The following is a 72,089-nucleotide window of genomic DNA, read 5'->3' on the forward strand; positions in this document are numbered from 1 at the left end:
TTCAAAGGAATAGGAAGCGAAGACCCGGATCAATTTTGGTTTGTGGTAAAGGTAGTATGGGAAGCGCAAGGGGTTACGGATGACAACATAAAGAAGGCAACACTGGTAAGCACGTTGCAGGATCGCGCACTGATGTGGTACATCAAGCACTCTAATGACAATCCAAACGTAGGGATCGCAAAAACCCAAGCCACACTGAACAGGGAGTTTAGTCGGTCAAAATGGGAGATGCAATCAATTATTGGGTTTAAGGAGATCACGATGCTTCTGGGCGAGACCCCATGGGAGCTAGCTCAGAGGTTGAAAGGAATGATTCGCAAAGCCAACATGACCTTGAAGGATGCATAGCACTGTGCATGGTTTGTAGTGTCACTAACGCTGCACCTGAGGACGACGCTCTCGCAGCAGAAGTTATCCACCTAAGCCCAAGCATTGCAGATTGCAATGAGACTGCATGAGACCCCTATACAAGATCTTGGCCTAGGAGTTCAACAAATCCACGCGCAGCTAAAAATTTTATGTCTGGAAATGCAGAGTTTAAAACAAGACAGGACAACTTGCCCAGAGGTGCACGAGGAGGTATGGTGCATCAAATGCAAGGGACAGGGACATGACAAGGATCACTGTCTAGTCTTCGTGAACTACTTGGCAGCAGGAGGGCCGATTCCATTGAGATCGAAGGCACAAGCAGGGCCAAGTGCGGCGCCTACATTATGGTGTGTGATCTGTCAAATAGGAGGAAAACATGCTACAGACAATTGTCATCTATTATAGAAGTATACATAGACGTCCCAACAATTGTTCTATAATTTCTACAGGTCGGTAGGCCATGATGAAAGCACCTACAAAAGTTATGAGCTAATGATGGATTGAACGCCTGCTTACAGGGTGCAAATTGAAACACGAGCCCTCGATCAAAATGCAGGAATGGAGCGCGCTGGATTTCAGGGGCGCGACCGAGGTCGAGGTGGAATGGGCCCAAGAAGAGGTCACAGACAGCTTATTGGTTACAATTGCGAAGGGCCAAGACATTATACCCGCAATTGTACAAATCCGACAAGAGTGTCATGTTTATATTGTACTCAGTTCGACCATGAGACGGATGATTGCCCTACATCGATAGCGAAGTTGCACGATAAGTGAATAATCTAGCCTCCCCAACTCAAAATCTCCAAATGATGAGGTCTGAGCCACGCAAAGAGGACCCAGATGTGAATATCATGCTTCGGAGCAATATCACGACCTGGGATGACAAAGGTAAGAAACCTGAAGAAAGTGCGTGGGTTCACAAGGCTCCTACAAAGGAACCTGAATTTGATTTGAAGCGCACGAAGGAGACATTCATGGAAGCTAAGAAGAGCTTCACAGAGGCCTCCACTTCAGGTAGTAAGGATCAACTAGAACCGGAGATGGATCCTTCAATGCTCACTACCTTTCTAGAGACATGTATGAAGCTGTTGTGCGACAGCAGAGCTATGAAAGGACTATAGGAACTTATCACTAGGTGCACTGGGTCAAGAGAGCCATGCGTAGTGTGAAAGCTCGGAAAACATACAGCGCGAATAGGAAGGGAAATGAGATTGACTGTGCAAATAGGGGAGTATGAAATGGATCAAGTAATTCTGGATCTAGGATCAGACGCGAATGTACTACCAAAGCAGACATGGGAATGCATGGGCAGGCCCGCATTGCAGTGGTCTCCTATTTAATCGCGAATGGCGAACCAACAGAAGATCTTACCCATGGGAAATTTGCAAGGAGCAACGGTGGATATTGAAGGTGCGAGCGCGTTGGAAAATTTTGAAGTGATAGAGATTGTTGATGATAGCAACCCCTATCCCGCACTAGTGGGCATGGACTGGGCCACGGATATGAACGGAGTCATAAACCTGAAGAAACACAAAATGATTTTTGAGAAAAAGTCATTATGCGTAGTAGTACCGCTAGATCCTACCGAAGGAGTGCGATATACAGAACCGGTGCGCGACGAGTATAGTGATGACAATCTCAATTATATTTATAAGATAACCACGCAAGAGCAGGATTGGGTGAATCCAACAGTAGATGGTAGGATTTCGTGGGAGCGCCACAACTCCTGCACTTCGGATTCGGACGAGAAGGTAGAACGATGGCAAAATCGATTACACAAGGTAACCACGCTAAATTGCAACATGATGATAAGGTCATTACACTATGTAGCAACAAAAGCAAGGGATCTACCCATGTATGACGGATTGACATCAGTGGAGGTTCCTGCAAAAAAAGTTGTATAACGTGAGGATGAAAGATGGAGACTCGGTGACAGAGCATCTAAATGCGTTTAATACTGTGGTAATTCAGTTATCGTCTGTTGATATAAAAATTTCAGTTGAAGATAAGTGCATTAACTTGTTGTGTTCTCTACCAGATTTGTGGGATAGTCTGGTTATTGTAATAGGTAGCAATGCAACTGCCTTGTAGTTTGATGAAATAGTCTCATCCTTGCTGGCAAAGGAGATGAGACGAAAAAAGTTGTATAACGTGAGGATGAAAGATGGAGACTCGGTGATAGAGCATCTAAATGTGTTTAATACTATGTTAATTCAATTATCGTCTGTTGATATCAAAATTTCAGTTGAAGATAAGTGCATTAACTTGTTGTGTTCTCTACTAGATTTGTGGGATAGTCTGGTTATTGTAATAGGTAGCAATGCAACTGCCTTGTAGTTTGATGAAATAGTCTCATCCTTTCTGGCAAAGGAGATGAGACGGAAAAATATGGAGAGCCAGAATGGTGATGCCTTGTCTATACAAGGACGGTCCCAAAACAGAAACAAAAATAAGTCATCGAGTGGGAGATCTAAATCTAGAGGGAGATCTAAATCTCCAGGAAAACCTGTAAAAGTGGTGTGTTGGAAATGCGGAAAGGAAGGGCGCTACAAAAGGGACTGTAAATCTAAAGCTCCTGATAAAGGAAAGGGATCTGATGATGCTCCTTCTGCAGAGGTGAAAATCACCTCAGATGAAGGTGGGGATGTGTACTTGGCTTCTTCAAGTACACATGTAGATCATGAGGCATGGTTGATTGACTCAGGTGCATCCTTTCACTTCACTCCCCATAGAGAGTGGTTTTGCGAGTATGAGAAATACGATGGCGGTGATGTCTTCTTAGGGGATGATAGGAAGGCTAGAATCATTAGTCGCAAAAAGGTAAAGTTGAAGTTGCAAGGTGGAAGGGTTAGAACACTTCCAGGTGTTCTGCATATTCCTGCATTGGCCAGAAATCTGATTTATGTAAGCAAGTTGGATGATGTAGGTGTAAAAACAGTGTTCAAGAAGGATACCTACAAGATGGTTCGGGGTGCACTGGTATTGATGCGGGGAGTTCGGATTGGAACTCTGTACAAGCTGCAAGGCAGCACTGTTGTTGATGGGTGCAACAACTCTGTAGAACTCTGTATAAGTAATAGCTCTCTGGATTTTGATTTCTGTAAAAATTGTGTATATGGGAAGCAGAATTGGGTGAGTTTCCCCTCTGGTGGTAAGAGGGTGAAACAGATATTAGAGCTTGTGCACAGTGATGTGTTTGGACCTGTGAAGGTTCCATCACTGGGTAATTCTATGTACTATGTATCATTTATAGATGACTTCTCAGGAATACATGGATATATTTCCTTAAGAAGAAATTTGAAGTCTTTGACAGGTTTAAAGAATTTAAGGCTCTGGTAGAAAACCAGACAGAGAAGAAGATAAAGGTGTTGAGGACATATAACAGTGGAGAGTTTTGCAGTAAGGAATTTGAAGAATTCTGTAAGAAGTGTGGTATAGCATGGCAGAATACCACTCCATATACACCTCAGAAAAATGGAGTTGCAGAAAGAATGAACAAGATGTTGATGGAAAGGGCAAGAAGCATGCTCAGTGGTGTCGGGTTAGGACTGGGATTCTGGGCAGAGACGGTGGAGACAGCATGTTACCTGGTCAATAAATCACCTTCATCAGCGTTGGAGGATAAGACTCCACAAGAGGTATGGACTAGTAAGAAACCCTCTCTTTCACATTTGAGGGTATTTGGATGTGATGCATATGTACATGTTCCAAAGGAGAAACGAACCAAGTTGGATAGTAAATCTGAAAAGTGCATCTTTGTTGGGTATAAGGATGGTTTAAGGGCTTATAAGCTTTGGAACCCAGTAACAAGGAAGGTTGAGTACAACTGAGATGTGGTGTTCAAAGAGGTGAAAGATGTTATTAAACATGAAGTCCAAACAAAGGAACCTGAGAAGATAGAGTTTGAGCTAAAGGAGGAAGAATTAGACTCTACAACAGAGGAGGAATCAGAATATGAAGAGCCACAAACTCAGGGTGTAAGAAGATTAGTTCGAGAAAGAAGGCAGCCAGAAAGGTATAGTCTATCTGCTTTTTGTTCAAATTTTTCTTTATCTATTACTGATGATGATCTCAGAACTGTGAAGGAAGTAGTAGATTCAAAGGATGGAAAACTCTGGAAAGAGGCCATGGTTGATGAAATGGCATCTTTGCATAAAAATGAGGCTTGGGAGCTGGTGGAGTTGCCGGCTGGAAGGAAACCCATTAGCAGCAAATGGGTGTTCAAGAAGAAGACAAATGTAGAAGGAAAGGTGGATAAATACAAAGCTCGGTTGGTAGCAAAAGGTTATTCCCAGGTGCGGGAATTGATTTTGGTGATATTTTTTCTCCTGTGCCAAGGTAACTTCTATTATATTACTTTTATTTGTTGTTGTTGCTTTTGATTTTGAGGTAGAACAGATGAATGTGAAGACATCATTTCTTCACGGGGATCTGGAAGAGGAAATCTACATGAAGCAACCTAAAGGCTTTGTGGTGAAGGGTAAGAAAGAACTGGTATGCAAGTTAAAGAAATCTTTGTATGGGTTAAAACAGTCACTAAGGATGTGGTATCAGAAATTTGATACATTTATACGAGGACTTGGCTTCACTAGAAGCAAAGCAGATCACTGTGTGTATTTCAAATTAAATAGTGACCATGTTATTTATTTGGTTTTGTATGTGGATGATATGTTGCTGGTTGGAAATGACAAAGAAATTATCCAGGATTTGAAGACCCAATTGTCCTCCAAATTCTACATGAAAGATCTTGGTGCTACAAACTATATTTTGGGCATGGAAATTAAAAGAGATCGGGCAAAGAGGAAGCTCTGGTTAAACCAGAGGAAGTATGTCGAGACAATATTGCAAAGATTTATATGCAAGATAGTAAACCCGTGAAGGTTCCTATTCCTGTAGGTGTAAATTTATTTGTTGAACAGTGTCCCACGACACAAGAAGAGGAAGAGGATATGTCTCGTGTTCCATATGCAAGTGCAGTCGGTAGCCTAATGTATGTGATGGTCTGTACTAGACCAGACATTGCACATGCAGTGGGAGTATTGAGCAGGTTTATGTCAAAACCAGGGAAGGAGCACTGGACAACAGTGAACTGGGTTTTCAGGTATTTGCATGGCACTAGTGATTATGGTTTGTGCTACCAAGGAAGACTAGGATTGGACAGCGTGTTGGATATTCATGGCTTTTTTGATGCAGACTGGGCTGGAGATCTGGATCAGAGAAGATCTACAAGTGGGTATGTGTTTAACCTATTTGGAGGTGCAGTCAATTGGATGAGTAAGAAACAATCTGTAGTGGCACTATCAACTACAGAGGCAGAATACATGGCAGCCACTCATGAAAGCAAGGAAGTAGTTTGGTTGCAGAGATTGTGTTCAAGTATGGGGTTAGTACAGGGAGCTATAAGGATAGATTGTGATAGCCAAAGTGCAATTTTCTTGGCAAAGAACCCTGCATATCATTCAAAGACAAAGCACATTGATGTTCAGTATCACTTTGTGAGGGATATGATAGAAGACAAGCACATGTTGCTAGTAAAGGAGGACACTTTGAAGAATAATGCAGATGCATTGACAAAATCTGTGAGCTCTGAGAAGTTCTCTTGGTGTAGAGAAACAATGGCTGTTGCAGGGCTAGATAAATGACTAAGCTCTCTTGTGGCCCCCTGTGGAAAGAAAACAACAAGTGGGAGAATGTTGGGTTGTGTTATATTCTTTCCACGACTAGCCCACGTAGTTAACCCGGGGCTTGGGGGGGCGAAGCCCCCCTTCGTTGCACCAATTGTGTAGCGGGGGGGTCGTAGGGGGTTTGAGGGGTGCAGATAACCCCACTTTATGGGGTCCAGGAACCTATGTTAGGTTGGGCGACCCACCTATGGTTTTGCGCATGAATTTCGCACATGTTTTTGGACATGATGGTTTTTGGTCCATGGTTTTGGACGTGATGGTTTTCGGTCCATGGTATTGGATGCTTCGGCATGTATAAATATGTATTATAACATTGAAAGGAACATAATGAAAAAATCAAGCTGGTAGTCCTGGTTTTGGGATCCAGGGGAAAATATCTGTGTATAGGTTGCTCTTATCCATATTGTTGGTAGCGGGAGAACTTCCGGAGGATAGTTAGTTCCTGAACATTGACCGAGACTTACCAGAGGCCACGAAGTACGCTTCGCTTTGGGCCACCAAGGACACGAAATGGATTTGCGATACTAAAATATTTTGGGTGCTCATGGAGGTGAGCATCTGAATGTGGATCAACAAAAGGCCGCGCCTATCGTCTACGTTGCACAATAGCTGCAGAGTTTTGCAAACTTTAAGGTGGATATGCACAACATATACATCAGGACGCGAAAGGATCTGGCGTAGCAATGGACAAAGCTACCATTTGTAGCCATTGACGACGCGATCTTTACAGTATTGGAGACATGGCCTCCCGAGTGGCGCACCCAAAATTTTCCAGAGCTAGAGAAAGAAGCAGCACAGAAATAGAAGCATGATGCCAAGTTGCGTGTCACCCAACTAGTTGAGAGAAGGCGAAAGGAAAAAGCAGAAGCTGAGGTAAGGGCAGTACGCGAAGCGGCACAGAAAGCCGCGGAGCAAAAGAAGGCTGCAGAATCAGTAGCAGCACAGACAACAGAGGCAGCAATGACACAAGCAGAGAAGGGCCAAGCAACGTCCTCAGGACAGGAGGCAGAGGACACTGAAATAGCAGAGGGGAGCACGGACTTAGGGACCGCATCCACACAGCTCAAACGACCGTGCATCTCAGAAAGATCGGGTCCAAGGAAAAAGGTTAAGGCTTCAAAGCTGGCCATTGACCTGATCACCTTGACCGAAGTTGATCTCCATGATATCGGCGAAACAGTTCGTGATGTCACCAGTGAAGCGCTCCAAGAATTTATGACGGAGCACTAGAGTATGTTGGGGGCCCTTAGGGTGTAGCTGCAGGAGTTACAGGTGCAACCCCTTAGGAAGGTACCCTGTCTACCCACGTCGCAGCAGGCACTTCAGTAGCAGAACAGATGTTGCACGCGAGGATGACCAACACAATAGTGTTTCCAGAGGGAGCATTAGTATCATCAGATGTGATGGACCGAATGACGGTTAGCATGATGAAAATCCTTGGCCTTAATCTAGCTGTCCTTCCCTGGGAAACACTCTATTAGCTCCAGGATGGTATCATAGCAGAGCTATGTGCTAGGGAGAACTGCATGATCCAAGTTCTTAGTGAATAGAAGATAAACATGGAGCAGCTCAGCTTGCAGCGCGACGAGTTGGTGTCGCGGAACCAAACGTTGGTGCAGACGGTAGATGACGCTTGTCGACGCATCCCAGAGCTGGATATTGCAGCAGAGATACCGATAGAAATGCGGATCCACAGTTTGGTAAGTGGAGTCTATGACGTGTGAGAAGAGACAACAGAGGTTCAGCGGGAGCTCAACCTTCAGATTTCCAAGCTGTGGTTAAAGGCGCAGCCTTCCACTCCCCTGGAAATCTGAGAACAGTGCACCAGCACTATTGCAGGAGGGACGAAAGATATTGCAGGTGCAGTGCGCGACTGCACAAATATGTTGGAACAGGCACTAGAGGTCCTCACGACTTTACAAGAGGATCCCAACATCCAACGACTGGAAACAGAGGCACGTGAACTCCAACAGCAATACGATAGCATCAGATGGACTTCGCAAACAATAGTCCTTACTCAGTGGCTTGCAAGGATGCAACAAGCCAAGGCACTAAAAGGAGCAGGTGGACGCGGCGCACCACAAGGAAGTAGTCCTCAAAGCGTGCGTCCAGCCATGGATTGACGAAGCCTTCACAATCACGGCAGATATTGAAGGGAAGCTCGCGCAAATTCAGGGGATGCATTCACAGATGCAGCACAACACGTCGGAAATAGGGGTTTCAGAAGAGAGAATGCAGCAAGTTCAACAAGCAGCGGCTCAGTGCGCTGCAAACATCGGGACAGTTCGAACCAGTTGGAGCGACTCCATGCCAAGATCGTCACGTCGATAGAGTGACTCGAGGGCGAGTCACGATGTTTGTGTTGGGGGCCTGTTGGGCATGGAATCCCCCCATAGCATGTTTTGGGGCTCAAAGCCCAAGTTTTGAGTAATATTGTTGTAAAGACTCTACGAATTGCGGATGCGGAGCGCAAATTGTATGTTAGAGTCATAAGGTTGTCCGCCCTAAGTTTTGAATCTAGTGTCGGCCTACCCATGGTCCGCAGACCATGGGATTGTATAAATAAAGCAAGGCTCTAAGTTGTAAAGGGAGTCATTTTTGAATGAATGAAAGAAATCTGATGGTTATCGAAGTATAGAGCAGGAGTCTAAGTGTCTTGGGTAGTAGTAGTAGGAAAAGGATCTACAGCTAAGTGCGCAGAGGCCTAGTAGAGTCTGCAGCTGAGTGCGTGAACCCTTGCAGCTGAGTGCGTAGGGTAGAATCGAGTCCGTAACAGAAGGGAGAAAATTAATAAAGAGAAGTTTGCGTTACCAATTATGTGTATCTGTTCTGAGTTGTTACATGTTTGATATTACTTGCACTTATACTGTTCATTCAATTATATTGTTTGGCTGTTGCACGGACTTGTATGGTGAATATTGTTAAGTATAACTGAAAGTGTACAAATAAGTTAAACAAATCAACTAATATCGGACTGCGAGTAGGGACTTGGGTAATAACATTGCTCGACCCCTGAATAGGGCTGCGCGAAGGAAACATCTCAGGCTGCGAGGCACGGGTAAGTGCACGTAGCGACATGCGCGCTGGGTCGAATCGCTGACCACTTGAAATCATCAGACATCTCTATGGTGCAGAAACCTGGTTCTAGCACCCTCCCATACTACTTCGGGTGAGACCTCAGTCCGCGCTCCGCGGACTATTGCCGAAAGGGCTAGTAGTACTAGCGCGGACTGTTGCCGAAAGGGCTAGTAGTACTGGGATTTGTTTGGCTAAATCACTTCTAAACCTGGGTCAGGCCCCAATAAGCCAACAACAATTAAAGAAAAATCTTTCCAACATTTGTTAACTACTTCCTCTAACTTCTTACTTGAGCATTGTGTCTCATCTAACATGATTACCATAAGTTTTTCTCCACAAATTCTCTCTTGTAAGAGCCTTTTTTTCCCTTGCAATTGAAGCTCTGGGAAGAATGGTGAATGCAAGGGAAGACCTTCATCATAAGAGTCACCTTACCTAAATTGGCCAACACCTCATATGATTCTTGAATGAAGATTTTGTTTCTTTTTATACCTTTCTTCTTCTCTTCCTTATGGTTCTTTGAGGATTCCTTGAAGTTGTGAGTTTGGATTTTGTACCTTGATAGTTTTGAGCTTTGAGAGGTTGTTCCTTTGTGATTATAGAGCTTCAAGTAGGTTTGATGCAACATATACACCGTTTGTTTTAGGATTTTCTACATGTATTATTTTCCTGTTAGTTTATCCACCATACTTATTAGGGTTGGCAGCGTCCTCTACATCCTTTTCTTCCATGTTATTATGTCGATCCACTAAGATGCTTCTTTTGCTTTAGGTTGTCCTTTTGCAATTCTTATTGACTGGTTTTTGGTGCCTTTTTTTATAGAGCTTTGATCTAAGTTGAGCTCTTCTAAGATGGTTTCTTCTTTGGGTTGTTTGACATTTTCGTGTCTTCTTTTAAGGAAACATTTTTTTTATTTTTTATTATAATATATATAGGTGCTCTTTAATATGGGGGGGCTCTTATTAACACATATATATTATGTGAGTTAGTACTCTCTTGAAGCCATCTACATCCTTTTGTTGTTGTTGGTCTTCGGGGATTTCCCTCTAATTCAAATGAAAATCTTGGAATATGTGGCCATATGCATGGCACCTACAACATTTGAAAGGAGCATGTTCATAGTATAATAAGTGTTGGTCTAGTTAATTATGGTAGTAGATGTTTATAGAGGCGAACAAAGGTTCTGAAATGTTCATATAGATACATATGTGAGCATAAAACGTGTATTTGTATCATATACTTGCTTTTGAGACCTTGACAAAGGTCCCTATTGTGTTCTCAATCACTTCCAAGGCTTCCTTATTCTATAACTCCCTGGATAATGAGATGAGTCACACCCACACAGGGGCTGCCAAGAAGTCCTCCTTTTTTGAGTTGTACCTTTCTTTCCAAAAACGCATGTACAGTCCTGGATTGTTGAATAAATAAGGACCATTTTCAAAAACCCTAGTTCTATCTTCCAAGTTTCTAAAAATGATTATGAAAATCCCTTTAGCCTCCAACTCAAGGTCTATCTAACATTTTGGCTACCATTTATTTTGGATCTAGTAGATTAAATCCCTTTTAATTGGCCACATACCTATGAACGTAGAGATCAAGGCATAATCCTTCATGTACTAGATGCAATTCTCCAATATTTTTTATCTTACTTCGAGTTTAGGGTCTTTTGCTGCCTTGTAGACATCTACCCTAATCTCAACTTTGTTAGCAGTCTCCCATCGAGGCATTGTCCTTCCCATCTAAATTTGGTTTAGCAACATGTCCCTTCACATCTGGTGGTGAACAATGAGGTGTTGATGCAACATACCCTTGTGGCTTGATGTCTCTTGATACCATGCTCTTGTAGGAGGGGATTACGCCCCCTCCCCTACAATGAATATGCCATGGTGGCCCACATAGAAGGCAACTTGCATAAAACCTAAGAGGAACAACACAATAGGTGTTACACCCCATTTGACAAACTAGAATTTAAGGAAACCTTATTTATATGCTAAATTAATAAAATTTCCTCTATTCATGCTATATACTAGGTTATAGAGTGTCTCTCAACATTAATAATAAAAATAAACTAACCTTAAATAATGTTTATATAGTAAAAAAAATCTCTTTTACTTTGTCTTTTTTTATATACTATATTTATTGCACTGAGAGGCCTCTCCAACCTAATATAAATGTAATGTCCGCCTAATATAGATGTAATGTCTTGTCTTGTTTATAAACATTTTAACTTGGTCAAATTATATAAAAATTAAAATTAAATTAAAAAATAAAATAAAATAAATAATAATTTTAATTATTAATAAAACATTTTGATTTATTCAAATTACATAAACATAGAAAATTACATTAAATTAAAAGTAATAAATTAATAATTATAATTATAATCAATAACTAAACCAGCCTGAGACAACCCCGCTTCTGGTTACATGGTTATAGGTGTTTTACTTGTTTTATGTGTTTTCTTGTGTTTTTGGCCTTCTAAGTTGCTGGTTGGGTCTTTAGTTGTATTTCTATTTCTTTGTCATATGTTGATCGTTGTAGTCAACAAACTTGGTCTGGGTGAGACTACTTGCATTTTGCTATTGATGTACCTTTTTTTAATAAATGAATAGAACTTCAATTTACAAAAAAAAAAAAGTGAATGGGGGAAGAATCGTGCTCGGTTAGGGATCAAAGTGAACAAGACTTACACACTCCACCGTCGATTTCGATGCTTTTTCTCAATTTTGCTTCCTCGTTCATCCCTTGCTTTGCAAGTTACCCACTCGAATCCGACGACTCCAATCCATTCCATTCCATTCAGGGGAGCGCGTTTCTTATGAAATTAAGCCGTCGGTTTCGTCAATTTAGCTCTACTCCGTGTTGAAGAAGCTCATAGGCATACCATACTCTGAATTGCTTGAATTATCACTCCATTGGTTTATTGTTTATATTTGGTGTGTAGAAAGAAAGCTTGGTTTGAAGTTGTTGCAGAGCTTACAGCATGACCAAAGTGGATATATTGTGTCCCAGTGCTCAAGCCATGGGTGTGTTCAAGAAACAGGGAGCAGAGCTCCCATCGAGCTACTTGTGCAAGATTTGCAGCAAGAGATTCGTCTCGGGAAGAGCTCTTGGCGGTCACATGGGAGCCCACGCCCCGGTCTCCATCGCTGCAGACACACTCAACGAAACTGAATTTCAGAAGAGCAACGATTCCAGGCGTTGGGATCACAAATTAATTCAGGAGAAGGAGAAGGAAGAAGAGGCATTGGATGCTAATGGAGGTAATTTAATGTATGATCTGCGAAGGAATCCCAAACGCAGTTGGCGGTTTCAAGATCGGGACTACTCGTTTCTGTTGGGTCACGGGTTCGATTCCAAACCCATCAATTCTTCTATAGATTGTGAGCTGTGTGGGAAGGAATTCAGTTCCTGGAAAGGACTGTATGGTCACATGAAGTGCTACTCTGAGGCCCATGAAGATTGTAGTGATTCCCATCTTGAAGAATCACAGCAACACGAGACTCGGGACGAGGGCGAAGAAGAAAGTGAGAGTGATGTTGCGATTGAGACAGAGATTGATCATCCAAGTGGGAATTCAAGCAGATTTGATATGTGGACGAAGGGAAAGAGATCCGAGAGACCCAGGTATGCAATCCAACTTATTAATACCCATAAGCAATTTGCTTTGGACACCAATAATGAAGAAGTGGACATTGCAATGTGCCTTGTAATGCTTGCAAGAGGAGTAAACACTGCTACAGACCCACAAGCCCAAGTGGCTGAGAAGCCTGTGCCAAGTGACCTCAAGCTTCCCAACACTGGTTTCCAGCTTCCGAAATGCATCAGGAAGAAGCCTAAATCTAACAAAATTGATGGAAACACTGTGCTTTATGATGACGATGATGAGGTTAAGAAGGCGAGGTACAGATGCACCACTTGCAATAAGGGTTTTCAATCCTATCAGGCTCTGGGTGGCCACAGGACTGGCCACAAGAATGTCAAGAGCTCTTTTTCACAGATAGAGGACTCGAGCGAGAATCTACAGGAAGATATTACTGATGAGGAGCTGATTCATGGATCGGACTTTGAACTACCTGGAAATTTCTACAAGCCTCATCCCAAGGAGAGGTCTACTAAGGATTCTCGTGTCAGAGCGAGGGATGAAACAAGGACAATGGAGGTTGCTGCCTTTTCAAGAAAGAAGACTCCAAGGATCCATGAATGCTCAATCTGTCACAGAGTATTTTCTTCGGGCCAGGCTTTGGGAGGTCACAAGAGACGCCATTGGAGTGGTGCTGGAGCTTCTGATACTGTTAGTACTATTTCAAGCAACAAGGACACCCCTATGCAGCAGCAGCAGATGCCTGCAAGAGTGGAGCTGTTGGACCTAAACTTGCCTGCCCCTGCTGATGATGATTCTGATGCTGGCAACCTCAATAATTTGGGTGGTAATGCGCCAGATTCTAATGGAATTTCCAATGCCCACAGCCCTCCTTATTTGCAGCCCTGTTTGATGGGTATCTTCCCGAAACAGGGATTGTTCTTGTACAATAGTCATATCAATTTAAGTAAAGATGATGATGCAGATAGTAAGACACGAAAGGAAATTGGATTTGGCAGAGGATGTGATTCAGACTTCCCAATGAGTACACAACCTTGGTTGCAATTGTAAGGCAGACAATTGTCTGTAATCGATTTATTGTTTTACATAATTTACTGTAACTGATTCATTGTTATACATAATTTACAGTTCCGCTAGTGTATACACTGAACTTTCAACCAAAGCCACTGTATATTCAAGTTACACTCTGCTTTTCACCATTTATCAATCTGTAAAAGACATGATAATAATTAAGTAAAATATGCTTGGTATCTGAAATGTATTTGACCATGATGATACCCAACATTTTGAACATGATTTTATCCATTTACAATATGAAAAGAGTAAACTGTCATTAATAACAAAACCCTTCTAATTTTTATAAGTATCGCTTAATCTCTATAGGCAAACCAAGTGATATTCTATTAGTCTTCGTCGTTTTTATATGTCTGTCAAACCGAAGGTGGAGCTCAATTAATTAATTTGTTTTTGGAAGCCAAGAGATGGGAGAAAGTTAAACTCTCTTTATATTATTCAGTGATATTTGGTGTAGACCACCACACACTAAGAATCCAGCGACCATGTAGGCAAATATGGCATGTTGCTTTGAATTGTGATGATATTTTTCCACCATTTGAACATGTTTGTAATGAAGCACATGTTTCAGCCAAATAATCGCTATATGTGATGTATTAATTAGCATTTATTTCTGAAGATATTAACCCCTTTTTAGCATAAAATAAATGAATAATAAATTTATTTTTTATTTAAAAATATATAATAATTTTTTAATTTTAAGGTATGAAAGAAATAATAAATAAATTTTATTTTTTATTTCAAATTATATAATAAAAATATTTTATTGTATTGTAAGTTTAAAATCTATGAAGTAGAAGTTAACAATTAATTTAGATTGATTTTTATTTTCTATTTAATAAAAATTAAAAAATAATTAAAATGTAAATTTTTTTATTATAAGTTGATAAAGATAATGAAAAAGGATGGAAATATAATTGGATGAGAATTTGTTTTTATGAAATTATAATTTTTTATTTTTTATGTGATGCAGAGTTTTAGTTGACTTGTCCACTTTGTAAATTGTTATATAATTAGTTAGGGGATAATTATTATGAGTGGTGGTATGGTTTGTTGGAACAAATGTGGCATAATTGATATTTGACCTATGAGTAATGCTATATTTGATGGGTCTTATTAAACTTTATATTTAAGGGTTAAGTTAATCTTTATCACTAAATGCATTGTATCTATATTAAATATGGGCTAAGTTAATCTTCATCACTAAATGCACGGTATTTATATCAAATCATTACTAAATGCATTGTATTTATATTTCTATGGTATTTTAAAAGGTGGATTTTTTATTTGGTTTGTATTTTAGTTTTTTTCTAGGTTTTGTTGAAAATTGGGTTTTTAGGATTTGAATTGAAATTGTGCATTTTGGCTTTATGAATGTCAGTTATTTGTGTGTTGGGTGTGGATTATCTTCTTGATTTAGAGGTCTTTGTTTCAACCAAATGTATACCCTAAGAAGATTGTACAACCCTTCACATAGGGGGGGACTTGTCCCCTCCCGCGGGGTCTAGGGGCCAGCAGGCCCCCTACGGGGGTTTGGGGATAGCTCCCCCAAAGCTAAAAATAGATGTAAAATTGCCTTGTAAAATATTGTACTTTCGTAGCCAATCTAGGTCGTTCATTAGGCAGATGATCTTACGATAGAATTTATGTTTAATTTAGGGTTTTTTTCCCTAGAAGGAAACCCCTTGATTTATATGAGGGAAATGTATTGCAGTTGGGTACATGTGTATTCTGAGCGAGAAAGAGAGAGGAGATTGTGTGAGAACGAAGAGGAAATTACAATGGATCTGTTGTAGGTTGTATCTCTTCATTTTGTTGGATAATATAAAAGAAAGAATTGGTTTTTTCTCTGTGGAGGTAGCCCAAATTGGGTGAACCACGTATATTTGTGTCTCTCTTGTTTTATGTGTTTGTGTTTATGCAATATTTCATGTGTTCCATTGCGCTGTAATATATAATTTTCTAAGGATTTAGGGTTTTTCTTGGTTCTTGAGACGTCTTTATAGTGAGGAATTCTTCTTCCTTTAGTATAAATGGACATCAGCATTGTGAGTCAATTTTCCATATGTAGTGGTAATTCATCTTAGTAATACAGTGTCCTTTAGAGACTTCTATATGAAGTAGTAATTCATCTTAGTAATAGAATGTCCTTACAGTTAGAAACTTCCATATAAAATAGTAATTCATCTTAGTAATAGAGTGTCTTTATAATTAGAGATTTCCCTCGTCTAAAAATAAAAAATTAGAAGCAAAAGTAGTTATACAAAAATAAATTGAGAGACTTACAATTGCCCATAACATGGGATCACATTTGATCTTAAGACTAAGTAAAAGTTCACATTCCATAGCTTCTCTTTTGAAAGATTTAATAGAAATTTTCTAGATAAAAAAGTCAATGAAAAAGATATGGTTAAACCTACTTAAAATGGAATATGAAAAAATAAATTATAATAAAAAATAAATATCAAGTAAAAAAATTGATTGTAGACATGATTCTTACTCAAAATTTGAATTAAAGTTTTCACCTAAATTTTTTTAATCTTTTATTTATTCTTTTACTGTGTTATATAATTACAACTTACTTTTAGTATAATTTTATATATTATAGAATTAAAACTTTCTTTTAATATAATTTTATTTATTTTAATTAAAAATTATTGACTATTTACCCTATCCTCCTCGCATATATTATGTTTAAATGTATTGATTATTTACCCTATCCTCTTCGCATATATTATGTTTAATATAATTAAATTGCTCTATATTATTGAAATACATTTCAAAATCAAAATTCATATTTTTCAGATAACAAAAACACATTGTTCGCACTCACAAATTGGCACGTGGCAAAATTGACGCACAATCAGAACATCGTCCAACTTCTTAATAACATTTAATCTAACACATTGTGTAATGATTACTCATTGTAAAAAAATCAAGATGGTTGTATCCATCAATATTATAAAAGTATTTTCAACATTTATTCAACGAATCGATGCGTAATCAGGAGATCGTTCAAGAGCTTAATAGTATTTACTGGTTGTAAACAAATCGAGAAGGTGCACATGGCTCTATAGCTAGTATCCATCCTAGAAGATTGGAAGGCTGTGTGGAAGACGGATATGTGCGGGAGAACTTTTGTTTGCTCATTTACACACCTCTAAATACGTTACCCCTCCGCACATATCAACTTCCCGCAGCACGGATTAACAAATAATTAAAAAATTAATTAAGGCTTAATCATATGATTAACATACATCTTTTTAGATCTTAATGACAAGTATTATCACAATCATAACTGTTCATGCCAAATAAAAGGTGAAATCATCATATATTCAGAGCTTAAGCGAATGAAAGCCTAATGAATTTTGCTAATGGTTCTTGTTTCTTCACGCTGCAAAGTTTTCGTATTTATTTGTTTGTGCTACAAAGTTATTACATTGTTACATTGCTTATAGTAAGAAAAAATTGTAACAGTTTCGTCTCTTCTAAAGATTGTTCAGGTCAGAATGAATGAGAGAACACAAGCCAATGAGATTTGGACCCTCGTTCAAAATCCAAAAGTGGAATGGAGGATGAAGCTTAAGTATTCTTATTTCAGCATTACAAAAAGAAGCATCACACAGTATACATTACGAAGCAAACCCATAATATTTATGAGACCAAAGGCCAAAGTTCAGTACACATAAACAAATGAAGCAAAAAGTTCAATTGAAATCCCTGAGAAACTCATAGCTTATATATTGTAAAACACCCCCTACTATTGCCAGCCCCTACTGAGGGTAGAAGGAGGTAGTTTCTCTGATGACCCAACCTCTAATGTCCTGTTATGGAAATGGGGTCTAAATTTTTCAATCATTTTCAACTTCCTTAAAACCTAAAATGGATAACATCTTTGCATTCGTCTCATCCATATCTTTCCAACAATATAAAATTTGTTTTAATCTGACTCCCAAATCAAAAGATATGGCCATTTAATGCTTGGCCTATACGGTCTTGCCACGTCATCTAACCTACCACCTGGCACCCATGTGGTCCCCACGTGGCTATCCGAATCATATGCCACATCACCCCCATGTGCAAGTTGCCAACCCACTCATACTTGTTGCCACAACCTTTCCATAATCATAAGCGCATATATATCATAACTCGTACACTGTGAAAGACCCCTTTGCGACCTCGCCTTGGGGATAAAATCCCGGCGAATTCATTTGCAGTTCCCCATTGAAACTTCCAAGGAAGAATGGTCAGGGTTACATGGACTGACATGTCACGCTTCCATGTCAAATTCTACTAGAGGGCGCTTTCGACCATGGCATGCGGTTTTACCTCCTTTGTGGACCCCTTCTGCCACGTGTTACGTTGCTTTCCATCATAACTGTGAAAATGGGCTCCACCATGACCACATAATCCTGGGAATAAAATTCCAGCGGGATTGCACCGCACACAACAAGAAATCACTAGGGACAAGACACCCGGGTGACGTCAATGACTCTTTCCAATGGGGTGACATCACCCTTGCACATGACTCCACTCTGGGCGTGCCATGTGTCACCCATCTATAGGCCACATGGCCCCACAAAACCCACAAAACCAACAAAACGTGTCCTAATTTCAAGTCACCACATGGCCTTAAGGCCACGCCACCTGCCACATGGGTCATGGGTCCCACCAATCCTCCATTGCAGGGTAAGGTTTAATTTTCATGTTATAAAAACTATATGAGTCCTCCACCAGGTTATGCTGAATACTGGGCAACTGGCCCCACTATGCCACATCGTCCTGGTGTTTAAATCTCAATGATTTTTAAACTAGCTCTTGCTAGAATTCTTTGGGTTAATTCCTATGGGATGACAAATTTCCCACTACTTGACAGCTTTTCCTCCCGTCCATTGTCGAGACCTCCTAGCGCTTGGATATAGTGCTTGTTCACATGGGAATAACGCTCAGGCCTCCTTTTTCCCCCAGGTCCTAAACTTCCAGTCCACAACGTATGAGAATATGTGAAAGTTTGGGGCTTTTCCTAGCCTTCAGTGCTCAATCTCGTAGGTTCTATCACATATGGCCTATTATGATGTGAGGGTTGGGCCCTTAATTCCTTAAGGCTTAGCCCTGCACGACCATGCACATATATGTATTGTGAAGCTCCATAGAGTTATCCCTCTTGAGATTTAATGTATGTGATATCTGTCCCGAGCTTTTGATAGGGCTCTTCCCATCGCATTCAATATATAAAGAGTAATATCTCTCTTGAGATTATAAGGGCTTTGACCTATCTATATATATATATATATATCCTTCCTGAGTTTAGTAGCTACTAGAACCAGGCCTGATAGCCAACCTTTTAACTACATAAAAGGGAACTTGATAAAGATCTTTCCATTCATTCATACTTAAGCCCAGTGGACCAAATTCAAGGTCATAACAATTTCAGTGAGCTACAAGGCTCTTAGGCATATGATAAGAAGAAAAACAAGCTCATGATTGCATGCAAAAATTCATTTAACCACTAAGGAATCATATAGGAAATCAACATTCCTAATGCATGCAAGAAATCACATTCCACAATATCTTGTTCCTTTGTTGCTCGAGGGATTCTTTGAGCAAAAATTTGAAAGGATCTCCTGCTCCCTCTTCTTTCTTCTCTTCCACCTTGGGAGGTCGTCGGGGTCGGTGAGGCCAATCTTGTAAGGGCTCAACTGATTCAAGTCCCGACCTCGTTGGAGGCATGCATAGAAAAACAGAGAAAGAGTAAACCACTCTGATACAACTGATCCATATTTATGAAAGAACGAATTGAAATATAGATTTAAACAGAAACAAAAAGATACAATGAAAAATGAACTTCAATTAATTAATAACAAATGTTAAAAAATGTTTACATGTAGAATGGAAACAAACTAGCTCGGATGATGGTAGCTTATCTATGAGAAGAGATGTGTTGGCTACATGCCTTCTGAATCGTGTTACAATGAGGCTTGGAGGCCTTCTTATCATTAAGAAACAATGGAAAATCCTAAACATCCAAAAACTTAACCCTAGGAGATGAAGCATCAAAAGCTTGTGGGCCCCGTTGGGGTTAGTTGGAACATTAACTTCTCGAGGTCCTAACTTTGGCATATGATCTTTGTTTGGTGCGCACGATACCTCATTAGAAAGATCTATCCTAGGACAACAAATTTCGATTGCAAATGAGGGTCTCAAAATGGCTATGGAAGTTTAGGACCTAAAAACTACCAAAAATAGAAAATCGTCAAAGTAGGAAACTTGTTGGAAAACAAGGAACTGAAAAGAAACAATGTTGAGGTCCAAGTGGAATAGGCTAGTGGCCACCAATATCCACTTAGATCAAGAAACCTTATTTAAATGTTAAATTAAAAAAAATTCCTCTACAGTAGGTTATAGAGTGTCTCTCAACATTAATAATAAAATAAATAAATCTAAAATCATTTTAATTAAATATTTTTTAAATATTATAAAAAACTCGTCTTCTTTATCATTTTTCTATATATTATATTTATTGCAAGAAGAGACATTCTCCAACCTAGTATGGAAGAGATGTAATGCCCTATCTTGTCACGTCCTGTTAAACATTTTGACTTGATCAAATTACATAATTTTTAAAAATAAAATAAAATAATTATTAATTTTAATTATTAATAAAACATTTTGATTAGGTCAAATGACATAAAAAATAAAAAATAAAAAATAAAATAAAATAAATAATTATATTTATAATTATAATTATAATTAATAATTAAACTAGTCTAAATCCATCTTAATCTGAGATCTACATAAATGTTGAAATAAATCAAATCTTTTGATGTGCAAATTCATTTTAAAGTGAAAAGAAGGAGCTTCGAGGAGGAGAAGTTCCATCTCCTTAATGTCTTTGTTGAGAACGGTTATAGCATACATTTAGGACAAAAGGCTTTCCTCAAGGCAAATGAGAATTCGTTATCCAAAAGAGAACCTAAGGAACGGATTCCTGGTGTCCATCTTCCATATGTCCAAGGGACCACAGATAGGATTGCGAGGATTCTTAAGAAGCATAATGTCTCCACAAACTTTAGACCTCTTAACACCATTTGTAAGTCCCTCAGATCTGTGAAGGATCCTATCGACCCCAAGGACATGAAAGGTGTTTATATTATTCCTTGTTCTTGTGGGACCGCCTATATCGGTGAGACTGGTCGCTCAATTAACCAAAGGATTAGTGATCACGCAGCCGACCTCAAGCATATGAGAACCAAGTCTTCCGCTTTAGCAGAGCATGTGGAGAAAACCAATCATCATGTCTGCATCGAAGAAGCTAGTGTGATTGCTAGAGTGTCACAATTCCATCACCGGAAATTTAGGGAAGCCCTTGAGATTGAAAAAATGCCGAACAATCTCAATAGAGAGGATGGCTGGAAAATCAATAGTTGCTGAGTCCCAGCCCTCTCCTCCTAGTCATTTTCTCCCTTAAGTATATATATATATATATATATATATATATAAATATGGTAATTTTTTCTAATACTTGAATTCTCTAATATTTATATATTTAAACTCTTTAACTTTTAAATTAATATTAATATATTATTTATTTATTTATTTTTTCTAATACTTGAATTCTCTAATATTTATTTTTGACTATTTAATTTAATTTAATTTTTATTTTTGGTTATATATATATTTTATTTTATTTTTACCCTTAATAAACTATTAATTAATATTGTAATTTCTCTAGTATTTTTATAGGGATACTCTTTGACTATGAATATGATACTAATCTATTTATTTTAATATATATTCATAAATATATGTCCTTTAGCTTATATTTTAAAATAGAATTAACTTTTTATAGATTATTCTATCTTTAACTTATTCAACTAACTAATACTTATAAACATCTTTGATAACTAATTAATTTATTAATTTATTTTCTTAATTTAAATTAAGATTTAAATGTCCCTTTAACTTATATTTTATTTAAAATATAATTAACTTATATTTAATTAAAATATAATTAACTATTCTCTATGACTTGATTTATTTTATAATATATTAACTCGCTTATTCTAACATATATTTACATTTATAAACTTGTCCATTTTTATTTATTTTAATAAGGAAATTAATAACTGATTTTACTTATTTAAATAAATTATGCCCTTCATAGTCTAACTAGCCGTTTCCTGGTCAAATCTAGCTGTTATCATTTTAGCTGTTACCTGAAATTTGGTCATTGGATATTTTGCCCGATCTATTTATAATGCATAGCAAGATCTGCTTATTCAACTTGTCTTGACGATGAACCATACTGGTTGGTTCGAAATGTGTCAAAATATCTCTATGTGATTTTCGCCGAAGATTCTTCTTAGTATTGATATGGTGATTTTAGCCGAAGATTCTTTTCAGTATTGATATGGATCACAGAAACCTAAATTCATTAAAATTAAACCTTCTCAACTTTTAGTAAATTAAAAATTAAAATTAATATAAATTAATATATATATATAATTAAAATTAATGTTGTGCAGTTTGATGGAACTTTGATTTCTTAAAATACTTTTTAAGATGGTAAGTGACATGCACCCGTAGCTTCCTTTAATACAAATTTTAACCACTAACAACTTATGGGTATGGTATCGTATCATGAAATACTTTTTAACATCATAAGTGACATCCACCCCTAGCTTCCTTTACATAAATTTTTTAACCAATAACAACTTCTGGGTACTAAACCCATCAATTATGATAAATGAGAAATGCTAGCAACGTGTGGGTACAATAGTTAACAAAAACAAATATGATAAATGCTAGTTGACTACTGCTCTGCTGAACATGCGCGGAGACTTATATTTTATAGGCTGGAACCTTTAATAGTTATATGTTTCTGCTCTGCTGACCATACCGGAGATATGAACATTCACAGATTTTTGTCCCTCCCTGCGTGGAGGAAAAGTTAAGTGATCTTTGGTTTTTTCTTTTTTGGTACAGAATATATGGATGAATATACATGCTGTATATATACACCATGATCTGAACAGAGAAGGAGATGGTTTCACTCAGTATATGTTAACACATCTGCAAAATGTAATTTTCTATATTAATGAAAATTGCGACTTTTTTCCATGTGAAAAAAAAAAAAGCGGATAGTAACTTTTATGTTATTAGACTCGCGGAAATTCATTAGAAAGAACCTAACATGACGTAGTGTCATACAAGTTTGGCATTGTCTATTAAAGTGTTAATTTCGTCTAAATTGTCCAAAAAAGATTTGAGAATTTAGTTTTAGTTTTTTTAAGAGCGGTTGAACAGTAAAATTTAGTTTTAGTTTTTTAAATAGATTCAGTCCCATAAAAACTTTAAAATAATTAAAATTTGAAATTTAAAAAATAATAATTTAAATTAATAAAAAATTCCATAAAATTTTATAGAAATAATATTGAAATTTCCATTATTTTGGATTTGTAAGGCTAAAAGTTTGACCCCTCTCACTTCTCTTCCTCTCCAACATGGACTACATTTAAGGCCCCCGTCAAGTGCTGGCGTTAGTTTGGTGGGGCACATCCAGGGACTTGTCTGGCTGCTGACATTCCGTTCAAGGAAGCTTCCGTGACATCTGAACGAATTAGTTAAGAGAATGTTTAAAAGCGGAATGGTTTTTTAAGAAAATTATAGAAATTTTAATAAGTTTTTGATTAAATTTAGCGAGAATTTTGTGATTATAATTGTCAAATTTGTCTCAACAAATTAATAATGATGCTGAAGCTATTTCCATCCTCAAAACATGATTTCCACGGTTTTACAGCAATAATTTTTAAAAAAAATTATTCAAATTCCAACCCCTTTAACTGTTCGAACAATTCCTCCGTGATATCCTTCTTCTGTATAAATTATGACCGGATTCTTACCAAATTCCATGCCAAAAATAATGACGACAACAATGACCCAAGCGGAAGTACTGTTGGCAAGATGAAGCTGCCTTGCACTGTGGCATGGCCATTGCCAAGTCAGCAGATCAATTCAGTTCAGGGGCAGGTGGGGTTTGGGGGTTGATCAAGAGACAAAACCGGTGAAGTCAATGCGTAGGCCGCGTAAGTGGAAGAAAAATCCTGCGTGGTTGAGGATCAAAGTGAACCAGACTTCCACCCTCCATTTCGATGTTTTTTCATTCCTTCCTCTCAAAGTTACCCACTCGAACCCGACCACTACAATCCATTCCATTCAGGGGAGGCGTTTCTTATGAAATTAAACCCGTCGGTTCCGTTAATTTAAGTCTACTCCGTGTTGAAGAAGCTCATAGGCATACCATACTGTGAATTGCTTGAACTATCACTCCATTGGTTTATTGTTTATACCCTGTGTAGAAAGAAAGGCTCGGTATTTACGGTGGTTTATTGTTTATACTCTGTGTAGAAAGAAAGGCTCGGTATTTACGGTTGTTGAAGAGCTTACATCATGACCAAAGTGGGTATATTGTATCCCAGCGCTTAAGCCATGGACGTGTTAAAGATACAGGAAGGAGAGTTAAAGAAACAGAGAGGAGAGCACCAGTTGAGCTACTTGTTCAAGATTTGCAGCAAGAGATTCGTGTCAGGAAAAGCTCTTGGCCGTCACATGAGAACCCACGCCCCGTTCTCCATCACTGCAGACACATTCACCGAAATTGAATTTCAGAAGAGCAAGGGTTCCGGGGATTGGGATCACAAATTAATGCAGGAGAAGGAAATGGATGAAGTGGCATTGGATAATAATGGAAGTAATTTAATGTATGATCTGCGAAGGAATCCCAAACACAATTGGGGGTTTGAAGATCGGGACTACTCGTTTCTGTTGGGTCACCGGTTCGATTCCAAACCCATCGAATCTTCTATAAACTGTGATCTGTGTGGGAAGGAATTCAGTCCCTGGGAAGGACTGTTTGGTCACATGAATTGCCACTCTGAAACCCATCAAGATAGTAGTGATTCCCATCTTGAAGAATCACAGAAACACAGGACGCAGGACCAGGACGAACAAGGAAGCGAGAGTGATGTCGCAATTGAGACTGAAATTGATCATCCAAGTGGTGTTGGAAACCAGACCTATGTTACCATAAACGAGAAAGGGAAACGGAACGAGAAACGAGGTTTGGAGGTTTCGCATATAAGAAACGAGGAGAGAGAAAAACACCATATTAAAGGTGAACAATATAAACAAAGCATTAATCATAAACCTGTAATGTTTCTGCTCATGAAATTGTAAAAAAACAATTGTAAATACTAATTTAGTTAGATATCATTTTTGGGATTCAACTGCGTTAAGTAAGTCATTCAAACGTATGACCATTTCCATGAGAGGTAGTCGTAACTTACTAATTTAGTTTTAAGAAGGAAGTGACAATTTTGTAGATCAAAAAATTTAGCCATCATTAATTCCAAGAAAATAGAAAACATTGATAAGAATAAGAGATTTGAAATATAAATAATTAAATTTGTTCTTTTGAATATATATGTATCTCTAAAGTCACTTCCAACAATTCATATCAAAATGCAAGTAAACCTAATAATCTAGATTTTGAAGCTCATTTTCTGGAATAGTTGTTGAGCTTGAGCCAATTCCAAAAGAATTATTTTGGTCAGTAGACTTCATGGTATCATCAAGCATGTCTTCAGCATTGTCTTGTAGCACCTCAAGTGGAAGCTCATCATTTTCGTCATCTTGTGAACCACCATAATCCCACATTCTCGTGGGTCCAGTTTTGTATTCTAGTTGTTGTCGAGATAACAAACGTAGATTTGAGTGTACAAACACCAAATCTTGTGCCTAGGCGATTCCTCTTCGTTGAATGGATGAAAGCATATTCACTCCAATTTCTTTCACATGCAGAGGAACTAGTCACCTGTATAATAAAATTAAAATTATGTTAGTCATAGTCAATCAATAAATATTATAAGATAAATAATCCAAAATGAGCTTTAGAATTAATTGTTTAAACAATAAATCAATACATTAAAGGTATTTGTTATTAAGAATACCTGTGAAAGCAAACGGATAGCCAAACGATGAAGCAAGGGGGTCCCTGTACCATATTGTATCCAGAAGTCGATGGGTCCAAGTTGTTGTCTGTTGTATGCACAATCTTCATTTGCAAAGTGGTCTTCTGATCTCAAATACTTTCCTAGCTCAAACCGTAAAGCAGTGCGATCCTGACGATCGTAACACCTACTTATAAAAGTGTTCCAGTTTTGCATAACCTCTACATCTGACGATGGTTTCTTATGAAACCATTTAGGATTGAGTAAAAATGCAATTGAATGAAGAGGGCTATGAAGCATTTTCCACCTTGTCAGACTAAGTTCCCACACTTCATTTCTGGTGTCTTTGTCAATCCTAGAATTTTCATCTTCCATTATGTCATGAATCTTCTCTCTCATTTGATCCATGCTCTCAAAGACATCCCCTAAGCATGGTTGATCACTATCAAATATGCGAAGGGTGGAAACAATAGGTGTAATAAGGGTGACAATATCCTCCACTCTCCTCCAAAAATTCTCTGAAGAAAGACCAATAATGATGTCCTCAACTTTTAGGCCATCCCCAGTATGAGAACCCTTCCACCTTTGCCAATCCATTGATACCACCATCTCTCTCAAAGATTGATGCATTTTAATAAGGCGTTGAAGCATAATGAAAGCAGATGCAAATCTAGTCTCGGCACATCGAAGAAGCTGAAGTTTTGCATATTTCCTATAAATTGCTATAGATGCTGCATGATTAATAATAAAGTGTTGTAGCATCTTTGCTTCAGTTATAGTTTTATCAACCCATGCAATGTTATTAATATCTTTCAAGAGCAAATTCAAGCAATGCACAGAGCAAGGAGTCCAAAAAATTGTTGGATATTCATCCTCAATCAACCCACCAGCAAGGATATTGTTTGAGGCACTATCTGTAACAATTTGGACCACGTTTTCTCTACCAACCTCCTCTATTGCCTCTTTGAGGAGACCTGTTAGATATGGACCATCTTTTGTCTTTCCTGTAGTATCATAGGATTTTAAAAACAAAACTCCTTTTGGGCTCGAAACCAAAATATTGATAAGGGGACGATGGTTAACATCTGTCCAACCATCTGAGACAATGGAGACCCCAGATTCCTTTCAACTATCTCTAATGTCTTGAAGTCTAGCTTCAACCCGAGCCCTCTCTTCAGATAACACGGTTGTCCTCATCTTTTCATAACTAGGAGGCTTGTAACCTTTAGGAGCATTGCTAACTAGATCCCTTACCATTTCTTTCCAATAAGGAGACCTACAAACATTAAAAGATATGCCATTTGCAAAAAAAAATCGTCCAATGGATGCATCGAGATTTCCCCTTCCTTTTACATCCCATAAGTTTTGAAGGTGAGAAACAGAAACTTGATGTTGAGAATAAGAGTGTGGACCACCAATTGTCAATCCACTAGGATTGTTGTTAGCTTGAACTAAACCTTCAACAATATGTCTAAGCTTTTCAAGTTCATTAAATTGCTTAATTAGAGAAGCTTTTTCTGTTTTAGGTACACTGTCACATAAAGCTGATTGTTCTTTTTTCCCCATTCCAAGTAAATGCCATCGAACTCTTCCTACATTCCCCGTTTTTTGTTTTTTACAATAAGGGCACAACCAAACCTTTGAACCAGATGATCCACTTGATCCTCCACTATAAGATTGAGTGCATTTCACAGCTGCCCATAACCTTGCCTCAAAGGCTTTTTTTGCTTCTTGATATTCTTTGCTTTGGATTTTTTTGGATGCCTCTATGGAAGATTTCTGTTGGGAAAGGGGCGGTCTACTTTGTGACATTGGTGAACTTTCTTCCATTGCAATGAGAAATGAGTGAAATAAAAATAAATTATTCTCCTCTGCAACCAATTTTAATCTGCACAATTTATATTTGAAAATTAGTTACAGAAAATAAAATTAAAAAATTGACACCTAATTAGAAAAATATAATTAACTAAAAATTTGAAGAGAAAATCAAAGAAAATTTTGGAAAACTTAAAAAAAATAAAATTATTTATCTTTTTTCAAATTTTCAAACATCTAAATCACCTTACTTCGAGCATTGGAGGGACTAGCTCGAGAGAAAAGGACTAGCTCCTGATCTCATTCATTTTACAAAATCCCATGATACATGGTTTCAGTGATATTTTAATAGCTTATAACTACTTGTTCCATAACTCACTCTCTCTCTCTAAATATATGTGTGTGTGGGGCTATGCACTAGCAATAATTAGGTATGTTGATTGGTAACATTGAGTTTTCCTATTGATTTTTCCTTTTTACTCAAATACGAGTTGGATATTATATTAAAATAATAGATATTATATAATTTCAAAGTAAAATTCCTAATAATAATTCTCATCACTTTATTTAATTATATTTATTTTAAGTTTTCCAAATTAAAAATCTATTTACAAAACTTCTAAATCTTCACAACATTTGTGAAAATTTTACAAATATAAAATACCATTAAAAAAAACGTAATTGGAAAAAATCTCTAACCTAGTGGAATTTTAAGCATAGCCAAAAAAGTGTTGGGGCAAAATGGTCAACAATAGCCCACAATCTTATAAATAAATTATTTGGTAATTGTGACTATTGATCTTTACTAACTATGATTGATTGAGCTGCTTAGAGTAAGCTTTCACGATTTTTTCATTAACTTCTCACTCAGTTACAAAGAATGAATCTGCCATAGTAAGGTTTGATAATTTTGGTTAATTTTCACTGCCTTACGATTAACGGATCACAATGCAATCCATATTTTGCTTTATATTTTATTTATTGTAAATATAGTAATATTTTTCCCAAAAATTGTGAAAAGACATATTCAGTGACACTTCCAAACAACAATAACAAATTTTTTTACATCTAATATACAAGTAAAAATAAATATGAAACATCACACAAATCCCAATCTTAAAAAAAAAACTATCATAGAAAATTTACTTCATAATCAAAATTCCCCGTCAAATTTATATCAGTTATGGAGAAGTTCACTTGCAATCCTGTTCTGACTTAGATTTCTACGATTTTATTTCTATTTGTTTTCTGTCTCCCGGATAGCTTCTCCATTTTCCTATGTAAAGTCAGATTTGTTGACAATTTCCCATCAACTCCATACCTATTTACATCCTCAGCATTTCGGATTATCTCTGTACATGCTGGAATCTTTGAAGCTTATCTTGTAATTTCCTAAACAAACGTTAGTCTTTAGCCTCCTTGATGAATTATAAAGAAAAATTCGTGTTATTTGCATGCTTTTATGTGTGAAACTATGTTTGATCTCCAAGTTGAAGGGTTCATTGAAATAATTCATTCTTGTTAAAAATGAATTACATTTCGCAGATTCTCCTGCCAAAAGAGCAACCTTAATACCTTCCATTCTTCTTCAACTGTAATATAATGCTCTTCCAGAGGATCTGTCTCTTATATTTCACTTAAATTGGAAAAAATTTAAGCAGTTTTTTTTTTCAATGTATTGAACCTTCAAGCATTTTATCTAATTTATATAAATAAATTCGATTCTATAGAAATTTATGTGATTTTTCGGATCTTTTTGCATTTCGGTTTACAGAAAACCAATTGAGGAATGTTAACGATTAAATTTTCCAAGAAATTTCTCTGTATCAAGTTTCATTTTAACAGATGTTCTTTTGCATTTTAATTGTGAAGCAGCAGATTGACAATGTCAGGTGCTGCACTAAGGCATCCCTCTTTTGTTGTCTTAAAAACCAAAGATTCAAACATGTCCTTCATGTTGATTATGTCAAGTGACAAATCATCTACAGTATCAACAAGCCTACCAAAACCCTTCGACATCTAACTAGATGTTATTAGACCCTCCTTGGCAACTTATTTCAATAGAGCCAAGATATGTGGCTGTGCACTTCTTCGTTCCATGGATAAAATTAAAGCCCTGTTTACAACTTCATGATGAAAGAAAGGAACATTCAAGTCTTTTATACAACGACAACCATTTTCTTTATCACCACTCTCAACATACTCATTCAACAAGTCACTTATCTTCTTTTTTACTTAACTGGCACTAGTTTCGTTGGCTCTGTGGAGAGAGAAGTTGAAATCTCGTTGAGCTCATGAAGACATGTCCCCATTAAACTGCAGGATCAGAATTTGTGCCATAAGTGAACGATGACACAAGCCAACAATTCACTTTTGTGCGCTGGCATATAACATCATATTTTAGGTACAATTGTTGGGCATTCTTCAGTGGTAATGCTAGACCATGTAATGCATTGAATGCTACTTCAAATACTACGGTACAAAACCTTAATCCACAAAAGTACCTCAACAACTGGCATAAATCTGTTGGCTTACCTCCTTTGGGGTATATAATGTTGCGATGGTGGGTGCCAAATAAACAAATGAACATAATCTACACTTCCAAATAAACAACGCAACTCCATAACACTGGGTATCGAATTAAAATGATATCACTCATTGTATTATGAAGTTGCTCCATATATCGCTCCATATAATCCATAACCAAATAAACAATATTATAACAGTGCTTCCAAATAAGGGTTGTCCATGCTTGTCAGTATTGTTCTCGAGAAGGTTGCGTCCAAAACGTTTTACACTATTTCTGAATTCGAGGCGGATTTCTTCTATCTATATTTACACACAAAATCGACTTTCAACGCCAAAAGTGGCTTTGGAACAAATATAGATTTTGTATCCAATTCAAAAGAGACTCTTATCAGTATTTCGCCCAATACCTTTATATCCTAAAATCAAATGAGGAGCCATGCGATACAATTTCGTTTCAATATATGCTTGAAAAATGAATGATCTTTTCTCGAGATCCTTCAAAAACTATGCGAATCTTAAGGAGGATTCCAGAAAGGATTTAGAGGCGGGGTATGATGTGGAAATGGTAGGCATTAACGAAGAAAAAAACCTAGGACATAGCCCCACACAAGGTAGAAATGGTAGGACTGTCAAGGAAGCTGCAAGCTTCACATGAAGAAAGCAAAACCATCCACAACGCGAAAACCATAAAGAATTTGAGAGACACGATGGATAAAGATGTGGAAGCAGTATTAAAAAAATCTAAGTTGATTAAAGGGAAGCTTGAAGCTCTTGATAAGGCCAATATTGCAAGCAGGAGACTACCAGGCTCAGACCTAATGCTCTTGGAGTTTTTTTTCGTTTGTTCCCTGTTTCCCGGATATTGCCAAGCTCGGTACACAAAGGTAAATGTATTGCAACTATTTTTAACATCAGGCATGACATCTCATTAAAAAAACCAGAGATTGAAGTTCTTAGGCAGTACCTTTTGACAATAGAATTGACAATGCTGTTGAAGATAACTCAACGGGGGCCTGAAGCTGCTTGGCTCTGATCTGTGCCTTGCTTGTGCCTGGCTTGCATCTGAGTAATGATGGGTTCGCTGGTCTTCTGCTTAAATCCTTGACAACTGGTGTTTTTCTTTGACAGCTCTCTCTGTTCTCTCAAAAATACAGCAGTTTTTTCTTCAGCTGTCGCTCACAATAAACTGGAGTGCTTAGGCTTAATTTCCAGAAAACTAATAGTCCACTGCACCAGACTAACAGTGAACTGCGAATTAAACTCGATTCAACCTCTGTATCCAAAAAACTAACAATCAATTGCTAATTAAACTCCATTTAACGGAAGGTTTGAAAAAATTACATTTAACCCGAGTTCGAAAAAATAAATTTAACTGAAGTCTATCTGGAAACGGTGAGAAGAAACGGTTTCGTTTCGCGGGAAACTGTTTCTTGCCCGTGGAAACGAAAACGGCCGTTGCAGACGGCGTTTCTAGCTGGGTTGCGTTTCGGTGAAGGTTTCGGCCAGAAACAGGGGATAACGTCCCGTTTCTGGTAACTAGGAACCAGACGTAATTCCAACTACCTGCCACCAATATTCAACAATGATTTAACGCTGGATCTAGAAATCAGCCGCTGTATATTTAATGAAGTTCTAGAAGTCGGCGGATACATTGACAATGGGGAAGCTTCTCCAGGAAGCCACCGACTGAACCCATCTCCAGAAACTTCTCCAGCTTGTATATATACCTATTAATTGATGAATAGAGGTATGTTGCGCCTCTGCTCTTTACATGGTATCAGAGCGAGGTTGAGGGCTGAGTGTGAGAGCCCAAGTTGAGCGATCAGAGTGGGTGAGATATCGCTGTAAAGTGAGCTGTGCGTTGTAGCTGAGAGCTGTGTATTGCTGTGTGGACGAGAGCTGTGTGAGCTGTGAGCAAGGGCGACTGAGCCGTGAGTGAAGTGAGGTTGTAATGAACCTGAAGCAGACCTGAGGCACATTGAGGTGTGGCTGCTGGGAGCTTTCTCTGTATTGGTGTGGTAAGCGTGCCGAAAAACTTTGAGTAAGTCGGATTTGCAGAAGTTCCATGCATTCTGTTAGCATGCGATTTGCAGCAATATTTTGTTCTTGATATAAATAAATTTTGTGCGATCACATATATGGATCTACTAAGTCATAAGGCAAACTTGAAAATTATTTGATGGTATTTATAAAGATCAGCATCAAAGAACGATTTAGATCATTATGGTTCAAAACTTCTTGCTAATATTCATGTTCGGATAAACTGTCCAGTCAGCTAAATATCTGAAATCTGTTATGTTTATGCTCTTTTAATTGGCAATTCTGTTAATGATGTTTCAAAAGCTGAAGATGGGTATAGCTGTGTGGACCTGTTTTTGGTGTTGGTGTTCCAATCTTTGAAGAGATGCCGTGCTATAATTCCGCATTAATATCGAAGCTCTTTTGTTTGTTTACCACGTGGAATAGCCCACTCTTAATGAAGTTTGTTTTCTATGAAATGTAACTTGTGGAATAACGTTTTTGTGGGCGAAAGCTAATAAGGTATATGGTGTTGTGAAAATAAAAAAGGAAGAAAGAAAGGCAGCCATATTTCTGAGGATTTATAAAAAAATTAATAATTTTATTTTGGGTGATTGGATAAAGTTTTTTAATCATGGCAAATTTATTGCTTGATAATTATATGAATGAATCCACCAAACTTGATGGAGAAAATTATGTGAATTGGAAATTCAAGCTAATGACTATTTTAGAAGGAAATAATTTGTGGTCCATTGTAAGTGGAGATGATCCCAAACCCACTGTTGCAGGTTCTATTCCAGATTGGAAGAGAAGGGAGACAAAAGCAAAGGTGCTGCTGCATATGTCCGTAAAGGACAACATTATTCCTCATATCAGAGATTGCAAGACATCAAAAGAAACATGGGATACGTTGAAGGGTTTGTATGAAACAACAAATACAAACCGAATCTTGTTTTTGAAGACTAAGCTTTTATCTCTAAAAATGGAAGCAAATGAAAGTATAAGCAATTTCATATCTCGTGTCAAAGATTTAAGTGATAAGTTAGAAGATATTGGTGAAAAGGTGTCTAATACTGACTTAGTCACCATCATAATAAATGGTTTAGTGCAAGATTATCAAATTTTTGTTTCAAGTCTTGCAGCGAGAGAGAAACCCCCTTCATTTGATGAATTGACAGGAATTCTTCTACAAGAGGAGGAGAGGATGAAGAACTTTAATTTGGGTTCTAGCAGTTCAGATTTGGCATTGGTGGCCAAGGGCAAATATCCATACAGAGGCAAGCCATGGGACAAGAGCAAAGAAGGCAAGTTTCAAGCAAAACAAAAAGGTATGACACAGTCTAAATTTCCAAAGAGAAATGATGAGTGTTATTATTGTGGCAAACTTGGGCATCACTCTAAAGATTGCTATAAAAGGAAATATAATGAGTATAGGCAAAGAAACAGAAGGCATAATGGAAATTTTGTGGACAAGGATATTAATGATGGATTTAAAAATCTTAAATTGTTTGTTTCTGATGCTGCATTGTCTGTGGAAAATGATGATAAGAATGCTTGGTTCATTGATTCTGGTGCATCACTCCATATGTCTTGTAATAAGGAGTGGTTTGATGAATATCATGAAAACATTGAAGGAACATATGTTTGCCTAGGAGATAACAGATCACTTAAAGTTCAAGGTTATGGAGTAATAGGTGTGAATTTTCCTAATGGACAAGAGAAACAGATTCATAATGTAATGTATGTCCTTGATATCAAAAAGAATTTAATTTCTGTTTCTACTATTACTGACCAAGATTTGAAGGTGGAATTTGTTAAATCACAGTGTCTAGTGAAAAACAAGTACAAAGTTATTGCCACAGGAACCAGAGTTGGAGGCTTGTATAAGCTAGATGTGACCAGGAAAAGTCATCAAGCTTTGGCATCTACAACAATGTCAACAGTAGATTTATGGCATCAAAGGTATGGACATCTAAATCACAAAGATTTAATGCTACTTCAAAAGAACACTATGGTTGAAGGGCTTCCTGTCTTGAAGAATGATCATGTTGAATGTGAAGCATGTGTACTTGGCAAGCAACATAGGAAGGAATTTCCTATACATAAAGAAAAAAGGCAAAGGGAAATACTTGAACAAATACATACTGATGTATGTGGACCTATGCAAACTAGATCTATTGGTGGAGCATGGTATTTTCTTATTTTTGTGGATGAAACAATGTAAACTTTGAAATGGGAACTATAAACTCAAAACGGGAACTCTGGCCCAAAAACCCCAAAAAAACCACAATCGAAAAGTGTGTATACTGGAACGATGTTTTTTTTTTTTAGGTGTCAATTTTGTGGCTGTTTTAAAAATGGCAGTGACTACGAAATTTTCTACGAAATTTTCCTGCAAAATATAGCTTCAGAACGAAAGTGTTGATACTGGAATAATGATTTTTTTTTTAGGTGTCAATTTTGCAGCTGTTTTAAAAATGGCAGTGACTACGAAATTTTCTATGAAATTTTCCTAGCAAAATATAGCTTCAGAACGAAAGTGTTGATACTGGAATCGACCCGCCGCCGGTCCGGCGGGGCGGGGCGGCCCGGGGGTGCCGCTGTGTGGAATTGGTAATGTGGATCGTCATTTGATGCGTGGAATTGGTCAAACCCAAGCTGCCCGTCAATGGAGAATGTCTGCGTCTTTTCACTTTGCCAAGTCTCTCTGTCGCGTACTGTCTCTCTGTCCGTTGTATCGCACATACAAGCTGATGTCCACCCTCGAAACCTGCAGTCGGGGATGCGAAGGCAACCTAACGTCACCTTAAAATTTTCATCAAAACTATAATGCTAACTATATATAATTGGAGTACAGACAAAATAATAAAGCTCGACCAAATATAGATATCGTTGCTCAAACATTCACATAATAAATAACAAATTTAATATATACAATTAATTTTTCAAAAACATGCTACTTGGACCATTGCTGACCTAAGAGGCATCCTTCACAGTATCATATAATAAAATACAATATATTACAATAGTCTTTAAGAGTCCATGAAGTGTAATATGGTCTTGAAATACACTATACATGTGAGGACTTCCAACCAAAGGGCGTATGCATCCCTAAAGAACTTATCCAATCCTAATATTTGTATTGTTCCAAAGCATAAGGGTTCAATGAATATGCACGGTTGTTTTTTAACTAAGCGCAATCATATCTATGAGAATCCTCCTATTTGAATTCTCTCATGCATCCCCCTAGCAACTTCCCCTGAATCCTTCTTCTTATTCCAAGAATGGAGGTGAGACACCTATTTAGTCTTCCTAGTCAGAATTTGACTCCAAAATTTCTTAGGAGCTAGCTTAGAGAGGTGTAAGAGATTCCCTTGTCTTTGACGAATGTATTGCCTCTTTTTCCTTTTAGTTAGGGCTTTATATATTTTTATCTTGTCCATTTTAAGAGATTCATCAACAGCTTCCTTAATTGCTCTCCTCGCACTTTTACACTCTTTGTCATACCATGGATTGGTTTTGCTATTTCTTTTATTATTTGATATAGGAAAAATAATTTGCAAAATTTGATAACTAATTCTCTAAATCCCTTTCCAAGACTAACACTTGAAAAATCAATTAGGTAACAAACATGCTATTAGATAGAACTATTTGTTTCTTTATTTCACCAAACCAAATTGAAAAAATTATTTTATAAATTAAAAATCAATAATACAATCTTAGAAGCAGTTTAAACCTATTATTATAATCATGATGTGAAATTGAATAGCTAGATTCTTAGCACATCTAATATTCTCTTTCATTCTGCTATCAATGATATCATATTTTCCAACGTTTGATACATTGTGCAAGGCCTATCTATATAAAAGGATCATGAAATACAAAAAATGGAGAACCTTTTCCCACGAGCATGTGTGTGCTTGACACAATAATACTTGCAACAACAAATATTCAATAAGATGCAGACACTTTTAAATTGGTTGTAATTTGGAGAACCTGATCTTTTTTCAACCTTTTGAACTCATTTCTGTATCAGCCATAACCAATATTATGCTTTGACTTCCTTAAAATTTTCAATGGTTAGAAGAATAAATTACTGATTAGCAGAAATAGTAAGATATGTACAATTTTGGTTTTGTTAATATCACAGTTATGAGATCAAATTGTGAAATTGAATAGCTAGATTCTTAGCACATCTAATATTCTCTTTTATTCTGCTATCAATGATATCATATTTTCCAACGTTTGATACATTGTGCAAGGCCTATCTATATAAAAGGATCATGAAATACAAAAAATGGAGAACCTTTTCCCACGAGCATGTGTGTGCTTGACACAATAATACTTGCAACAAAAAATATTCAATAAGATGCAGACACTTTTAAATTGGTTGTAATTTGGAGAACCTGATCTTTTTTCAACCTTTTGAACTCATTTCTGTATCAACCATAGCCAATATTATGCTTTGACTTCCTTAAAATTTTCAATGGTTAGAAGAATAAATTACTGATTAGCAGAAATAGTAAGATATGTACAATTTTGGTTTTGTTAATATCACAGTTATGAGATCAAATTACATGTTATAAGTTTAGAAATTTAATTTAAGACATCATTAAATCATTATCCAATATAACATACAACATTTAACCTTATAAATAGTGTTTTATTAGCACAGGGTCCACATTAAATATATTATTTACTTCTTCCAAATCATCTGGGGAGGGTTTCAAATGGTCTGCCTTCCATACGCTACATGCAGAAAATACATTCCAAATAAGATTTAATTTTATAAATAGTGTTTTTGTTAGTACATGGTCCACATTAAATATATTACTTACTTTTTTAAATCGTTATACATCTTTACAAAAAAAGAAAAAGGCAGTGACATCATTACCAAGGCAGTGACATCATTACCATGCAACTCTTGTGTTATAAAGAATACGAAATTCAAATATAAAAGTGTTTATGAATATCATATATAAAAAATTATATATATCGTATAATTTTTTATTATACATTTTTATACTTTGAAATTCGCATATTTTAAAGCTCCAAATTACTTTTCCATTATTCTAGAGTTGTATAAGACAACCAAGTTGAATAATCAAACACCAACTGGAAACTAAAAGTCCGATATCTTGCGAGAAAACTCGAGCGTTGTACTTAATATGTTATTTTTCAAGTGATTTTCTGTATTCTATGTTTTTAAGAATTCCTAACTAAGAAGTTGTTTGCTAAACCAACCAAAAACCGAGACAATCAGGCACAAAATCATGACAATTTGTAATAAAACAATAACTAATATACTGTATACAATATTGAGGAAAGCTTGATGATGGTAATACAGCAAGGAGAAAAAACTAAAATATTCAGTACCGTAGCAAATAATCCGTCTGAATATATAAACTAGAGCTCACAAGCTCCCAAGCCGGTACGGGTCGATTCCGGGAATCGACCCGCCGCCAGTCGGTCTCGGAGCGCCAGCAATCATCAATGGGGTTGCCTATTCTTCCTGTCGAAGAGGCCAGTTCTCGTCTTGTAGTGTTAATAATGCTTCTGCAATGATATATTACATGAGAAAGGAATTAATCTTCAGAAAAACACAAATTAGCAATATAATTATTTTAATTTGTGATTCAAAATCATATATTAGTTTTTTAAATAAATCGCATAAAAATTTTAAAGTCTATACTTATTCTTTTGAACATGAAAATCTTAAAAAAACCACACACAAATTAACAACATACATTCTAACTTTGAAAATCTACCACTCTTAATCATTATCATGGGGGAAGATAAATTTTGTCATAAATAAAACCAATCAATCAATATGGCGGTAGTATTGTTGGCGTTTAATTACTTTTCGACAATCTGCACTGGGCCGTGCCCATCCTTTTCCACAGCAGGCGTGAAGCTGCTGATATTGACAGTTGCTGCTTCTCCAAATGCCTTGGCCGCCAAACAATGGGGCACCTGCCCATAGATGCACAAGATTCCAATCAAGATTGTGCAAGCCAAGACACTACGTTGATTGGACATGCTGAGCGATTCACCACTAGCACAGGCATAAACCATAATTGGGAATCATAAATAAATAGCAACGGCGTTGCAGCTCTAACTCTCTGGTACATGAAACTCTAAATGGAAAAATTAAAATTTCTAGAAGGCTGAAAGTTTTAATATAAATTAAATGAAACTGCGGTGAAAAAATAAGATGAAGATTCTGTTGCAAGCAGTTGCGGTGATTTCTGAATATACCGTAGCAAATAATCCGTCTGAATATATAAACTAGAGCTCACAAGCTCCGAAGCCGGTACGGGTCGATTCCCGGAATCGACCCGCCGCCGGTCGGGCGGGGCGGGGCGGCGCGGGGGTGCGCAGCGCCACCCCGCGCCGCCCCGCCCAGCCCGACCGGTGGCCGGTCGATTCCGGGAATCGATCCGTACCGGCTTCGGAGCTTGTGAGCTCTAGTTTAGATCATCTCACAGCATCAATGAGACCGTCTTGGCATCTGGATAAGGAGCAATGGTCGATCCAAATGTTGGATGCTGAAATGATGGAAATCCCATCGCCATCTGGTCTCCATCTCAACGAATACTCATATGGAGAAATCCTCACAGGAACCCTTCCTCCTCGATTCGGTGGCCTACAATCATGAATGTGAATGCCGTGAATGATGATATTGCTCACCTGCTGAATGGTGATACAGGGACCGTTTGCTATGTGGACGTTGACCCCTCGTCCATCTAGGGTTTTGAAACTGTTCATCACCAGCTCCTCCTTCAGTTGGATCACCATACTGCTCTTGAAAATAATCCACAGGGGCTCTGTCTGAATGACTCCGTAACGTAAAGTGCCGCGCCATGGATTCATCGGATCATCACGGGAATCCTTAACCACATAGATTTTCCCATTTATGCCTCCAATGGCGTCCTTACCAAATCCAACGCCACAACGTGCTAGTCGTTGTCTGTTTTGCCGCCAGTCGGTCTCGGAGCGCCAGCAATCATCAATGGGGTTTCCTGCTCTTCCTGTCGAAGAGGCCAGTTCTCGTCTTGTGGTGTTAATAATGCTTCTGCAATGATATATTACATGAGAAAGGAATTAATTTTCAGAAAAACACAAATTAGCAATATAATTATATATTAAAATTAAAATAATTACAAATAGTCCAGCGATTTCTTACTTCGTTTTTAAATCGGAGTTTGGCAGATTCCAAATCTTCCGCTCTTAACAAAACAAAAATGCGTCTAATCCCGGGCTGCGTACGCAATATTTTCTCCACGAAAACTGCATCAAGTAAACAAAGTGCAATTAGCATCATTGTGAGCGTGAAAACCAGATATAAGTAAGAATAACATTACTGTCTAAAATACTTTTGCCGAGGAAACCGGTCGATCCAGTTACTAATATGCTCTTGTCATTGAGAAAACCTAAAACATTTGACGCCATAGTTCGCTACGTGCTCTGCTAATATCAAACAACTCCAAATAACAATATCAGACGGAGGGAACAGCCACAGGTACTATGTATGAACTAGTTTTCATATAGCATGCAAGCTTATATAGAAGAAATTCACCGCTTATGTCAGGATCTCTTAAGTCAAATTTCCCACCTATAACAAGGTATCTCATTCCGCCCTTCAAATTTCAAAGCTATGATAGGTTAACACTGGCTCAAAATACAAAGCAACCAATATCTTTATTCCTTTCTTATTTAAAAATCAACCCAGCAAGTTATCCCACTAAATTAAAACAACAAAATTTTGGAATTCATATGCATTTTTTTTTATGTTCATCCACAACAACCATCGATCAAAACGAAAAGACGATAAATTAAAACAACAAAATTTTGGAATTCATATGCATTTTTTTTTATGTTCATCCACAACAACCATCGATCAAAACGAAAAGACGATAAATTAAAACAACAAAATTTTGGAATTCATATGCATTTTTTTTATGTTCATCCACAACAACCATCGACCAAAACGAATTAAAATAATTAAAATAATTAAAACGTATTCACAAATTAAAATAATTATATTGCTAATTTGTGTTTTTCTGAAGATTAATTCCTTTCTCATGTAATATATCATTGCAGAAGCATTATTAACACCACAAGACGAGAACTGGCCTCTTCGACAGGAAGAGCAGGCAACCCCATTGATGATTGCTGGTGCTCCGAGACCGACTGGCGGTAAAACAGACAACGACTAGCACGTTGTGGCGTTGGATTTGGTAAGGATGCCATTGGAGGCATAAATGGGAAAATCTATGTGGTTAAGGATTCCCGTGATGATCCGATGAATCCATGGCGCGGCACTTTACGTTACGGAGTCATTCAGACAGAGCCCCTGTGGATTATTTTCAAGAGCAGTATGGTGATCCAACTGAAGGAGGAGCTGGTGATGAACAGTTTCAAAACCCTAGATGGACGAGGGGTCAACGTCCACATAGCAAACGGTCCCTGTATCACCATTCAGCAGGTGAGCAATATCATCATTCACGGCATTCACATTCATGATTGTAGGCCACCGAATCGAGGAGGAAGGGTTCCTGTGAGGATTTCTCCATATGAGTATTCGTTGAGATGGAGACCAAATGGCGATGGGATTTCCATCATTTCAACATCCAACATTTGGATCGACCATTGCTCCTTATCCAGATGCCAAGACGGTCTCATTGATGCTGTGAGAGGATCTAAACTAGAGCTCACAAGCTCCGGGGTCGATTCCCGGAATCGACCCGCCGCCGGTCGGGCGGGGCAGGGCGGCGCGGGGGTGCGCAGCGCCACCCCCACCCCGCCCGACTGGCGGCGGGTCGATTTCGGGAATCGACCCGTACCGGCTTCGGAGCTTGTGAGCTCTAGTTTATATATTCAGATGGATTATTTGCTAAGGTATATTCAGAAATCACAGCAACTGCTTGCAACAGAATCTTCATCCTATTTTTTCACCGCAGTTTCATTTAATTTATATTAAAACTTTCAGCCTTCTAGAAATTTTAATTTTTCCATTTAGAGTTTCATGTACCAGAGAGTTAGAGCTGCAGCGCTGTTGCTATTTATTTATGATTCCCAATTATGGTTTATGCCTGTGCTGGTGGTGAATCGCTCAGCATGTCCAATCAACGTAGTGTCTTGGCTTGCACAATCTTGATTGGAATCTTGTGCATCTATGGGCAGGTGCCCCATTGTTTGGCGGCCAAGGCATTTGGAGAAGCAGAGACTGTCAATATCAGCAGCTTCACGCCTGCTGTGGAAAAGGATGGGCACGGCCCAGTGCAGATTGTCGAAAAGTAAGTAAATGCCAACAATACTACCGCCATATTGATTGATTGGTTTTATTTATGACAAAATTTATCTCCCCCCATGATAATGATTAAGAGTGGTAGATTTTCAAAGTTAGAATTTATGTTGTTAATTTGTGTGTGGTTTTTTTAAGATTTTCATGTTCAAAAGAATAAGTATAGACTTTAAAATTTTTATGCGATTTATTTAAAAAAACTAATATATGATTTTGAATCACAAATTAAAATAATTATATTGCTAATTTGTGTTTTTCTGAAGATTAATTCCTTTCTCATGTAATATATCATTGCAGAAGCATTATTAACACCACAAGACGAGAACTGGCCTCTTCGACAGGAAGAACAGGCAACCCCATTGATGATTGCTGGCGCTCCGAGACCGACTGGCGGCGGGTCGATTCCGGGAATCGACCCGTACAGGCTTGGGAGCTTGTGAGCTCTAGTTTATATATTCAGACGGATTATTTGCTACGGTACTGAATATTTTAGTTTTTTCTCCTTGCTGTATTACCATCATCAAGCTTTCCTCAATACTGTATACAGTATATTAGTTATTGTTTTATTACAAATTGTCATGATTTTGTGCCTGATTGTCTCGGTTTTTGGTTGGTTTAGCAAACAACTTCTTAGTTAGGAATTCTTAAAAACATAGAATACAGAGAATCACTTGAGAAATAACATATTAAGTACAACGCTCGAGTTTTCTCGCAAGATATCGGACTTTTAGTTTCCAGTTGGTGTTTGATTATTCAACTTGGTTGTCTTATACGACTCTAGAATAATGGAAAAGTAATTTGGAGCTTTAAAATATGCGAATTTCAAAGTATAAAAATGTATAATAAAAAATTATACGATATATATAATTTTTTATATTTGATATTCATAAACACTTTTATATTTGAATTTCGTATTCTTTATAACACAAGAGTTGAGTTGTATGGTAATGATGTCACTGCCTTTTTCTTTTTTTGTAAAGATGTATAACGATTTAAAAAAGTAAGTAATATATTTAATGTGGATCATGTACTAACAAAAACACTATTTATAAAATTAAATCTTATTTGGAATGTATTTTCTGCATGTAGCGTATGGAAGGCAGACCATTTGAAACCCTCCCCAGATGATTTGGAAGAAGTAAATAATATATTTAATGTGGACCCTGTGCTAATAAAACACTATTTATAAGGTTAAATGTTGTATGCTATATTGGATAATGATTTAATGATGTCTTAAATTAAATTTCTAAACTTATAACATGTAATTTGATCTCATAACTGTGATATTAACAAAACCAAAATTGTACATATCTTACTGTTTCTGCTAATCAATAATTTATTCTTCTAACCATTGAAAATTTTAAGGAAGTCAAAGCATAATATTGGCTATGGTTGATACAGAAATGAGTTCAAAAGGTTGAAAAAAGATCAGGTTCTCCAAATTACAACCAATTTAAAAGTGTCTGCATCTTATTGAATATTTGTTGTTGCAAGTATTATTGTGTCAAGCACACACATGCTCGTGGGAAAAGGTTCTCCATTTTTTGTATTTCATGATCCTTTTATATAGATAGGCCTTGCACAATGTATCAAACGTTGGAAAATATGATATCATTGATAGCAGAATAAAAGAGAATATTAGATGTGCTAAGAATCTAGCTATTCAATTTCACATCATGATTATAATAATAGGTTTAAACTGCTTCTAAGATTGTATTATTGATTTTTAATTTATAAAATTATTTTTTCAATTTGGTTTGGTGAAATAAAGACACAAATAGTTCTATCTAATAGCATGTTTGTTATCTAATTGATTTTTCAAGTGTTAGTCTTGGAAAGGGATTTAGAGAATTAGTTATCAAATTTTGCAAATTATTTTTCCTATATCAAATAATAAAAGAAATAGCAAAACCAATCCATGGTATGACAAAGAGTGTAAAAGTGCGAGGAGAGCAATTAAGGAAGTTGTTGATGAATCTCTTAAAATGGACAAGATAAAAATATATAAAGCCCTAACTAAAAGGAAAAAGAGGCAATACATTCGTCAAAGACAAGGGAATCTCTTACACCTCTCTAAGCTAGCTCCTAAGAAATTTTGGAGGCAAATTCTGAGTAGGAAGACTAAAGAGGTGTCTCACCTCCATTCTTGGAATAAGAAGAAGGATTCAGGGGAAGTTGCTAGGGGGATGCATGAGAGAATTCAAATAGGAGGAAACAAACTAGAAAAAAAGGAATGAAAAGAGAAGTTTAAGAGAAGAGAATGGGATAAAATGAAGTGCGACGAGTATATAGACTAGATCAACTCTTAAAAAAGGTGGATCCATTTTCAACATTGTCCCTCCTAACGTGCGTCTAGAAATAAAACAATTGCATGTGAAGGTGGGAGAATAAAGTATTCATTGTTTGATTCGAAATTACTTGAAAATTTGGGTAGATGTGTTCTAGATCCGCGCAGCGCCACCCCCGAGCCGCCCCGCCCCGCCGCCGGCGGCGGGGCGAGGCGGCCCGGGGGTGCCGCTGCTGTGGAGGGGTCGGGGGACGGGTGGCCGGGGAGGGGGCGGTGGCGGTGGAGGGGTGGGCAAGGGGGCCGGGAGGGGGCGGTGGTGGGGGATGGGTGGGCGGGGTAGGCGGGGAGGGGTGGGCGGGGGGGCCGGGGAGGGGGCGGTGGCAGGGGATGGGTGGGCGGGGTAGGCGGGCAGGGGGCGGTGGCAGTGGGCGGGGAGGGGGCGGTGTGGGTGGAGGGGTGGGCGGGGGGACCGGGGAGGGGGCGGTGGGGTGGAGGGGTGGGGGGGGGGGGGGGGGGTGGCGGTGGAGGGGTGGGGGGGGGGGGGTGGGCGGGGTGGCGGTGGGGGGGGGGGGGGCGGGGAGGGTGGGGCAGGGTGGCGGGGGCAGTGGCGGTGGCGGGGCGGGGGTGGGCGGGGTGGGCGAGGAGGGGGCGGTGGCGGTGGAGGGGTGGGCGGGGGAGAGCACAACTGTGATTTTCGCATTGATTTTTTAGTTAATTATTATTTTTTGAAAAAAAAAAGTTGTTATTATTATTTTTTTGACATGAAATTCATAAAAAAACTATTATTTGACCATTTTTAGTTAATATTTTTGTATAAAAATTGTGATTTTGACATGTTAATTCTAGCAAAAAATTATCAAAACGTTTAGTTTTTTTGTTATATTTATGTTAAAAATGGTTATTTTTATGTCCATTGTTAAAAAATGTTGTTTTTTAGAAACAATTATTTCATGTGGATTGAAAAATTAATTAAGGATGTATAAATATGTAGATTATCTAAAATTCAAACTATCGACTTTCTAATTTAAAAACGCAAAACAATAAAAACCCCACTAAAAAAAAAAAAAAAAAATTAAGATAGAGAACAAGAAAATATGAATAAAATGACCACTTCAAAAACTATCAAATTTAGAAAATAATTTTTTACATTTCACACACTAGAAAATTTAAAGTCAAAAAATAGGTCTTTTAAAAAAAGGGTGTGATGCAGAATACTTAATCACTTTTTAAAATCAGTATTCTGCATCACCATGAAAATCGGGTCATTTTTTTGCCACCTCTACAAAACGGGTAACAGTATCAGTTCCCGTTTCAAAATTTACATTGTTATGATAGATCTAGGTATACATGGGTTTATTTCATAAGAAAGAAGAGTGATGATTTTTAGTACTTTAAAGAATTTAAGAATATGGTAGAAAAATAAACTGGTAATTACATCAAAATTTTGAGATCTGATCAAGGGGGAGAATTCAAATCAAGAGAATTTAATCAATATTGTAAAAGCAATGGGATTCAGCAACAATTTACAGTGCCACATACACCTCAGCAAAATGGAGTTGCTGAGAGGAAAAACAGATCTCTAGTTGAATATGCATGTAGTATGCTTCAAGGTAAAAATATCTCTAATGTTTTTTGGGCTGAAACCATTAACACTGCTGTTTATTTGAAAAATAGGAGTCCAACCAAAAGTTTAGAGCTTAAAACACCTTTTGAAGCATTTTATGGGTACAAACCAAAAGTGATTCATTTAAGAGTTTTTGGTTGCAAGGCATTTGCTCATATTCCAAAAGATGAAAGAAGAAAACTTGATGCAAAATCAATTAAGTGCATATTTATTGGTTATTGTGATAATCAGAAAGCATACAAGTTGTTTGATCCCAGTACACATAGACTGCTTGCAAGTAGGGATGTGGTGTTTCATGAGAATGCAAATGAAGGTGATAAAATAAATAATACTAGTGTGTGGCATGATATTGATGGTTATGTCAAATTAGATCCAAGCGTTGAACAAGAACAGGAACAGGTACAAGATCAAGAACAAGTAGCATCAAGCAGTCAAGACACTGCAAAGAGAGGAGAGGAGACTCTGCAAAGCAAAAAGAAAGATGAAAGCAGTAAAACTCCAAGAAGGTAATCACGTCAAAGTCAGGCACCTGTAAGGTATAAAGATTATGCATTAATGTCTCAGGTTATGAATGTTGTAGAACCTTCAAGCTATGATGAAGCTAAAGAATATGAAGAATCGAGAAATGCAATGAATGAAGAATATAACTCTATAATGAAGAATGACACATGGGAATTAACAGAATTGCCTAAAAACAAAGTTCCCATAGGATGCAAATGGCTTTATAAATCTAAATTCAATGTTGATGGAAGTATTGATAAATATAAAGCTAGATTGGTTGCCAAAGGATATTCACAAAAGGAGGGAATTGGTTATGAAGATACTTTTGCACCTGTAGCTAAGTTGAACACAATTAGAATTATGATTGCATTAGCTACAAAATATAATTGGAAAATGCATCAGTTAGATGTCAAATATGCATTTTTGAATGGTGAGTTAAAAGAAGAAGTTTATTTAGTTCAGCCTGAAGGGTTTGTAAAACAGGGACAGGAGCATTTGGTTTGCAGGTTAAAGAAAGCTTTATATGGCTTGAAACAAGCACCAAGATCATGGTATGTGAAAATTGATTCTTTCTTTTATGAGAAAGGTTTTATGAGAAGCAAGAATGATCCTAACTTGTACATCAAGGAAGATGAAGACAAGAATGTTGCTATAATATCTGTATATGTTGATGATCTAATCATAACAGGAAATGCATGCAAGTTGATTGAAGAAATTAAAAATCAGTTGTCACATGTATTTGAGATGAAGGATCTTGGGGAATTGCATTATTGTTTAGGTCTTGAAGTTTGGAGGGAGCTTGGTAAGACACTGATCACACAAAGCAAATATACAAGGGAAATCCTTAAAAGATTCAATATGATTGAATGCAAGGCAACATCTACTCCTTTAGAACAACATGTCAAATTGTGCAGTGATGATGGAACCAAAGAGGTGAATGGAACTATGTACCGTCAACTGGTGGGAATTCTGAATTATCTCACCACTACCAGGCCAGATATAGCATATTCTGTCAGCATACTTAGTCAGTTCATGGCTAAGCCTTGTGAAAGCCATTGGAAAGCAGCAAAGAAAGTCCTTCGATATCTAAAAGGAACACTTAATTTTGGTATTATGTATACTGATGAATTTGATGTTGAATTGGCAGGTTATTCTGATTCTGACTGGGCTGGAAATCCAGATGATAGGAAATCTACTACTGGATACATGTTCAATATTGGTTCAAGACCAATATCATGGAGCAGTAAGAAACAACCAACTGTTTCATTGTCATCCACTGAAGCTGAATATAAAGCATTATGCAGTGCTACCTGTTAAGCAATATGGCTTAGGAGGATACTTGAAGATGTTGGAGAAACACAACAAGCACCTACAGTAATCAGATGTGACAATCAAAGCACTATCAAATTGGTAAACGATCCTATATATCATGCAAGGACAAAACACATTGAGACACAACATCATTTTGTAAGAGAAAAATTGCAATCAAAAGAAATTGACTTATCATATTGTAATACAAATGAAAATGTGGCTGACATATTCACCAAGCCTCTTGGAAAGGCTAAATTTGAAATATGTAGAAATAAGTTGTACATTGTAGATAATCCAAATTATATTGTAAGCCTAGCTGAGACTTAGACCAGCAGGCATGACAATTAAGAGTATAGTGTCTTGTTTATTGTATGTAGTTGGAATTAAGGGGGAGTGTTGGAAACCAGACATAATTCCAACTACCTGCCACCAATATTCAACAATGATTTAATGCTGGATCTAGAAATCAGCCATTGTATTTAATGAAGTTCTAGAAGTCGGCAGATACATTGACAATGGGGGAAGCTTCTCCAGGAAGCCACCGACTGAACCCATCTCCAGAAACTTCTCCAGCTTGTATATATACCTGTTAATTGATGAATAGAGGCATGTTTTTGTGTTCAGTGTTTTTGATTTGTGTTGGTGTGATGTGCGCCTCTACTCTTTACAAGTTGGAATTCAGGCAGAATTGATGAGTGGATGAAGGGAAAGAGATCCAAGAGACCCAGGTATGCAATCCAACTTATTAATCCTCATAAGCAATCTGCTTTGGACACCAATAAAGAAGAAGAGGACATGGCTATGTGTCTTGTCATGCTTGCAAGTGGAGTAAACACTGCTACAGACCCACATGCCCAAGTGGCTGAGGATCCTGTATCAGACGACCTCAAGCTTCACAACACTGGTTTCCATCTTCCGAAATGCATCAGTAAGGAGCCTAAATCTGAGAAAATTGATGGAGATGTTGTTCTTTATGATGATGATGATGTTAAGAAGGCCAGGTACAGATGCACCACTTGCAATAAGGGTTTCAATCCTATCAGGCTCTGGGTGGCCACAGGATTGGCCATAAGAATGTCAAGATCTGTTTTTCACAGATAGAGGACCAGAACGAGAGTCTACAGGAAGATATTACTGATGAGGAGTTGATTCATGGGTCGGACTCTGAACTGCCTGGAAATTTGTGCATACCTGATCCCAAGAAGAGGACTAAGGATTCTCGTGTCAGAGCGAGGGATGAAACAAGGACAATGGAGGTTGCTGCCTTTTCAAGAAAGAAGACTCCAAGGGTCCATGAATGCTCAATCTGTCACAGAGTCTTTTCTTCGGGTCAGGCTTTGGGAGGTCACAAGAGACGCCATTGGACTGGTGCTGGAGCTTCTGATACTTTTAGTACTATTTCAAGCAACAAGAACACCCCTACGCAGCAGCAACAGATGCCTGCAAGAGTGGAGCTGTTGGACATGAATGCTCAACCTGTCAGAGTCTTTTCTTCGGGTCAGGCTTTGGGAGGTCACAAGAGACGCCATTGGACTGGTGTTGGAGCTTCTGATACTTTTAGTACTATTTCAAGCAACAAGGACACCCCTACGCGGCAGCAGCAGATGCCTGCAAGAGTGGAGCTGTTGGACCTAAACTTATCTGCCCCTGTTGATGATGTTTCTTATGTTGGCAAACTCAATGCGCCAGATTCTAATGGAATTTCCAATGGCCACGCCCAAAGCCCTCCTTATATGCGGCCTTGGTTGAGGAGTATCTAACCGAAACAGGGATTGTTCTTGTACAATAGTCATATCAATTTTAGTAAAGTTGATGAAACAAATAGCAAGACAGGAAAGGAAATTGGATTGGGGCCATCCTTAAGTCGATTGTAGATTCCCGGAATATCCCGGGAATCTGCAATCGACTTAAGCTCACCGATTGGATTTGGCAGAGGATGTGATTCAGACTTCCCTGTGAAGTCACAACCTTGGTTGCAATTGTAAGGTAGACAATTTACTGTAATTGATTCATTGTTGTACATAATTTACTGTAATTGATTCATTGTTATATATAATTTACAAGTTCCACTACAGTATACACTGAACTTTCAGCCAAAGCTACTGTATATTCCAGTTTCACTCTGCTTTTCACCATTTATCACTTGGTAAAAGACATGATAATAATTAAGCAAAATAGGCTAAGTATCTGAAATGTATTTGACCATGATGATACCCAACATTTTGAACATCATTTTATCCATTTATAATATGAAAGAGTAAACTCTCATCACTAATATAATCCCTTTAATTTTTTCAAGTATCACTTAATCTCTATATGCAAACTAAGTGATATTCTATTTTTTTTGTCGTTTATAGATGTCTGACCAACCGAAGATGGAGCCCAATTAATTTGCTTTTGGAAGCGAGAGAGATTGCAGAAAATTAAAGACTCACATTATATTGTTCACTGATCTATGGTGTAGACCACCACACACTAGGAATCCAGCGACCATGTAGGCAAATATGGCATGTTTTTTAAATTGTGATGATACTTTTCCACCATTTGAAGATCTTTGTAATGAAGCACAGGTTTCAATTGATGATATTTTTCCACCATTTGAACATTTTGTAATGAAGCATAGGTTTCAACTAAATACGGATTTATTAATTGGTATTTATTTCTGATACCACGTTACTACAAAATGGTGGATTTCGTATATTAATTATACAAATATATAATTATTATTTTGTATATTAGTTATACAAATATATAATTGCGCTAAGAGGCACTCTACAAACCATACAAGGTAGATGTGTAAGTGTAATGTAAATACGTAAATAATTTTAAATGTGAGTTCAATTAAAAATAATAAAAAGTTAAAATTAATAAACAAAAAGTCAAAAGTAATAAATAAAAAGCTAAAGTAATATAAAGAATTAGTGGAAACATATAATAATAAATTAAAGTAATAAAAAAAATAAAATTCAATTTGTTATATTTTGATTTTGTTATTAACTTGTGAACATGCTTTGTTAAAATATCAATACCACATGCCCAAAAACCATAACTTATTTCACAATCAAAATATTCTATAATAATATGACAATATTCACCCCCAATTTACTGTGGATATTATTAACTTGTAAATAGGTTTTGTTACAATACCATGGCTTATCAATACCACATGTCTAAAAAACATAACTTATTTTGCAATAAAAATATTTTTATAACAATATGACAATATTCTTAACCATGGATGTTCACCACTGCTTTACCATTGATATTATGAACTTGTGAATAGACTTTGTTATAATACCATAGGCCAATACCATGGCTTATCAATACCACATGCCTAAAAAATCATAACTTATTTCACAATCAAAATATTTTATAACAATATGACAAGATTCTTAACCATAGATATTCACCCCCATTTTACCATAGATATTACTAGCAATTGCACTAGATGTTGCAAAAGAAACGCCATAAGGCATAAATTTGAGAATAATTGTGACATATAGAAGATCATTCAATATAAAAATTAGTAAACAAATGTCATTCGAAGCTAGAAGATAAAAAGATATCACTTACATTATGTCAAATTTACCGATTATGTAACCTTTCCAACACGGATTGCCTCTCAATCTTCAAAAATACTCTTTCAAGTTCCAATAGCAAATATTGCTCTTTTTCAAAAAAAATAAAAACAAAACCATACCTCAAAACTAGAAACAAAACCATACATCAAAACTAGAAACAAAACCATACATCAAAACTGGTTGAAACCATTTTTCTTTACTGTAAAAAAAAAAAAAACCCTATTTGTCTACACAGTCAACTACATAACAAAAGAGTAATTTTGAGCGAGAGAGAACCTGTCGCACCAATGAAGAGGTTGTAATCTGACTAAGAAAATGTGGTAGAACAAAGGAGATTGAGGAAATAAAAACCTAGAAGCCTCCTGTATAATTTGAAGGCGAATAACTGCAACCGTGAATTTCTCTTCCCCTCTTTTTCTCGACATTTTCCATCATAATTGGGCAACTAAAATTATGAGACGTGCGGTGCTTGCAAGATCAACATAAAGGAATTTCCATGCGTTGTTCGCAAAATCAATAGAAAGACATGTCCAGAGAAAGGGATTTCCATGCGTTGTTTGCAAGATCAATAGAAAGACATGTCTAAATAAATGCGTATTCTCCATATTTTCTGGCCCTAAAGCATGAAATATATAATGCTTCATGTACATAATTTGTTAGCAAATGCCAATATATATGGATTAAGGAAAATATGAGATTCACTGTTTGATCGTTTTGAATAATTATTTTTTGTTCTTCGTTAACAATGAAAATTATTTTAATTATCTAATACACAAATTTACGAATTCACGATGCACAATAAAATAAGGTGGTAGTTGGGGGAGTTTTTTTAAAGGGTAACACCACGATGTAGTTAACTTATAAATAGGTTTTGTTATAATACCATAGGAAATACTATGGTTTATCAGTACCACATGCCCAAAAACCATAACTTATTTCACAATCAAAATATTTTATTTTAATTTATAATATTATTTTAATTAAATCTAAAAGGAAAAATGTTATGATTACTTTTAAGATATATCTAAACCCTCTATCTCTAAAAATATTCCCATTAAAATTAAATCAAGGTTTAATAAAATTAAAAAAGAGAATACTTTTATATATAAAGATGTGGAATTTAGAAATTATAAATAATATTATTAAGAACCAGCGTAAATCCATATTAACTAAGGATCCAAGCGATGGGAGCAAACAATAATAAAGGAAAGATAGTGCATGATTCTTTTAAGTTTTCCATTATTGTATTTTCTTTGACATGATTGATCCAAAATATATGTTTAATGTTTTATAACCAATTGAGTGTTTTTAATTTAGATACTTTCTTAAATACAATAAAATGTGATCAAATTTAAGAGGGGGGGACAGAGGGAGATGGGGGCCGGGAGAGAGAGGGAGGGCGATAGTGACAGAGATGGAGGGTGGAGGGCAAAGAGAGAGAGAGAGAGTTGGAGGGGGAGAGAGGGAGGAAAGAACAAAAGACATAGGGTGATAGAGGTGGAGATAGGGAGGGAGGACAAAACAAATACATAGAGAGATAGAGGTGGAGAGAGAGAGGGAGTGACAAGGGAGAGGTGGAGAGAGCGTGAGGAAGAGAGGAGAGGAGGGAATAGAGAGAAGAGGATAAGAGAGAGATAGGGAGAGAAGGAGAAGAGAGAGAGAAAGACACAAAGATGGAGGGGAGAGAGAGAAGGAGAGAGGGAGGGAGATGGTGACAAAGTTGGAGGGAAGAGAGAGAGAGAGAGAGGCGGGGTAGAGACAGAGGGAGGAGGGAGAGAAAGGGAGAAAGAGGAAGGAAAAGAGAAAAGGATAGAGAGAGGGAGGGAAGATGAAAGACATGAGAGATGAAGAGAGAGTGAGGGAGAGAGGAGAGCAGGAGGGAAGATAGAGAGAAGGAGAAAGAGAGAGCGAGAGGAAGAGTGAGGGAGAGAGATATAGATAGATATGGAGAGAGAGTGTGCATGTCTGAGGGATGAGATAGAGATAGGGAATAAGAAAGGGACACATAGATACAAATATAGATATTATATAGTATTATATAACCACCCTAGATTCATCTTAACCTCGGATCTATTAAGTACCGAGAGGGATCAAATCTCTCAAGGTGCAAACCTTTCCTCATATTTTACACTCAAAAAAGAAATTTGCACTTCAAGAAATTTGATCCCTCACGACAATTTATAAATCTAAACTGGTGTGATAAAAATTTATCTCTAACTCTAAATATTTTATTATTTGCATCATGTTGTAAAATGATACTCCATGCACATATGTGTGATAATTAAATTAAATGGAATAAGCTTAAGTTTGGAAAACAATGAAAGTAAATTCGGAGATTCATTAATAAAGGTATCTAGCAAAAGTAATGGATTTTTGTGAAGAAAACCTTTAACATGAAATTGAAAAATTAGTTATCTTATTTTAAATGTTTGGAAAAAGTAGTGATTAATAAAATAAGATTTTGATTTTTATAAGGAATAGCATGAACATGGTTGATTTTGGACACATAAGATAGAGTCTCGAATAAGTAATCGGAGGTATATACTGTTTATAAAAATATAGGAAAATATATTAAATATTTAGAGAAGCTTATTTATTCATCAAAATAATCCATAATTTTCCATTTCCAAATTCTCGAATAATTATTGGAATCCCTTACTTGTTCATCAAAATTTTCCATTTCCAAACTCAAAGTGATGACAAATGGAAAAATATTTTCAAGAGAATTACTTTAACCTTAAAAACCTTAGGCAATCAAAGTGTTTCAAGTTCTCCGCCAAAACAATAAAAGAGATGAGCTACTGGAAAACCAAGGAAGCCGGAACTTTAATAACCAATGGATAGGGTTCCCTTTCACCATATCCTATCCATGGTTAAACCAAATGACGACGCAAAAGATAGTTTGGCCATGCAAATTAATTGTGATTTTAATTATGACCCATGTTCATTATTTTTCGTCATAACAATACCGTCCCGTACTTGAAGCAATCAACAATTCATATGGAAGCGTCTTTCCCTCTGAATGCCCGGGCATCGATCCGATGCATTCTTTCCGATACAGCAGGCATTGAACCTGCTTCACACCGCACCACCGATGGTGGCCTTTTGGCCGAGTGTGCTAATGCACCCATCAATCACTGAAACTTGTTCGTGATTCCAGTACAAGCTGGTGTTATCGTTGATTTCTATTTTTTTGTCTACTGGATTACTATTCTTTCCTTATCTCCTTGTGGGCGTATCTGCTTGTAGTGAAGAGAAAAAGATCTAATACTTTAGCTTTTGGTATTTCATTTTGCTATTTGCCTTAGCCTTTTGTTCTTAGCCTTAGTATTCCATTGCATGTTCCATGCCATGCCTGTTATTCCATGTCCTTAGGAGCTAGTTAGCTTGCTGGTTGGTTAGCTTCTATTGCTTGCTGGCTAGGTGGGCTTGATGAAAGAAGGAACCCGCTCGATGAAGAAAGAAAGAAGCTTGGCACGAGGACCTAACGACACCCTGTTTTCGCAATAGCAGTCAATGGGTGGGTGCGCTTCGCCTCCTGCGAGTGATAGGACACTGGTTCTACCACTTCATAATACGGGACCGGAATGATTATCCCTGTCTGATGGCTCTACATTCATCCCTGGATGTTGTCGGGTATTGACAATTGTCAATTTATAACCACGCCAATTGCCCGCGCCTTAGGCCATTTTTGATTATGCAAGGCATGTATAGCTTCTTCGTTTGCTGGGGCGTGTGTCTGTTTTCCTTCCGAATTTTCGGATAAGGAAGGGGGGGGCACGGGTTCTGTTTCCGAAGACGAGCGAGGCGTGGGTGGGTTTAGCTAGCTCTGGTTGCTCCGATTCTAGGGATTCTGGTGGGTTATACCTTCTCCAACTTGGGTTAGCTTGTCCCTTGGGAGCCGCTTGCTACTAGCATGTATGGTAACCATTATGGTGGAGCGAGTACTTAATATGGCCTACCTTCGTATGGGCATCCAACATGTCCCATAGTCCAAATGTTCCTTATGATGGGTCGCGACCTCCTCATACGGGTGCCAGCACAGTGAAAAGAATGTTAACCTCCGTTTGACAAAAGGAACCTCAAGTAATCCGCTTATGTTCTGACCACCTTTCTTTGAGGGACTGTGTTCTGAAGGTGCGAAGCCGCTTGTCCCTCCGGGGGGGTTTCTACTGGGGTGTTGAAAGCATCCTATTTTCGGAATCCAAGAATCCGAAGTTAAGTATCCCAGATTGCCCGGCCCTATTGACATACATCATAGGTCTCAAAAATCCAGTATACACCTTTCAGGATCTAAAGATACTGCTCCTAAAGGAGTTCAGGCCTTTGGTCGTGGGGGGGAATCTGCACTTTATGAGAAGAACCAGGCATGTTGATCTTTGCCCTTTGATTTAGGCCGGAAGAATTGTGAATGAAAAGGTTGGAAGAACACGCTTTCCCGCATCGTGGACGGAAGATCTGGCCAAAGAAGGTGTTATGAAACCAGCTCAAGAAAAGATAGAAAAGATAGATCAACACCTTAGAATTCAGCCTCTTCGAGGGGGCAACCTCCTTTACATTACATAAATGAACAATTCTTGGATGATACAAATGAAAAGACCTCCTTTCTATATATAGGAGTCTAAGGGGTTATAACATAATCAGAGCCGACATAACAATAATAATGTAAGGGCACAATAATAACAATAGTGGGCTTCTATGGGGCACAATAGTAACAATATGGGCACTACATGGGTACATCAATATAATAAGTGGGTTATATTAATAACAATAAGGGGTTACACTAGTAGTATAGGGGCCTAACATGACCCTCTCCTTCAAAAAGCGTTGTCCTCAACGCTTGAGTAGTTCTTGATGCTTTTGTATAAAATTCTTGTCCTCCCATGTGGAATATTCAGCGGGTAAGTTTTTCCACTTGATGAGATACTCTGAAATTGATCGATTTCGTAGCTGTCGGGTTCTTGTTTCTGTGACTACTCTAGGTTCCAATATGATTTTTCCTTCCTCTTCAATTTCTGGCAATATTGCTTGAATTGGGATCTTTTGCAACTTTTGAATAAGTGGCCATACTTCTTCGTCCTTCTTCCATTCATCCCTTGCTTCGTTTATCCAATCTGGTTGGATAATATAAATAGCACAAAATAATGCTTCCACATCCTCATCCTTGAAAAGTCTTCCCATTCGGTAAGGTTGCCATTTTTTAAGTGCATGTAGTATTGCCAACATTTCCTTCTCATAAATAGCTTGCTTGAGATGTAGCGGTAAAAATAACCAATCACCTACATCAAAAAAAATTTCACTACGATGTTGATCTACCTGTTGTTTCGTTTGATTTTGCACCGAAGTGGCATTATCCTTTAAAAGTTGGAGAACTTGTTGTTGATGCTCGATGTCATCTTTCACTGCTTGAACCTTTTTCTTCTTGATATGTCCTTCTATCTCTAGAGGTTGAGGAGTGGTAATTTCTTCCAATCCTTTACAAGATATGGTCGGATTCATTTCTTGATGCTCGATGTGATCTTTCACTTCTTGAACATTTTTCTTCTTGATATGTCCTTCTATCTTGATAGTTTGAGGAGTGGTAATTTCGAACAATGAATTACAAGATATGGTTGGATTCATTTCTTCTTTATCGATGTGATCCTTCATTTCTTGCACCTTTTTCTTCTTGATATGTCCTTCTATCTTGAGAGTTTGAGGAGTGGTAATTCTTGCCAATGCTTTACAAGATATGGTCTGATTCGTTTCTTCTTTCTCTAGGGTGGGGTCCTGGCGTATATCTTCTTCTTTTGATATTTCTTGATCCTTTTCTTCCTCCTCTTCATATTCTATGTAAAATAATTTCTTCTCAGCACACTTATGACCTTTAGTGCATTTGTTATCACAATTGTAACAAAGCCCTTTTTCTCTTTTTTCTTCCAATTGTTGTGGTGTAACCCTTGTAGGTTGTGGAAGGCTAGGAGAAACAACACTTCCATCTTTATAGTTGTGAGGGGTACGCTTCCTGGTTTCCATAATTTTGCTTTCCACTATGTCACAAAGCCCTTTTACTCTTTCCAATTGTTGTGGTGTTGCTCTAAAGAAGGTGTTGCTCTTTGTATCCTCATAATGTGCTATCATTTCCTCCGTGAAAATTGACCACGTAAAAAGTTGTTTACGAGAACAAAGCCCTTTGTACCATAAAAATTGATCTGGTTCTAGATATGAAGATGCAATACATACCTTTTTTAACAGTTGTACACCATGTAGATCAAAATATTGCTCCATCTGAAGTATCCAATTTACCGGATCCTTGCCATCAAATTTCCTCATCTTGCTTTTTCTTGATTTTAGGAGCTCAACCTTGAAACGACTGTAACTCTATACTTTTGGATCTTCAAGTCCTGAAATTGCAACCTGTAGTAGCCTTCTGTGTCCTCTTTCCAATGCCACTAGTCTGATCCAAATTGGATTCTCCAAGAAAGAGTTATGCACAATCTCCCACAGTGACCTGGTTGTAGACTAGTTCAGTAGAGCGAACTTGTATGAAGTGCCACGTGTCACTGTTTCAAGATTTGACTTTGAAAAATATATAAAAGAAAACTAAATTCCGTCCTCTTTCTGTACCTTCTTACGAAATTTAAATATGATCCCCAGAGAGAAAGTTATGATGATTTTCCCTAGGTCACCTGTTTTGAATGCAATTCAGGAGTCTGCAAAAGACCAACTTCCTCAGAGCATATCTCCGCAAATGTCGCGCGAAAAGATCTGAAATTCGGACCCCTGGTTCAACGCGATTTCTTCTCAAATGGGTTTTTTTTGCGACTTCTCAAACATCACAGAAAAAAGTTATAGCGAAAATGCCACGATGACCTGTTTAGAGTAGCGAAACCCTAGAATCCAAAGCTCTGATACCAAATGTTATGAAACCAGCTCAAGAAAAGATAGAAAAGATAGATCAATGCCTTAGAATTCAGCCTCTTCGAGGGGGAAACCTCCTTTACATTACATAAATGAACAATTCTTGGATGATACAAATGAAAAGACCTCCTTAGAAAGCCCATCAGTACCGCAGTTATGTTCCCTTTTGTGCGTTTTGCACATTATTGAGATCGAAGAATAGGGGCCTAACAGAAGGTGATAGCCCTGTAAAGAGTCCCATGGTTCTATTATGTAAGGGCCTTTCAGGACCTATTAATAATGAAGTGCAACAACGGAGAATGCACCTAAAGTATTTGACTGTTCCGGCCGTCGTTATACCCTATACCTATTAATTTTTAGGAACAGATCCTAATGACGGAGCAACACCTCTTGTAAGAAAACCTATTCTGGGGAACTAGTTGAATACCTCGCAGCATAAGAGGCAGAGTAACCATCACCAACATAAGAGGGTTTCACATCCCTATGGTTGGAGTAAGTTCGTAAGCAATCAATCAATAGCGGGTAGGTTTTTATGGTGGGATTTCGTTTCACTGTGTCCGTGGACATCGGGAAAACGTTTCTTGTCCGTCGACAGGGATATCATGTGTATCAAACTAAACTGCGTTATAACACGCGGCGGCAGTGGAAATATAGTTATCTACCAATCCTACCTTTCCAACTCTTTGAATGCATGTCAGGTAATTCCTTCCATCTTATCCACCAATGCTATAAGTTTGGGGCATTACTAAGTAGGGTAGGTGAGGGAGTACCTATAGGTGGGAAAAGTGTTCACGCCGGCAGGACAGAGAGGCGAAGTAGCGATATCTTTCCTTCCATTGTGAACGACACGCTTCGCCTGCTCCCTCCCCGTGTCCATCAGCGCTCCTGTCCAGAGCGGAGAGAGGGCGAGGAAGCACCGCCGGAGCAACATGAGCAGGGTTCTATTGCTACGCAACAATAGAAATCTGGGATGGCATTTCGCAACTTTCTGCGGCATATAGTATCGTGGCGGCCACTCTGCCCACGGCTGCACGAATCTGTACCTTACTTTCGATGCTGTTTCTTTATATACGCTATTGTCATGGAGCCACTTTGAACGTGGTAATCTAGATAATCCAAAACTAAGAGTGTATTCTGCTAAAACCTCCGCCTCCTGAAAATGATATGCTAGGTCCTTGGGCATTTAAAGTCGTCGTAAAATGCACAGATAAATGGAGTGCAGTGAGCGACAAAGTCTAGTATAGTATCGAATATTTGTTCATTACGGAAATGGAAGCTCGTTCTTTGGCAAAAACCACATGAATTTTAGTTCATTTGTTCACTTCTACTCCAATTCCATTAGATAACAAAGGGACAGGAGTTTCTACTGGGGTGTTGAAAGCATCCTAGTTTCGGAATCCAAGGATCCGAAGTTAAGTATCCCAGATTGCCCGGCCCTATTGACATACATCATAGGTCTCAAAAATCCAGTATACACCTTTCAGGATCTAAAGATACTACTCCTAAAGGAGTTCATGTTACCTGATCAATGGGATTACTATACATATATCCATGAGGTGAACTTAGCAATGGTATTTAGACTATACATATAGCCTTGGTCGAGTCAAAGTATGAGATAGCTCGATGACCGTAGGAATAAGAGATAGCGATATGCTTATTACGATACAAGGTCTATGAAGTAATACAACACATCTACTTATGTCTATACTTAGGACATTATCACTCACGACAAGAAAAAACCACTTGCGTCTGGTGCTTCACCTTACTTTTTGTGCACTCTTCTTTCTCTCCTTGGTCCTTCATTTCGTCATACTCCTTCTAACTTTCCCAATTACAACGTATTCACCAACTCCAATGCTAATGCACCTTCGCTCCCTCTACAGGGTGTGACTTCCACACTCCGCGATGTACTTTCGATGTGCATTATAGACATTTTACGAATCACTGTCTCAACCTTACGCTATGCGCTGTTGATTCACCGACAGGGTTGCTATATCCAAGGCTTTCCAATTCAGCTAGACGCACTTTTTATCGATTTGACGAAGACAGTTGAGCGTGGAATGGGAGCAAAGGGCAGCTTCCTTCGGACCCATCCTTTCACTCGGGGCAGGCAGGACTAACTAGTTTGGGTCCCCACGACCAAATGATGAATTCGAAGCGATTGACCCTCCTGACCCTCCCTCGTCCAAATGGCTTGCCCCCGGTCCCCCGTATGGAAATTGACCCTTTCTTTCCGATCAAGAAGCAATAAGTACGACCAGCCAAGCCAAGCTAGTGAGTCCTCAATCTGAAACCCGAAACTATAAAGCCAAGTAGATTCATGCCTTGGACCTGGGTGCCTATTGAAATGAGTATCTTATCACGAAGCCATATCAGTCAACTTTAGAGCGGAGGAATCCATCTACTAGTGGTTTGCCTATACCCAGTGGCGTCTTATAATTCATTCTTGACATGCTGAGGGGCACTCAGTCACAAGTTGCAACTCACTCGTTTACCCGCCTCATCAAGGAAAGTAATAGATGCTACTCAGCCCTTATACAACATAGATGAAATCTACAAACACAGATCCCACATGTAGAATCATGCACCTTTCAGAGGGAAGACTATCCTTTCTTTTCTTCTGTGTCGAAAGCATCCAACCAGCCCATAACCTATCTCTCTCTTCCCGTACAACGGTTCACACTTGCCTAGCTCAAGACCACAATCATTTGACCTACCAATAAGTCCATCTACAATGTTGGGAATTTCACCAGCAGCAGTAGGTGGGAACATGCTTTCCTGTCTCTAGAGTCAGTCCAGTGGGAACTCAATAATGAATTCATGCAAAGTAAAAAGGGGAATCTGCCACCGATCTATCATATATTATCGAGGAGAATGACTTGCTCCCTTTGACACCCTACCCATGCCCCATCCAGTCAACTACTATTACAGTAGCCTTTAGTACACACGTATGTTGTGTTCCTGGGTCTCCTTCTCCTCATTACGATCTGACATCGAGGGGAAACCCACTCTTAGACTCTAGCTAGTAGGGATGAATCAAATAGGCTCAGAAAAAAGAACAGCTACTTTTCGATTCAGGTTACACACAACAGAAGGATGCTAATCGTTACATTGGTAACGAGCGCAATATAACTAATTGAGCGGACCAATCAGGTATGCTCAGGCAATCTTCGGATAACACCCTACCAATACCTCTATTGTTACACTAAACGAGGACCCAGTGCTGCTGTCATTCTATCACTCACCACTCACCTAAGATTGACAGGCAACAGCATTGACTCAAAGGTAGGAGGGGAAATCGCTGTAACTATGCATAACCCCTACACACACAAGGTGGGACACTACCACTTGCACAAGATAGACTACCATTACGACAAACAACACGATAACTACTAGTACCAATACGCATCTCATTATTCAGGCGACCACCTACATTACTTTCACCACCTCACATTTACACACTGTAGGTCTAGCTATCGGTACGCCCACCATCAGGCACCCCCTAATAAGCTCTCAATTACCGAGCTCCGTAGGAACACAGGGGCAATCCTGCTAAGTCCACTTACAATATGGGGCTTTTTAGGACTTCAATCCTTCGCCTATCTATATATAAAGAGCCAGATAAAGACCCAGCACCGGTGAATGATTCAGTTGAAGAACCAATAGGAATAGATCCAAATGTGGGAACATAGGTTCCAGTTGCGAATACCAGAACTACACTGATAGGAACTTGAGATATTGGAACATCACTCCTAGGAACACTAGTTCATCCCGAAACATCTATACATATAGGAACACGGAAAAATACTGAACAGTGCTGATAGGAGCATGAAATATCGGAACAACACTCACACTTCAAAATGTAAGAACTTCATAAGGGCGAAACACGTACAGATGCTAATATATATATATTATTCAGTTCGTGATTGAGATCGAAATGAAGTGCTAGGCACCCCTTGAACTAGCGAAATATGCAGGCACAGTTATTTCTTCAACCTTAAGAGGGAGATAGTTAAGTGACAGAGAAGCAAACAACAGTATAGATGGGGGCAGGAGAGAAAGAGACAAAGTTTGATTCAGAGTTCCGAGTCCGGGATCAATTTTGAGTTTCTCCGGTTCCTAGTGAAGATCCAGACCGAGAGGCCATCTTTTCAGGGGATATTTTCCCAAGTCAATATAAGTTTCGGTTGGAAATCGAAATCCAGTGCCATTTGTTGGATATTGACCTCGAGTCTATTCCCATTCCAACGCCTCCTCCAGGCCCACATTAAGTAGCATATGCATTATTCCTCATTGACATGTTGAAAACCATGATAGATCTAATATCCTATCAAAAAATAATTCCATTAGTTAGTGCTCATTCCCTTGTCTTTAGATGTTCTATAACTATTTTCTAGCCTATGGTGATGTATTACTATGTTGCTTGTTATTATGGTTTTATGAGTTTGTATTTGTGACTTTGGGTTATAAACATTGGGGCATGACTCCACCTTTGACCTCTATGAGAATTGGATTAAGAAATATGATGGTATAGCAAAGCCCTTTCTTTGGGATTAGTGTGATTGGTTTTATCCTATTAGCTTATTCTTTTTATTACTATACAATCCCCAACAATAACTAAAAATGACCTTTTGAAATAACCTGAAGATGGAGTCTTTTTATATATAGTCCTCTTAGAAGCAAGCCCTGGAGCATTGGATTGGTTCGAATAGGGAGAGGGAGGCCCTCCAAGAAGCAACAGAAGCAAGTTAGTTAGTGAGTGGGTGAGTGAGTGACCAGGGATGCATGAATTTCTTTCTTGAGCGAATAACCAAAAGAAAGGAAGTAATCAAGGCTAGAGAATGAAGCAAAGCAGATTGCGTAGAGGGAGGGATAAGCTTAAGACAGTCCTCCTGGTCTATCTGGCCTGAAGCTTGTCGAAATAGTAATTCTATGTTGTCTAAAGGAAGGGGGCCACCTAAATAATAGATAGCCATAAGAAGGTTATTCAGAATAGTCCCTTCCCGTGGAATATGAAATTCAAGGTTCAGTGACAGGTGAGTTGGAGGCTCAAGAATCAAATCCTAAAGATGAGGGGTGGGTTGCCCAATAAGTGGTTCCGGTTGATATCAAAAACCTGATCATAGATGTTGTTTGTTCTATAGAAAACCCTTGCTTTCCTAACGTCAAGCAATCCCCTACCGGTCCTTGCCCTCGGAAGAGCAAGACCTCCGGACCTTATTTATTTGAGGTCTGAGGCATAAGAAATAAAATCATATATAAAGGCCCGATCCGAGATAACATAAATTGGTGGCTTCATTGGAAGAACCCCATCATTTTCAAAAGGCACCAGACACGGAGTGGTCCGGTCGATCTCAAAAAGCTTCTGAGATGCGATTTGATATCTATCAAACCGTTGTGGGGTTTCGGCTACATAATTCTCCATCCGGGTCTCGAATTCGCATATTTGATTTAGTGAAATCAATTCATTATAGCATTTCAGATTCTTCTTTCCATCCAATCAGGCAGGGTGCAGTAGAAGCAGTGGGTGAAGGGCTTCGCGCCTCTGCTCTTAAAAGGCCAGCCAGCCATTTGAGTGAGCACGCTTCTGCCTCCTCACTTGAAGCTTATCGGGGAGTACCCATCCATCTAAGGCTCGAAAACTGACTAAAAGGTCATATTTGCACGCTTTCGCGCCTGTTCACTAATTGATTCTTCTGGGCTCCATATTAAGGCATAAGTTGGGGGGGGGGGGGGGGGGGGCAGTAATCCATCCCATCCCACCCAAGGAGGCTCTCTGATTGACAATTCTCCAGAGCAAATAGTGAATCCATAATCATAGTAGCAAGGGGAGCAGGCTAATAACAATCCATAATCCTCTATCGATCCAGCCACCCCGCCATGTCCTGCCGTAATCTAGGCCATTTCATCCAGAATCGGCATCATGGGTAGCAGAAGGAGCTAAAAAAAAGTGCTAAGCTAATGGATAAGAAATCCACCATTCCATCTAGCCATGTAATCCAGAATAGTGAAAGCATGTAAAGCAAGGTAAGCTAGCTACAAGGTCCTCGCCTCGTCGAATTGATAAAGCAGTAAGAGGACAATCCATGCCATACAAAGACTAACAACGCTAAGGTAATTCAATTCTAATCCGTGCTATGCAATGCGATCCAGCAATCGATAATGTGAAGAAGCTCTTGTACGTGTAGATTTCGACTACCTCACGTGTTTGAGATGATCCCCCGTGCCCAGGAGAGCGAGTGTTCTGCCATATTCTCCATTTGTGCCAGTTCTACGGGACCTAGACTAAGAGACCTATACTACGTAACACCCATTGGACATGACCTGTTTCATAGCCAGCATACATAGCCATAAGGGCATTGACAGTCAGTCATTCTCATACATAGAGAGTCAGAATCCTTGTAGGAAGGACCCGTTTGGGAATGGCACTTACTACCGCTACGGGAACACAGAGTTCCTACCTCAAATGGCGCGTTCTAGATTTCACCCCTTTCTCTCTCTAGCTAGTAGTGCAGAAGTAGTTCACTCTCTCTATTTCTCATTGATATACGAGCAGCTCGCATGGAGACGTTTCACTTGTCCGTAATGAGTAGTGCAATCTTAGTGCACCTACCTCCTCTTGCAATTCTTTCTTAACTTGACCCCTACAAACTCCAAACTTTGTACGTGCCCCGCGCAGTGCCACCCATAGCCGCTAGTCATTTCCTAGTCATTTCCAGGGGGTAAGTGCCATACAGGAACAGGAAGAGCCATGCCCGTTCAATCCATCCCTACGTTTCAACGTATGAGTCTCGATATATACGTTACTGCCATTACGATGTTATGTGAAATCCATGGTAACTTTCATTCATTGCATTAATTAGTTTCATGTACACTAGACTACTTTCTTTCTGACATTTCCCACCAGACAGACAAGAATATTTGATTTCTCCTCAATCTGGTAAGCCACTAGCCAGTCTCAATAGAGGTAGGTGTAGTATCCCACCATTTCCTTGCACGAAAGACACTTAGATCGGCAAGGACTCCTGTCTTTATGCCATTAGTACATACATGTTCTGATACTAGCATCTCCTCTACGTGTCGCATCTCTACGTTTACCTTGTCCATATTTGAAATAAATAGGAGAACTACTGGGAGTGTAAGTTCCTACGATCCAGCCAGGTTCTCCGTGCATTCTCGGTACTCGCTGGTGGTAGGCCATGCCAGGAGGTGTCATGGTAGTAGATCCAATAGGCAACCCACTAATATGTAGTCTCCAGTATGAGGTTGTAGGGTACCGCCTCACCACTTATTAACCCATGTTCGTTTCCACCTTACACCATGTTGCTGCCATACCCTTTCATGAGGTTTCTCTCTGCTGATAGCCAGGAGTCCTTCTGAACTAAATTAAGGCTCTTTCTTATCCCTACCCATTGCCATGGATAGACTACTACGCTGCTGCTACTATATGGATGGTGTAAGATATAAGATATAGGGCTGATCTAATATATATGTGATTATTATTCTCCATATTTCATATTTCCAGAACTACTGGAGTAGTGTCAGAACTACTGGTGTTTCCGTCCGAAGAATCCATGGTTTGTTCGAAAGGTTGGTCCAGAGAGATAGAATAGTCTATATTCCCTGTAGTGTAAGTAGTAGTGTAATAACTACTAGTTTCGTTTTTTCTGTAAGCTCTACCACTGCTATATCCAATAGCCTAGCTCTACTCTTCTCTGTGCTGCTTAGCCTCTCTGTAGTGCCGGGACTCTCTATGTAGGAGTTCAAAAGGTATCCTTTCTTTGCTAGCCGGTCAGCCAATAGTACCGGTGTACCTCATCAACATGAATATAACGATATTGCATCTATACGTTTCACTTTTCCTTTCTATGAGGCTAGAACTACTATATATGCTCGTACTTACGGCTTAAGACGGAAGAGCCCATTACTACGGCTAGTTTCCCGTGGAGAACTTCAACAACTAGGAGACATGTAAAGGTTACCTATCCCTATGATGACAGCAGGCGGGATGGATTCATTTGCTTTTAGGGTTGATCGACTGGATGCTGCTCTAACGTTTGGCGAGAGGAGCCAGGGAGGTCTATGTGCAGTGAGTTAATGGCTTCACATTGTGAGTTCCCCATTAGGATGGAGCAATACCGCTATAGAGTTAGAATCGCATCGATATGTCCTTGCCATTGTAAGAATTTGTCATCTATCAAATAATAGATTGTCAGAGCCTTTTCATACAAAGAAAGAAGGTTGTACCTCACCTAAGAAAGAAATGCTCTTACTAAGACTAAGTGAGTAGCTCTATATCAGAAACATGCATTTGGAACGAACAAAAGATCTATTTTGACTCCTCACTAGCATCTCTACGTTTCACTTTGCCATCTCTACGTCCTTTCCATTAGTCCGATGTTATGTGAAATCCATCTCTAATAAATCAATTTCAGACTTCTTATTGCCATGGAACTAAGGCTAAGACTGTTGAACTAAGCTATATCATCAGTGGCAGCCAATCCATTGAAACATTCTCACTCCCAACCGGTATTCCTTCTTTGTAGCAACGATAGTCAATCATTGTCAGGTCATAAAAACCATAGGGCATATACTATGAAAGAGACTAATGGGGAGGAGGAATACCATGGGAGCTGCTCTAATCCGCTATATCCCCCCCTAGGCGACTACTCCGCTAATACAATGGCAGAGAGAGGCAGCTCTGAGCGTAAGTGAAGCTAGTCCCCTTCTGAGTGTCAGAAACTATAAGTGAATAAACTAGAAGTTGTATTGTCTACATTCTTTTCAATTTGGTGACTTTACGAGCGTATACACATAAGGCCTTACTCCATGGATTTGTTCATCATTCCTGGAGACCATTTCAGCAGGAAGTGTTTCTCTGGGGTATGCCCTTGCACCCTTTCCCACTTACTTCCCCATAGCTGAGAGGAAGGAGAAGAGAAGTGACCCGCGCATGAGTCCGTGGGAGAAGTCCCCTTTCAAGCCAACATACCCATAGAGGTGAGGTATAGACTTAGCATTAAGTTCCATACTGTATTTTCTTTCTTACATTACCACCACCTGTATCCATGGCCTCAGGCAGGGGGGTTTCCCGGTTGGGGCAGGCACAAAAAAAAGGTTGTTAGAAATTCCACAATGGGGTTTACTACTACTCCTACAGTGAGTGATCCAATGGCATCAACAAGGGGAATAAATAAGAATCCAAATACGATATCGCATATCTACTTACCCTTTCCCATTTCAAAAGGTGATCCCTCCACAGAGAACAATAGAGAGAATATTGTGATCCCATCCCCTATAATGTAATAACTACTGGGCGTTACACATACAGCTTGAGGTCGTGGGATATCCATCGGGCGTTACATCCACCTTGAGTCCGTGGGGTGATAAGTGGCGTTCACATCCGCATGAGCCCCCTCCGGGAGCGAACAAATTGAGACGTTTCACCTTTCTATGGCAAGTGTATAACTTCCACCTTCCTCCTTAATGTGTCCGTCCAAATCAAATAAGATAAGAAATAGAGTCTCCACTAAAATAAGAGGAGAAAAACAAATTCCATATAACATCTATAAAGGTAAGAAAGAAGAGCCTTAGTCTTATCCTTAGTTCCATGGACACTCTAGTTCAAGCTAGATGCAGTAGAGACTATTAGCTGTAGAGTTGATTAGCCTTAGTCGGTAGCCCTAGTTCAAGCCTTCGAGTTCAAGCCTTAGAGAGTGAAAGACTTACGGTAAGTGCCTAAAGGTGGACTAGCCTTAGCTTTAAGGTCAGTACTAGCTAGAAAGACTCCTTACGGTTGTCTACATCCATATGGACTTAGAGTTAAAGCGCAATAGAAATAAGCCTTAAGTCTCCATTATTTGAAAGAGTTCCGTGCCTTATGGCTTACGAGAAAAGCGTCCCATCATTCACTGACAGATCGCGTCCCCTTCATCACCCGTATCGCGGTCCGACAAACTCCCCGTCTTACGGGAGAGGCTTTGATCGAGTGAACTGATTGATTGGATTCTATCAACTTATGAGTCTTACGAAAAAGCCGTTCCATATAAGGAGTCTTATAAGAAAAGCGTTCCCAACTGATGAGTCTTACGAAAAGAGCGTTCCCACCAAGCACTGACCCATCTTCTAAGAATAGCGTACCAAATGAAACCATCTGTCAAGAAAGGCGTTCCCCATATTCCCCAGATTCTACAGGCCCGCATTCTCACATTCTCACATTTCCCAGTCCCGCATTCTCCAATCCGTATTCCCCAGTACATGACCCATTACCCTCTAAGTTCCCCTACCAGTATGCATACCCGTATTCCGTTCAATCCGCATTACCCATTACCGCCTTCCCCATTCACCTCACCTTTCACTTACCGGTACGGAACACAGTGACACAATAAGGTTTTTCCACTAAGTAAGTAGGTGTTTCCGATGATGAGGTGGAGGTTCTTTCCAATGAAGTGACACGATGATGTGAGTTAGTTAGATGAGGTTCCACGACATAAGGGTTCCACGATGAGGTTCAATTAGGTTAGGTACGATGCTTGATTTTACACGATGCTGGTTCGCTGCTTTCGGTTCGCTGATCCGGTATCAATATATCATATCTCAGGCAGGTAGGCTCCTCCACTCCACTTCGGGCTGTTGTAAACTCTTTCGGCGAACTGTGGACTTGAGGTTTTCACATCCCTATGGTTGGAGTAAGTTCGTAAGCATAAGTTCGTAAGCAATCAATCAATAGCGGGTAGGTTTTTATGGTGGGCTTTCGTTTCACTGTGTCCTTTTGGTTCTTCGCTGATCAGCAAGATCTAATCTCTCTTCGGGGTTGACAAAATGATTGAACCTGTGCGTCATACCTACCTGTGATCGATCTATCTTACCGCCTGCCTGAGTGAGGAGATCTGATCTCGACCTACTTAGATATTCTCTCGACCTTCCTGCCTTCAACTTACTGCCTTGCCTGAGAGATCTTGCTGCCTTATCCCGCCGCCTTACTTACTGCTTCGACCTTGCGACGACCTGCCTTCGATCTATTATGCTGAGATCTCGATTCTTGTGAACTGGTGGGGTGGAGACAATGAACTGGGGATGCTCTTGCTGGATAGACCTAACAAACCGAGGAGGCTAGAATAGAGAGAAGAAAACGACCCCGCGGGATGAGATTACTTACGCAATTATGGACGGATCTTTTTTGTATTTACTTATTGGGTGGGGGGCGGCTGCTGCGGGCTGGGATAAGAAACCGGTGCTCGTTCCAAATATGGGGGCAGTATAGCGGGCAGTAGCAGAAGGAAGGGCGGGTTGTTTCGGTAGCGCTTATTAACAAGGCTCCTTTGTTGGTATCGTTTCTTCCGCGGAATATTCTTTGCTCTTTCCTCTCCTTATATTGAGAGACCTGCCTTCCTTGATGCTTATTGGGTGGGGGGAGTTGGTCAAGCGTGCTCCGCATCCTCTCCTTAATAGTCGAGCATGCTTACGCATCCTCATTCATTTGGGTTCCTCTCTATTTATAGGGAAATTACACCTTAATTTAGGAGGGTTAAGCTTCCAATTCCTCTCCGTTTGTTTAGGGTTGCAACACATGACATGAGGGAGGGTTCCATATACCTTCAAGTGGTTGGGATCTTTAGGGTCTATTCAGGTTCAACAAGGGTTAAGGTGAATATCCGAGTGACCGCCAGAGGCAGGTTCATCCGATTCCGCCGCTAGGCCATTTGCCAAGCATCTACCTGAACAACCAAGTTGCCCCGATATCGTTCGAGCGCTTAAAGCTTGTAACTTGTAAGTAACCTGGTACAGCCAGTGCCCAGGGTAGTAAAGAGTTGAGTTGAGACTTTGTAAGGTTGGTCGAGTTCGTAAATCCTATTCAAGTGATCCCAGTAGATATGCTTCGCGCAGATCCTATATGCAAAGAGATTCTTCAATTCATACGAGCACTGGGTGACTCGTTGCTCGGTTTTGTTTCTTGTATTGGAAAACCATCTTGAATCCTTCGGCCATAGGGATGATGGAAAAGCAGCTACTCGCGTGTTCAATAAACAGGTCTGTCCTCCCTTTGCGGCGCCTACCATAACCATCATAGAAAGAAGAAGGGGGTTGTGCGCAGCCCTACTCTACCATTGACAAGACTTGAATAATGACGGAAAAAGAGAACTGTCCTTACGAGAAATAATGGCAGCTATTCGTACATGCTTCACACATCTGTGATGTTTGAGCATCGTCGTTTTGAGCCACAATGAATGAGCTAAACCAACAGTGAATGAATATGTGATTTTCCCTTTGGTGTGAGTAGCCACTTCATACTTTTCATCACTTGAGTAAGTAATAGCGCATGTCTTTGATCTTCCTACAAAAAACAATTGGAGATGCCTTATTGGTTGGTTGTAAGTCGTGTGGATGGGTCGACGCAAGTCGATGTCAAATTCCCTAGAGTATAAATGTTTGTTCGAAGCATACATGAAGGAATGAAACGCCTTACCCGCTGTTGGCTAAGACACTTAGGTTTAGAACGGCTGGGTGAGTGGATGATGCTCTTTCCCCGGCCGCCTTATTACAACTTATATGCCCTTCTTCATGATCAGGGGGAATAAATAGTAGAGAGATTACAACAAATTGATACGTCAATTTTGATATTCCCACCCAAGCTATTGCTTACATTCTTACATGGATCACGATGAGGGGTACTTTTCAGAATGTAAACAATACGAAAAGACCTAGAATAACAATGAGTAACCCCTGTATAGAATATGGGGAGAGTGTCCCTATATATATATCTGGTTGAACCAGACTGACGTTTCGTCCTACCGATTCTGTCGATCGGCTATTCATCTTGCTTGGCTTGGCGGCGGCCCCAAGTTATCCCTTTTTCACCATTTCTACTCGCCCGGGAGGAGCCCCGTTGGATGGAAGTCTAGGTTCAAGTTCATTATCGGCACAAAAGGATGCACAAGCAGGCTCGACCATGAGGGAGAGGAAAAGATAGAAAACTTTTTCTTCGAGAACGATATGGCGCTTAGGACGACTCGCCGAGCAACGTGATTGATTCGGGTGGTAGTAATCGAAGAACACCACTCCGCTCTGCTTAAGCGCTTCCGGGTGGAAAACCACCCAATCACGCAACAAAGCAGCATGGAAAAGCCAGAATGAGCCCACCTACAAGCGTCCCAGGACATACGAAACCACCGAATAGTAGTACACTATGGATGGATACTATCAACCAACAGCAGCTGTAAATAGCTAGCATCGGTCCCACCCACCCATCACGAAAAGCATCGATGTTACCAATATGGGATGGAGGGATGGATGGTGGCCTTCATCGTTTGCCACTGATTCATTCAGCGCAGGGGCGGGCGCAGCTCAATAAAGAAGTGGAATAGAGAAATGGTCGTCGTTTTGACTCTTGCCTTCTGGTGTCCTACAGAGCTAAGGCACTGGCAAAGGTAATCAAGGCTGGTGCGTCTTCTACCGATAGGCCACCCTTCAACTAGTTCAATTACTAGTCTTAAGGTTATGAATTGAGAACTGATAGCCCACCCACCACTAGCAAAGGCGGTTTATCACCCATCATCAGAAGCGAAGGCAAGGGCATCAGAGCCTAGTGAATGAAGAACCAGAACCAATTGACCAATAAAAAGCAGCAGATACGGAGGCATAGACAGCGAAGGTAGCAGGAAGAAAAGCAGAGGCATTTGACCGAGCCCAATAAGCATCATCCGCAGCGGGAGAGGAAGGAGATCCGTGTGCAGATGAAATGACAGAGCCTCTAGATTCATAACTAGATGTTTACCGAGTCTCACCGTCACCTTGCCCAGATCTATACCCATCTCTTCTAGTAGTAGAGCCGGTGGACCTTGTTTACTCATACGTGGAAGTAGTAGCAAAGGCAACTCTAAAAGTAGCAGGGGCAAAGATAGGATAAAAAATGCGGGAAGGGTAGGAGAGATAGAAGCGTTTGAACCAGAGCTTACAGTAGCAAACCCAGTGGCAGAGGCCAAAGCATTGGAAACACTGGTAACAGAAGCAAGGGTGACAACACGATAAGATCCAATTCCAATTGATTCAGTTTCTAACTTTGAATCTATTGATCCCGTTGTTTATTCAGTGGACCCATAACCCCCAGCAGGGGCATAGGCAGTTGACCCGGTAACAAAGTGAACAGATACAATTGAGCAAGCGCCCGTTTAAGGTCTATATCCCTTCATTGGATAGACAGTTATATACGATGCGGATCCAGTAGAGGCACATACAGCTAAGTTATACCACCGGGGTTAACCTGCATCCCTTCCAAATAGAGAACCATAGCTAGTTTCAGATTCTCTATAGGAGCAAGCATAACGAGCAGAGAGAGCAGACCTCATAGCGGTTTATGTCCCCGTGGATCCAATTCCAAGTCCAGGAGCACATAGAAATC

The 72,089-nt window shown here is 38.8% G+C and overlaps 3 protein-coding genes and 1 long non-coding RNA gene across 4 annotated transcripts; 1 reads left to right on the forward strand and 3 right to left on the reverse strand.

Moving 5' to 3' along the window:
- The first annotated feature begins 11,916 nt into the window (after positions 1–11,916).
- Positions 11,917–13,888, forward strand: LOC149231725 (uncharacterized). Its single transcript, XM_089376357.1, has one exon. It carries the CDS (start codon positions 12,115–12,117, stop codon positions 13,783–13,785), a length of 1,671 nt encoding a protein of 556 aa, XP_089232483.1. The 5' UTR covers positions 11,917–12,114; the 3' UTR covers positions 13,786–13,888.
- An 11,607-nt stretch (positions 13,889–25,495) lies between these two features.
- On the reverse strand, positions 25,496–27,383 carry LOC149231726 (uncharacterized). Its single transcript, XM_089381726.1, has 3 exons — positions 27,041–27,383; positions 25,818–26,821; positions 25,496–25,681 (listed from the first exon to the last, which is right to left on the reverse strand). Exons 1-3 carry the CDS (start codon positions 27,381–27,383, stop codon positions 25,496–25,498), a joined length of 1,533 nt encoding a protein of 510 aa, XP_089237852.1.
- A 171-nt stretch (positions 27,384–27,554) lies between these two features.
- LOC149231727 (uncharacterized) lies at positions 27,555–31,700 on the reverse strand. Its single transcript, XR_016247474.1, has 2 exons — positions 31,126–31,700; positions 27,555–27,705 (listed from the first exon to the last, which is right to left on the reverse strand). It is a non-coding gene; the product is annotated as an uncharacterized LOC149231727 (long non-coding RNA).
- Positions 31,701–37,549: 5,849 nt separating this feature from the next.
- Positions 37,550–39,632, reverse strand: LOC149231728 (putative pectate lyase 22). Its single transcript, XM_089381727.1, has 5 exons — positions 39,557–39,632; positions 39,416–39,470; positions 38,667–39,255; positions 38,041–38,153; positions 37,550–37,736 (listed from the first exon to the last, which is right to left on the reverse strand). The coding sequence occupies exons 1-5, from the start codon at positions 39,630–39,632 to the stop codon at positions 37,550–37,552; spliced, it is 1,020 nt and encodes a 339-aa protein (XP_089237853.1).
- Positions 39,633–72,089: the final 32,457 nt, after the last annotated feature.

Source organism: Pinus tabuliformis, chromosome J (genome assembly GCF_031772625.1).
Source record: "Pinus tabuliformis cultivar Carrire ecotype Pingquan chromosome J, CPIR1, whole genome shotgun sequence".
Classification (NCBI taxonomy): domain Eukaryota; kingdom Viridiplantae; phylum Streptophyta; class Pinopsida; order Pinales; family Pinaceae; genus Pinus; species Pinus tabuliformis.

Excerpts from the sequence above, each read along its gene's own strand:
- LOC149231725 (XM_089376357.1), top strand. The coding sequence starts at position 12,115 with ATGACCAAAGTGGATATATTGTGTCCCAGTGCTCAAGCCATGGGTGTG.
- LOC149231726 (XM_089381726.1), bottom strand. The coding sequence starts at position 27,383 with ATGGGGAAAAAAGAACAATCAGCTTTATGTGACAGTGTACCTAAAACA. Across the intron at positions 26,822-27,040 it reads AGTTAGCAATGCTCCTAAAG|GAAAGACAAAAGATGGTCCA; the intron begins GTTACAAGCCTC and ends ATGATACTACAG. Across the intron at positions 25,682-25,817 it reads CTATCCGTTTGCTTTCACAG|GTGACTAGTTCCTCTGCATG; the intron begins GTATTCTTAATA and ends TTTATTATACAG.
- LOC149231728 (XM_089381727.1), bottom strand. The coding sequence starts at position 39,632 with ATGGCGTCAAATGTTTTAGGTTTTCTCAATGACAAGAGCATATTAGTA. Across the intron at positions 39,256-39,415 it reads ATTAGACGCATTTTTGTTTT|AAGCATTATTAACACCACAA; the intron begins GTTAAGAGCGGA and ends ATATCATTGCAG. Across the intron at positions 37,737-38,040 it reads CCAGTGCAGATTGTCGAAAA|AAGCATTATTAACACTACAA; the intron begins GTAATTAAACGC and ends ATATCATTGCAG.